Source organism: Panicum virgatum, chromosome 3N (assembly GCF_016808335.1).
Source record: "Panicum virgatum strain AP13 chromosome 3N, P.virgatum_v5, whole genome shotgun sequence".
Taxonomy (NCBI): Eukaryota; Viridiplantae; Streptophyta; class Magnoliopsida; order Poales; family Poaceae; genus Panicum; species Panicum virgatum.
The window spans coordinates 27,537,042-27,608,840 of record NC_053147.1 but is presented as its reverse complement, the minus strand read 5'-3'; the positions used below and the strand labels follow the sequence as shown (position 1 = coordinate 27,608,840).

The 71,799-nt window shown below is 47.4% G+C and overlaps 2 protein-coding genes, 1 long non-coding RNA gene and 1 pseudogene across 4 annotated transcripts; 3 read left to right on the top strand and 1 right to left on the bottom strand.

The window, feature by feature from the left end:
- Positions 1-30,648: 30,648 nt before the first annotated feature.
- LOC120667713 lies at positions 30,649-32,622 on the bottom strand (annotated as a pseudogene).
- Positions 32,623-32,629: 7 nt separating this feature from the next.
- LOC120667468 lies at positions 32,630-35,151 on the top strand. 2 transcript variants are annotated; one of them, XR_005672198.1, is made up of 5 exons: positions 32,630-32,849; positions 32,923-33,036; positions 33,102-33,241; positions 33,680-33,724; positions 34,838-35,151. It is a non-coding gene; the product is annotated as an uncharacterized LOC120667468 (long non-coding RNA). The 2 variants fall into 2 exon arrangements; XR_005672197.1 differs by having other exon boundaries at positions 32,923-33,241.
- Positions 35,152-38,453: 3,302 nt separating this feature from the next.
- LOC120665475 lies at positions 38,454-41,730 on the top strand. The gene is made up of 4 exons (XM_039945050.1): positions 38,454-38,868; positions 40,272-40,872; positions 40,953-41,199; positions 41,479-41,730. Exons 1-4 carry the CDS (start codon positions 38,706-38,708, stop codon positions 41,509-41,511), a joined length of 1,044 nt encoding a protein of 347 aa, XP_039800984.1. The 5' UTR covers positions 38,454-38,705; the 3' UTR covers positions 41,512-41,730.
- Positions 41,731-53,790: 12,060 nt separating this feature from the next.
- LOC120665474 (transcription factor MYBC1-like) lies at positions 53,791-56,333 on the top strand. Its single transcript, XM_039945049.1, has one exon. It carries the CDS (start codon positions 54,416-54,418, stop codon positions 55,349-55,351), a length of 936 nt encoding a protein of 311 aa, XP_039800983.1. The 5' UTR covers positions 53,791-54,415; the 3' UTR covers positions 55,352-56,333.
- Positions 56,334-71,799: the final 15,466 nt, after the last annotated feature.

Sequence of the window (71,799 nt, the reverse complement as noted above, 5' to 3'; positions counted from 1 at the left end):
CAAGTGGTCGTCAAGTTGGGAAGAAACCGTACAAGATCATCAAGGTTATCTTCGAGAATTCTTATATGGTGAAGACGATGCAAGGGGAGCGTCTTCCAAAGACTCTTAATGGAAGATACATGAAGAAATACTATCCCAGCGTGTGGCAAGACGCTTGAAGATGAAGACGGCCGGTATAGAGTATCACCCTTAGCATTATTTTTAGCCTTGTATATTCTGTGTAAATCTATGTAACTGAGGCTAGTTTCTGGTACTTGCTTTTTAGTTTGCAAAGCTCACTAAAAAGCAGGGGAGCATATGTTGGCAGCCAAAATTGGCAATGCCGAAGGCAGACCGGTCAGACCGGTCTGGGCCTATGCAGTCCGAGTAGAGTTAGGGTTTGTATTGTGGAATCCGTTTGTAACTCAATTTGTAAGGGGTACTTCTTCCCCAGCCTATAAATATAAAGGCTACGGCCGATTGAGGCCCTTCTACCCAATCGAATCAATCAATTTACATTTTTCCTATTTTTCTCCAAACCCTAGCTTTTCCAATCTCGTGCTGTTCTTTGCTCGTCTCGACGGCGTTCAAGGACGTCTTGAGTGGCCTGCCGACCTCAAGACAACTCTAGATCTGCGAGCTCCGACGGGATCCCTCCCGAGCTCGCGGTTTTAGGTCTTCGCGAAGCTTCTCTGCGTCCGACCGGTCTGACCGGTTGGCGCGACCGGTCTGACCGGTCGCCAGCGAGTTTCGTTTGGTTCTAATCATTGCGATCCTGCGCGTTCTTGCGCTTGTGTGTTGGCCAATTCTGCATCAACAAGTACCACTTGATTAGGTGTAAAAAATATAACGACCAAAATTATATCACCACATGACTTGATGTCAAATACAAACACTAATGACTATGATTTATACTAATACACATGTGGACAATTGATAAGGTGTCAAAATATGAAAGAAATTAACATTGTCACTTTGTTAAGGAATTTTGGCCCAAAAAAATTAGCTTCCAACCAAATAAGTGCCGAAGTTTTTTGGTATTGCCTATATTTTGGCTTGGCACATATTATCAGCCCCTCTATTCCTTTATTAATTTGGTCTTTGCCGAGGTCACGTGACACTTTGTTATTTTGCAGATCCCAAACTTTATGTTGAATTTACGATGTCATCGAGCCTTGCTAACATGTTTGCATCGTATCTTTGAAAATATGCATACTTCTATGAATTTAGATTTGCGGCATTAGAAAAATTCAAGTGTCCAACGATATCACAGAACCAAGCGGGCCGCGACGGCCCGGCCCGGCCCGCGGCGCGTGTGGATTCCGGAACCGTTAGCCCAGGAATAGATTTGTACAACGAGCCCGTGTTGGCTGGCCGAATCATCTCGTGGGCTGACGGCCTGGCCAAACTCTAAAGGACGACGGCACGAAACTTGCCGAATCGTCCTGTCGTGGTTTCTTTTGCCTTGGCTCGCACGTTGCCTGAATGCCTGTGATTTTCTTTTTGCGATGAACTGTGGTTTTCGTTGGACCTGAAATCCTGAATACTTGCGAGCAGCGACATACGCGTACCTCGCCACACTCAAGGTCGTCTTCGGTTGATTCGCAACGTCCAACAGGTTAAAAACCGTTGCCAAGGTAGAGGATCGCCTCTTGTCTCAGACTTGGAGGCCACACTGTGGTCGTGTGAGGAGAAGGGATCGATGATGCTTCCGAAATATTTATTCTTTTTCTTAAAGAAAGTAATATGGAGTACTACAGTCTCTAAAAGAAGCTAGCTGCCAATCAATGCTTCTACAATCGTACTACTTAGGCTCTGTTTAGTTTCCAAAAGTTTTTCTACAGTCCCCATCACATCGAATCTTCGGACACATGTATGAAGTATTAAATGCAGTTGAAAGAAATAACTAATTACACAGTTCAACGGTAAATGAAGAGATGAATCTTTTAAACCTAAATAGCATAGATGCACGTGCATTTAAAAATCTAATTAGATTTTAATTTAAAACTGAGTTGAGTTGGATGAAGTATTAATTAAATTAATATTTATAATAAATTTTAAAGTATTCAATTATTTTATATCTATTTTAAAAATATGAATTATGATAAATTTCACTGCTATCTCGTAACACTTGCCATTATTTATTATATTAATTGGTGTGAAACTACAAGCTCTAACTATAGAATTATTTATTCTCTATATCTTTTCTATGTGTGAAGATCAATGCCCACTGTTGGCAGTTGGCAGCTTGTCATAGCTATGCTTCATCTCAAATGAGGTGTTCCTCGTACTAACGTAAACAATAAACATATGCCCACTGTACCTTCTGCAGTAGAGAGCATTATAAGCAAAATTAACTTCCAAAATTTCTTAGGCCCCACATATTATTGTTTTTTAATCAAAGCTCTCCCTCCTCCCTCCCCGAGATCCTATCCGATTCCGATCCCACCTCTTCCAGTGTACTACCAGACTACCAGTCGGGCATGTCTAGTTTACGGTCGCCCGTTTATTTTTATTGGTACGATCGATTTTCCGACATCCTTCGTCTTTCCCTTTTTGACATATATGTCCAGGTCCCGTACGTTCCATTTAGGCGAGACACCAAAATCAATCCTGGCGCTACAGAAAATGAGATTCCCCCACCGACCCTCACCCTTTTGCATCCCGCACCAGGCATGAATTATTTCTCAGAAGCGATTCTTTTTTTCAGATTATAAGAAAATTGTGTGCAAAATTTGGATGGGGAAAGTGCGTGAAAAATATTTAAAACAAAAACTTTTTCACTAAAAAAAATATTGAATACAAAATTTGTGTTCCAAATTATTTATGCAAATTTGTTCAAACAAAAAAGTTTTGCATGTATATATTTTGTTGAAATACAAAATTTTGTATAAACGTTTGTAAGAAAACTCAGAAAAAAATTGGGATAAAATTTTTTGAAACAAAAAAGAAATCTGAGAGAAAAAAATTAGAACCAGAATTAAAAAAACAAAAATTCAGAACCAAAAAACAACAAACAAAAAATTTGAACAACAAATTCATGAACCAGCAAAAAAGTTTTATGGACAACTTTTTTTAAAAAAAATTATACAACAAAAGAAAAAAGAAAAATTGCGGCAGCCATTGCAGCGCTTTCAACTCACTAGCATAGCTGACGAGCAAAAGCGCCGCCGCAGCTCCTCCGGCCACGCCGGGCTCCGTCGTCACCGACGCCGGCCACGTCTGGGCCATGCATCCCCGCCCGCCGTGTGGAGTTCCAGACACTGGCCTGCCACCCTCCTTGCTCACCGCTATAGCTCCGCAGTCCGCACCTCCTCTCCGCACATGCTGCAGGCTGCCAGCAAGAAGATGGTCGCAGGAAAAGAATCCAGCAAAGAGAAGAGAGAGGAAGCGGAAAGGAGAAAAGAAAAGGAGAAGACTAGACACTGGATGAAGATGCGAGAAGATAGCGACATGGGCGTGGGACCCTCCACGTGAATTGGTTTGCGCTTTGCGAACTGGACGGGTGCAGGTCGGATTGACAGTGAGGTGGCTTCCATCCGAGCGACTATAGAATTAGTACTGGGCTACCAGTCCGTCTCGCCATCCCTTCCCAGCGGTCGGTCGCCGTGCACCGTGCTGCATGCGCCAGCAGCGCCGCCCGCCATGGTTGGTCTCCACCCCCCTTCTTTCATGCGATGCCCGCCGAGATCCGTCCCTATGCGCGATTGTCTGCTGGGTACCCCACGACACAACGACAATTGGGACGGACGATGCCAATGAGCTCGCTCTCCATCTTGGTCTCCAGCGGGCTCTGCCGCGGCCGTCATCAAAGATGGACAGGATGTTGGCTGTTGCGGCTGCCGACGACGAAGGTGATGATATTGTTGGGTCTCAGCCACATGCTGCTCCGCCCCATCTCCTCCCGTGTGCCGGTGGCTATCCTCGACGCCGCGCTCAGCTCCCCCACGGCCTAGGCAAGCGCTAGCTGTGACAGAACTGCCAAATTAAAACTCTAATTAAGTTTAATGTCCGTCATTTGAACACATCGGACGCATTAGCTTAACGGCTTAATTTGGCGATCCTTTCTCAACCCACGGCCCGATCAAAATATCACCGGTAGTCTTACACGAAGGTGAGCGCAGATGGTACGAGCACAACATAATATTTAAAAATACATACACTATATGAGTACAAAACATTAGGTTTTACAACCCGAGTTCAAATATACACATAATTTACAAAAGTTGCATAATTGACAAACTTTACAACCGATGTACTGAAGTTCAAATAGACTAGATCCTACAACTACACTAGCCTGCAAAAGCCCTGATTAATCATGACCGGTCAGACAGGTTCATCCAACCGGTTGGACCGGTCGACACTACCCTGCCGACACCACCGGTCAGACCGGTCCCACGGACCGGTCAGACCAGTCTGCTCAAAACAAAAAGGCTGAACACTCTGTCCTCAAGTGTACAACCCGACAATCCCCTAACCTAAGGGTCTCGCTCCACCACCTCCCACCCCTCTGCATCCCGGCGGATGAACTTAACACAGAAGGGGCAGAAGTCAACATCGGGGTGTCCTGAAATAATTGTGGCAACAAACCCTGAGTATACTAATACTCAGCAAGTCTTACCCGTCTATTGGGTATACTTAGCCCATATACTCTAGACATGCAAGCTTTTTGGCTAGTGGTTGGTTTTACGGAAAAGAAGCAATTACAAGTGAGTCCTTATTTTCCACGTTTTAGCTTCAATATAAAATAATCAATTTACTAATCCTCTATGATTTGCAACTCTACAGCAATCATGGTGAACAAAACAATAATTAGATAATATCAGCCCGCATCTCATCTCTTTTAATTCATTTCCTTGCTACGATGTGACTAAGAGATCAAGGCTCTCATGACCACGAGATACGGCGAATCGATCCGATTTAACCTTGCAAGGTGGACCTAACCAACACGGCACGCAAAGCCCCGTCGGACCCCACGCACCAACCTTTTCCCTCCCCGCCTCGAACTACAGGAACCAACCCAACGACATATGGTCAGCCGAGCTCAACGTGAGACCACCAAAAGTAAACATATGCATCCCAATTCTCCGCGACTACTCGACTCACCCCAGGAGTTGGGTGCGGGTTCCTGTACTTTCGAAGCAAAGCAGTACTCGACTTACCGGTTTCGACTACCTCCTACTCCCGGCATGCGGCTAGTACAATTCAATCCCCGATCAGCACAGCCGACAACGGAACGGTCCTTAATCGACACAGATGGGGCTACACCTTCCCCCATTCGGTTCCCATCCCATACCTTCCATCTTGAATATAATAATTCATATACTGTAATATAAAGACATCCTATATCTCGCGAGTGACAGAATTATCACTCGACTTCTATCGAGCCCTATTAAGCATAGCAGTGCTAACGACCTATTCAGACTAGTATAATGCCCAGGAAAACCTAGGGATCATGCAGCTAAAGTTTCAAACAATTCCTAAACCTAATGCACAATTATTAGAGACATATATAGGTGACATAATTAAAAATAGTAGGATGTGCACCGGGGTTTTCCTTCGGGTTGCTGCTGGGTACTGGGGTGAACTGGGCCTTGGGCCGGGTTCTCACGCCTCTCCTCCTGCTGGGCCTCCTCCAGCGGCTCCGGTGGCTCCGCAACCACCTCATACTCGACCTCCTCAGCTACGGTTTCTACACGTATGCAATTGCCATGAGAAATGCATAAATGGGTTGCAACCTTAAAATAGCCAAAGACTAGATGCAACTACTAGTAATTTACCCAAAATTTGCACTCCCTAGCCCAAAACATTCCCCAAAAATCTCCCCTTGGCCGGAACATCTTTCTTTTAGGGTCAAAATTGTAACCCCTCTTGTTGATCTTGTCGCTCAAGCGTGTGAACTTTCTCATCATGAGGGCAATTTTTCCATCATCATCTTCATCATCGGATGTGCTTTCTTGATGATGATCTTCTTCATCGCTTGGGCTTGATTCTTGCTTGATCATCTTGAGCTTGCGGTGCTTGTTGACCTTAGTCTTGAGAGCGATTGATTTGCTTGAAGTTGGCTCTTCGGACATACCAAGAATACCCATTTCATGAGCGCGAATTTCGCCCACAAGCTCTCCCACTTCCATCGTATCAAGATTCTCCTTTTGAAGCATAGCATTGATGATGTTGTACTTGGGCTTCGGAAGGAGCATGAGTATCTTGCGGTTGATGGAGCCACTGTCAATTTTAGATATTTCAAGCGCATTAATGTCATTGACAATGATATTCAAGCGAGAATACATATCATTGCAAATTTTAGGAGCTAGCATTTTAAAAGAATCATACTTAGCTCTAAACAAGTGATATTTTTGCTCATGAACTTTGGTGGAGCCTTCATGAATTTCAATTAGGGGAATTAGAAACTCCACGCCCGGAGTATCCAGGCCAATGGCCGGAGTTTTCGGGTAGGGTGTTACAATCCTTCCCCCTAAAAGAAATCTCGTCCCGAGATTTAGGGTGAAAGTGCCAATTTGAAAACAATGCGGAAAAATCATGTACCGTGGAGAGTTTGGAGCAATTCCGGACATTTTGACTGAACAAATTCCTCCATTTCCCAGGTAGCTTCTCGTTCGGAGTGATTGCTCCATTGGACTTTGTAGAAATGGCTGATTTGATTCCCAGTAACCCGAGTCTTGTGATCCACAATTTTGATAGGATGCTCTGGATAACAAGATCGGGCTCTAGTTGGATACAACAAGATATAAAGCTAAGCAAGGTATAAAGGATACAACGAGATATAAAGCTAAGTAAGGTAGAGCTAAGTTATGATCTCTAGGGTCAAGTACATGAATAAATTGCATGAAAGTAAGTGCTTGAATGTAAAGAGTTGGCAAGAGACGACCGGATTTTTTCCCGTGGTGTCGATGTGTTGGCACACACCCCTAATCCACGTTGTGACACTCACTAAGAGTCTTGTCACTAACCATGTCACCAAAACGAGGGTGCTCACTAAGAGTCTCCGTTCACCATCCCGGCGTGGTGGAGCTCAAGCCACGTACAATCTTCTTCGGGCTCCCACAATCAACTTGGCAAGCTCCGCAAGAAGCACCTCAATCACCAAGATCGCCTAGGTGATACCAATCACCAAGAGTAACAAGCTAGGGCCTTAACTTGAGCAAGAACCGATCACCAAGAATGGATGCACACAAGCTTCTCTCTACTCAAGTCCTTAGCCTTGCTTCTTGGATGATTGAATGATCAAATGAGTGGAATGTGAAGCTCAAGGTGGCTCTCAACAGGAGAATGAGTGTATGAGTGTTGCTTGGTGTCAAGAGAGTGTAAAATGACCCATTGGAGGGGTATATATAGGCAACTCACGCGGATAGAGCCGTTGGAGAAAAGCTGCCAGAAAAAGTACTCAACGCCGGTTAATCCGACGGCCCTCCGAAAGTCATCGTCGGTTCAACCGATAAATGTAAACTGCCTATTTGAAATACTAGCCGTTACAGCTCGGGCAATTTAACCGATGTATCATCGGTTTAACCGGTGAGTGTAGTTGTCCACTGATCAACTGAAAAACTAACTCTCTGGACAACTGCACCGACGCTAACTCAAATTCTTCGTTGGTTTAACCGGTGAGTGTAAGCCTAAAAACCCCTTGAAAAACCGACTCTCTGGATAACTGAACCGACGTTAATTTTAAACATCGTCGATTAATCCGGTGAACACTGTGTCCAGACTTCAGCAACTGCATTTAACCGACGTATAGAAAATTGATGTCGTCGGTTAAACTGGTGATAAGACTTTTTCTTGATTTTGCTTTTTCTAATCTGAGTCTTGAATGAAATCCAAATATTCTTGAGATATGGGCTGAATAGCACTTGTTTGAGCTTCCAAGAACCTGAGTGACCAATGTGTGTGCATCCATTCTTTGATTGACCATGTTCATGCTCAAGTTACTTGGCCTTAACCCCTCTTAATAGTGCGATCTCTACAAAACTACGAAACCTATACTAACCTAAGTGTCCTTCTCAACCTTGCAACACTTAGGACTAGGAAGATCCTTAGTCTTGTTATATACTTGAGTTGAATACCGAGATCGCCTTTTTGAATAATGAAATTTAGGGCCCTCTTTAACATATGATCCAATGAGCGATAAGATTTCATTAAGCTGCACAAACTCATTAGTCACAATAATGATTGTCATTAATCACCGAAACATACCTTGAGGGCATAGATGCTTTAAATCTCCCCCTTTTTGGTGATTGATGACAACACAAATAATAACTTAAATGAGTAAAGCAAGAAAGATTAACGCATGAAAAGAAAAGCTCAAAGAACACGAAGGCTCGAACAGAATCCATAGACATGTCATAAAGAGCAACACGCACAAGAGTCTAATATACATTTCCATGAACCAAAAGCCAAAATAGATACAACATTCAAGTCCTGGCATCTACGAGCACTCTGCTAGCTCTACCCGCCCCCTGACTCCAACTCCTCTGTGACTCCCCATAACTCTCTCCCCCTTTGGCATCAAAGCAACAAAAAGGCGAGCTACGGGTCCTGCTGTCGCGGCACGGCGAGGAAGCGGTCCAGGTCGTCGTCATCGTCGTCGGACGGAGAACCCTCGGTGACGAACGGGAGCTGCGGATCCGAGCTGACTGGAGGTGTAGCTGTCGTGGAGGCTCTCGTGCTGGCACTACCTAGGAGAGGATCCGTAGAAGTCGTAATCGGGTCAGCAGAATAGGTGTCAGCATCTGAAGACGTGACTGCTGAGGCTGCTGACTGCGTCAACTGTGGAAGTAGGGACTCCTCTCTTCCTCCTCCCCCTGAAGGTAGTGCCTGTGGTACGATGGGGAGGGCGATTGACTGAACCGCTGACGGTGAGTCCTGAAAAAGCGTAGTCGCTGGCAGTGGCGAGAAGATCTGACGACCGGCAGACCCAAGAAGTGCGGACAATGAGAATATGGTCTCTGGTGTCGTCGAAGAAGCTGGAGCTGCAGTAGAGGCTGGAGCTGGAGTGACTGTAAGTGTAGGTGCTCCCATACCTTGAAGACCTGACTGCTGCGGGGCTAGTCCGGAGTGAGAGTATAGCTGTGTGATCATGCCGAACATAGCCATCATGCCCTGCTGCATCTGCTGAAACTGAGCATCTGTCCTCTGAGTAACTCTGTCAAGTAGGTCGACAAACCGCTCCTCAGATGCAGCGCGCTCTAGAGCAGCCTCCCTCTGGATGGTAGTGACCCGATCCTCTCTCTGCTGACTGACTAGCTGCTGGAGTAGAGAGGTGAGCTCGGACGGCTGAGTCACCTGAGACTCGGAGACAGTAGTGACTGCTGGCTCAGTTGGCTCTCTGGATCCTCCTGCCTCGTGATCGTGAGTAGCTGGTGTAGGAGGGAAGTACTCGTCGTCCTCAGAGGAGTCGGTCTCGATGCCTGTCCAGTGGATCTCGTCATCTCCTTCGGGAAGCTGTGCCTCTGCCTCAAGTAGTGCCTCGTCCTCCTCGGCCACTCGGGCCTGAATCTCTGCCGGTAGCTGTGCCATGGCAGCTCTCTCAGCCTGTCTACCTCTGCTCCGGTCCTGCGGAGCAGTGGGACGGTAGACTGGGAACCGGGGAGCCTCATCCTGGCGGTAGACAGCACTGATCGGCGAGTCAGCGGGCACGATCATAGAACAAATATAACTGATCCAGTGTGCATAAGGAAACTGCCGCATGACCCCCATTCCATCAGTGATCACATCCTCGATCTCAGCCAAAATAAAGTCCACAATGTCAAAAGGCTCATGAGTGAGGATGTGGAGTAGTAGTAGCTGCTGCAGTCCTGTGAACCCCTCTGGGTAGCCACTCCTCGGTAACAAGGTCCTCCGGAGGGCCATGTGTACTGTGTAAGTCTCGGCTGTCCGCAGGCTGGGGACCCTAGCATAGGAAGCTGGGAACGGCTGACGGAAACACCGAGAGATCGCCTCGTGAGAAGGTGCTATCCCGCCAATCAACGCCCTGCGAGGTGGATCTGCGTCCCCGTAGACTCTCTCGTGCAGGGAGACATCGACCAAGTCGACTCCAAGGATTCCTGCAATTGTTGCCCTCGTCAAACCAAAAACCTGGCCTCCAAACATGAAATGCACGGCTCTGCGCTCAGGAGTAATCTAGGCTGTGGCATAGAACACTCGGACCCAGTCCTCAATGTACTTGTTCTGCCCCATCTCAAGCAGTCTAGGCAGGCCTCTGAAGTGAGAAAATGTAACTTCCCGCCTCCCCAAGGCCGGCAACCAGTCTAGGCAGCCCTCTGAAGTGAGAAAATGTAACGTCCCGCCTCCTCGAGGCCGGGCCCACTTACATCTGGCTGCTTTCTAATACATAGACTGTCCTCACAGACCAACACCAGTCTTTTCTGCATACTTTGTCCTCACTCGTGCGCACCCGGGAAGAACTTCCCGGTCGGTCACCCATCCCCAAATTTCTCCGGGCCAAGCACGCTTAACCTCAGAGTTTTTTGGAGACCGGCTTCCGGAAAAGAAGTTGTAACTTGTTAGTATGAGTATGCTATTAATCCTATTAAGCCCTGGGCCGGGGTGTCACATGCTCACCCCCTTAAGAGGCCGACGTCCTCATCAGTCAATCCCAAGCCAGGAACATCCTCTCTTTGTCACGTCCCGTACGTCTAGTGCCAGCAGCCCATGTGCCACGTTCGTGCGTCCAGTGCCAACGGTCCTTGTGCCACGTCCGTGCATCCAGTGCCAATAGCGCATCCCAGATGCCCGTGCACTGACCCGCCACGCGCCCGTGCACATGCCGGTGGCATCTGCGCCCCCACGCGCCCGTGCTCATGCCTCAGCACTTACGCCCGTACGTGCCTGTGAAACCACGAGAGTCGGCTCTGATACCATTCTGTAAAGGGAAAATTCGATTCGTGCCACCACAACTCCGTGAAATTGGGTGTCACGTTCAAAATCATGCCACTCAATGGCATGGATTTCAACATGAAATCCAACTTCAAGAAATTGTAGTGGCATGGATCAAAATGACCCTTCTGTAAAGTCCCGCCTCCTCGAGGCCGAGCCCGCTTACATCTAGCTGCTTTCTAGGACATAGAATGTCCTCACAGACCAACACCAGTCTTTTCTGCACACTTTGTCCTCACTCGTGCGCACCCGGGAAGAACTTCCCGGTCGGTCACCCATCCCCAAATTTCTCCGGGCCAAGCACGCTTAACCTCGGAGTTCTTTGGAGACCGGCTTCCGAAAACAAAGTTGCAACTTGTTGGTATGTGTATTCTATTAATCCTATTAAGCCCTGGGCCGGGGTGTCACAGAACAGTGCTCTCTGACATCTGCCCCTCCTGCTGCTGTCCTCAGAGAGACCCAGTCAAGCACTCGGTGAGGGAAGATCCGGTGGCCCCTCCTCTGATAGGTCTCGTAAAAATTGGCCTGCAAAAAGGTCCAGAACCTCATGTCAACACGGCTGTCACGGCCAACTGGGAGCCAATCCTCCTCCTCAACGCTCCACCTGAGCCTCTTGAGCTTAGCCGCATTGGCTCTAGTCAATTTCTGGAGCAGGACCCCTGGCTCCAGACGCACGACCATGTCCATACGGAACACTGCGCGCTCGGCCTCTAGGGCCTCGGCTCTGCGTACTGCTGCTGCTACTGCGGCGGACCTCCGAGGTGGCTGAGGCTGGTGTCCACCTCGTGTCCTAGGTCTGGTGCGACGCTCGGTCACTGGCGACTCTTCTGCCGCTGCTGACATCTGCCGAGTGCGGCCAAAATGTCATGGAGTAGGAGAACTCTACCCCTCTGACTCAGCTGATGGCTCCTCCTCAGACGAATCTCTCTCTGTCTGCTGTGCCGTGGCCCAGGTGGCCCAGCCTACTCTGCCTCTGCCTCTGCCCCTGCTGGGCTGCTCCTTGATCCGGAGCGAATGAGCACGCCCTAAAGCCTTCTCCTCGGCGGCCTTGGCCACCATCTCGGCCCTCTCAGCCTCCCTCTCTGCACGGGTCCGCTTGTGGACCGGCTGCTCAACGACAACTTCCTTCCCCTTTCGCTTCTCACGACCCATCTCGGCGGCGTGAGCACGAGCGACGCACGGCAGGGTTTGAGGAGCATGAGCGGTGAGACGCGGCACAGCGGTGGCGCAGGATGCGTGGAGCGGGCTGCACGATGCATGAATGGCGCGGGTGGCGTAGAGCGGCGGAGTGGAGCGGCGGCGTGGAGGAGGCCCAGGCGTCACGGGCGGCGCAATGCAGTGGCGCGGGCGTCATGGAAGGCGCGGGCGGCACTGCAGAGGTGTGCGCGCTGCGGAGGCAGACGGCGGCGGCGCAGGCGAGCGACGAGTGTAGGCGAGCACGGCGGCCGTGGACTGGCGACGGCCCGAGAGCCTGAGAGCTCTAGAGGCATAAGTAATCACCCAGTGATCTTGCATAAGGACGCAGCCTAACCCCGTGCCTGTTGCATTGCATTAGTGTTAAAGGGCGAGCAATACCGGCTAAACTAAAACAGGGATGAGGGCGCAGCCAAAACTCGTACCTGATGCATCACAATAAACATCGAAAGGCCGAGTAATGTCCGGCTGAACCAAAACAGGGGCCGACGTTAAGAGCTTTCTCAATGTCTGAAAAGACCGCTCACATTTGTCGTCCCAATTAAATCTCACCCCTTTCTTGAGTAATTCAGTCATGGGCCTAGTAATTTTTGAGAAGTCCGGAAAAAACCGCCGGTAATACCCTGCAGAGGCGTCTGCGCTGCAGAGGCAGACGGCGGCGGGGCAGGCGAGCGACGGGTGCAGGCGAGCGCGGCAGCCGTGGACTGGCGACGGCGTAGGCGCGGGCCGGCGGCGCGGCGAGGTGGTGGCGAGCGGGTGCGTGAGCGGCGGCGCGTGGGCGATGGAACAGATGAGATCAAGGAGGGGAGAGAGCGGCGGATAGTGGTTTCAGAGTTATATGACATGTGGGCCCCACCATTTTTCTTAACACCGGTTGATCCGACGCTTAGGTTTTGAATGCCGGTTTATTGCGTCGGTTCAGTTCACCCGAGACTCCAGCAAATCTGCATCTGAACACCGGTTGAACCGATGATGTGAAGTTTGAACTCGCCGGTTGAACACTGAAATCATCGGTTGATTGCTAGGTCAGAACTATGTTATGTTCACCGGTTGATCCAATGCTGTGACATTTGCATACGCCGGTTGAACACCTGGATTTGACTGAGCTGAGACAGAACTTAGTAACGCCGGTTAAACCGATGGTGTAGATCCATTAAACATCGGTTTAACCGGTGAACCCGAAAAACCTTCACTCAGCTCACTCTTCTATGCTAAGTCCAATAAACTTATAAAAAAATCAACTAAACTCAAGTTAATGGACTTGCATAGGTGACTTTACCCCTCAAAATATTTAGGATAGCATACAAGCCTGATAGTTTTTTCTTTTCAAACACAAGGAAAAGCCGCGAAGCGAGACAAAGCGCCAAATAAAATGTATGAGCCATGTCATAGGAATATTGAAGATAGAGAGTTTCAAACTCATCATGACATGACTCACTAGGCAATAACGCACCTAACACTTTGCTCTATTCACTTCTCATGAATTGAGATCTTGCGTATGAAACAAGTCTCATTTTCATCAAGTGATCTCCTTTGTGACCCTTACGCATGCAATGATGGTGCAAGCTATAACCACATGCGAGAGAAGGGTAAACATGAAGTGCACATCTATATGACAATAAATGCATAACAAGAATTTAAGTTCTACTTGTCAAGTTTGAACCCATGGGAAGCTTTTTCATGATGTGCCTTTCTACAAGCCTAGAGGAAAACATGTGAACCACCACCTCTAGCTAAACCCATGCTCATCACTATCTTACCATGGTTAGCCAAGTGTCCTATAAATATGTATGCATTTTATATCTCGTAGCAACTTTACATGACATTTGCCGCAACTAAAACATTTAGCTCATTTCTTAGCCTAACAAAGGTACTCTCGTCTAAAGGTTTTGTGAAAATATCCGCCAATTGCTCCTCGGATCTCACACCTTGAAGAGATATGTCTCCTTTAGCTTCATGATCACGCAAGAAGTGATGGCGAATATCAATGTGCTTTGTGCGAGAGTGTTGAACTAGATTTTTGGCAATTTTTTCGGCACTTTCATTGTCACAAAGAAGTGGAATCCTATCTAGTTTCACACCAAAGTCCAAAAGGGTTTGCTTCATATATAGGATTTGGGCACAACATGCACCGGCCGCTATATATTCTGCTTCCGCGGTGGACAAAGCCACGGAATTTTGTCTCTTACTGGACCAAGAAACTAGAGAACACCCAAGCAAGTGGCAACCCCCGGAGGTACTCTTGCGATCCACACGGCTTCCGGCAAAATCCGAGTCCGAGTATCCCAAGAGATCTAACCTAGCGCCCTTGGGGTACCACAAGCCTATGCTTGGGGTGTGCTTGAGATACCGAAGGATCCTATTCACAACCGAGAGGTGTGATGCCTTTGGGTTTGATTGAAAGCGGGCACACAAGCACATACTAAACATTATATCGGGCCTAGATGCGGTAAGGTAAAGCAAAGACCCTATCATAGAACGATAGAGGGATTGATCAACTGGTTTACCGTCCACATCCAAGTCGAGATGCCCATTGGTTGCCATGGGTGTCTTGATCGGCTTGCATTCATCCATCTTGAACTTCTTCAAGATATCTTTAGTATATTTTTTTTGATAGATGAATGTCCCTTCCTTCAATTGTTTGACTTGAAAACCAAGGAAGAAGGTCAATTCGCCGATCATGGACATCTCGAATTCCCTAGATATCATGGTAGCAAACTCATGGCTTAGTAAATCATTAGTTGAGCCAAAGATAATATCGTCAACATAAATTTGACAAATGAAAAGATCTCCGTTGACGTCTTTTGTGAATAATGTGGTGTCCACCCTCCCGATCTTGAAGCCTTGCATGATTAGGAAGTCACGAAGCCTCTCATACCAACCCTTGGAGCTTGTTTGAGCCCATAGAGTGCCTTGCGCAACCTATAAATATGGTTAGGATTCCTCGGATCTTCAAGCCCGGGAGGTTGCTCAACATAAACAAGTTCATTAATAAAGCCATTTAAGAATGCACTTTTCACATCCATTTGATATAATTTGATATTATGATGAGAAGAGTAAGCAAGAAGGATGCGGATAGCTTCAAGTCTTGCAATCGGAGCAAAGTTTCACCAAAGTCTTGATATAATTTGATATTATGATGAGAAAACCTTTTTGCCACAAGTCTTGCTTTATTGCGTACCACCACCCCATGTTTATCTTACTTGTTTCGGAAGACTCACTTAGTGCCGATGATGTTCTTGTTTTTCGGAGGGGCTTCGAGGATCCAAACTTCATTGCAGGTGAAGTTGTTCAATTCTTCTTGCATGGCTGTCACCCAATCCGAGTCCTCAAGCGCTTCCTCTATGCTAGTGGGTTCAATACAAGAAACAAACGAGTAATGTTCGCAAAATGAAGCATGCTTAGAACGAGTTCTTACTCCCTTGGAAGGACTACCAATGATTTGATCAATTGGATGATCTTTGGAGATACAACCATGCTTCACTAGCGGTACATGCGTGGATGTTTGTTGAGGTGGATCATGGATGACTTGTGCTTGTGGTGGAACATTTTGCTCCTCTTGTTCTTGCACTTGGGGTGTTGGCGTTGAAACACTTTCTTGAGATTGTAGATCATCTTTTTCTTTATCTTCATCCACTTGGGGTGCCATGGAGGTGCTTGGTGTAGACGAGGAAGGTCCTCCCCCTTGATCATTGCCTTCATGCATCTCTTATGGCTTGATATCCCCAATGGACATCTTCTTCAAAGCTTCTTCAATCTCCTCATCACCTATATTGTCATAGCCAATAACCTCCTCTTGGGAGCCATTAGATTCATCAAACTCCACATCACATGTTTCTTCAACTAACCCGGAGGTTGGATTGAATACTCTATATGCTTTGGAGTTTGATGCATAACCAAGAAAGAAACCTTCATCACATCTACTCTCAAACTTACCGAGCCTTTTCTTCTTATAAATGAAGCATTTGCATCCAAAGACTCGAAAGTAGGAGATGTTTGGTTTCTTCCCTGTGATGAGTTCATATGGCATTTTCTTGAGGAGTCAGTGGAGATACACCCGGTTGGATGCATGGCAAGCCGTATTGATTGCTTCCGCCCAAAACCTCTCTGACGTGCCATAATCATCCAACATTGCTCTTGCTAGAGTGATCAGTGTTTTGTTATTTCTTTCCACCACTCCATTTTGTTGAGGCGTGTAGGTGGCGGAAAACTCATGCTTGATACCCTCTTCATCGCACCATTCTTCAATCTTCATATTCTTGAACTCGGTGCCGTTGTCACTCCGGATCTTCACAATTGGGGAATTGTACTCCCTTTGAGCTCTTCTTGCAAATGTCTTGAAGTGTTTCGAAGTTTCACTCTTATCGCCTATAAACATGACCCAAGTGTAACGTGAAAAATCATCAACGATTACTAGGCAATAGAGGTTACCACCAACGCTCTTGTATGTGGTTGGACCAAAGAGATCCATGTGAAGTAACTCGAGCAACTTGGAGGTAGACAACATCGTCTTGATGGGATGATGTGTTGCAACTTACTTTCTGGCTTGATATGCACTACATAGTTTGTTCTTGTCAAATGTGACATCCTTCAAGCCGGTGATCATCCCTCTCTTGTGGGCTTTCTTGAGGTTGCTCATGCCAATATGATCAATTCTTCTATGCCAAAGCCACCCAAGAGACGACTTGGTGAAGAGGCATGTCATGGGGCTTGTTTGCTTTGAAAAGAAATCCACCAAGTAAATGTTGCCATGCCTAAACCCCGTGAATACCAAAGACTTATCTTCTTCAAAGGTTACTACAACACCATTCTTGTCAAAGGTACACTTTAGTCCAAGATCACATAATTGAGCAATTGAAATAAGATTAAAACTAAGTGATTCTACAAATAAGACATTAGAAATGGATAAATCTTTAGAAATTGTTATTCTAGCCAAACCTAAAACTTTCCCCCTTGAGTTATAACCATAGGTGACATGTTCATGATCGCCGGGGTCTTCAAGAGAGGTGAACATGCTATCATTGCCGGTCATGTGTTGACAGCAACCGCTATCAAGTACCCAATGTTTTCCACCGGCTTTGTAGTTCACCTACACAAATGAGAATCATTTTTGAGTTTTTGGAACCCAAACGAGCTTTGGGCCTTGCACATGTGTGACAAGAGCTTTGGGGACCCAAAGTTGCTTGGGGAGATTCTTCTTTGCTTTCTTTGTGATCTTGCCAATGAATTTGGCCTTCACCTTGCCATTTACCTTACTCAAAAGAAAATGGTTATTTTGATGCATAGATGAGTAATTTTTAGGTAAAGTAAGGAGAGGACGTGATGGCAAGGGACACTCCCTAGTGTGTTGCCCGGTGACTTGGCAATGTTGATAATATGATCCAACTTCTTTAATGAAGCTAGTCTTGATCTCCGGAGAAGGAGTGGTGCCTTGGTTTGGCTCCGGAAATGAACCAAGACCTCTCTTGCCATAGTCACGAGCATTGTTGAAGAGAATTTTCTTGTGGATGTATTCTCCTCGTGAGAGCTTCTCCACACTACTCTTGAGGCTTGCCACTTGATCCATCAATTCCTTGTCCCTCGAGGGAGCAAGCTTAGGCAAAACATTAGTAGCATTTGCATCAATGAGTAGGTCATCACATGAAGTAGAAGCATTGACCTTTTCAACATTTTCATTGATAGAGTTCTCAAGACTCGGGTCAATTGCTTCATAGGCAAACTCAAGCTCTTGATATTTGTGAGCCAACTCCCTATGCTCTTGCTTGAGTTTCTTGTGGCTCTCTTCAACTTGCTTAGCAAGTGCAAGTGACTTATTGTGCTCTTTAAGCAAGTCATTGTACTTGCCCAAGCAAATCGGAGTGAGCTAACTCTAGCTTGGCATGAGTGCTCTCAAGGTGCTTGACCTTGCCCTTTTCCCTCTTGATGACGGATGTATACTCATTGATGAGGTTAGCAAATTCATTTGGATCAACCTCATCATCACTATCACTATCACTATCCTCCTCACATACATTTATGTTACCTTTTGCCATGAGACACATAGGAGGTGGAGGTAGCAATGGTTCTTCATTTGTGAGAGCAATGGTGACGATGTCTTCTTCATCACTTGATTCTTCATTTGATGAGACATCGGTCAGCCATTCTTGTTTTTCCACCAAGAAGCTTCTCTTGGTGTTGCCTTTCTTCTTTGTGAAGAGCTTGGTCTTCTTTTCATGGCTCTTCTTCTTCCCATATTTCTTGTTCTTGATCTTCATCTCATCTTCTTCATCATCGCTCGAATCATGGCGATGCTTGTTCTTGCTTTCTTTCTTTCTTTTGTCCGGCTTGGGGCAATTTGGAGAGATGTGACCATTTTCTCCACAATTGTAGCAAGTTTTGCTCTTCGAATCTCCCCTTGGCTGGAACATCTTTCTTTTAGGGTCAAAATTGTAACCCCTCTTGTTGATCTTGTCGCTCAAGCGTGTGAACTTTCTCATCATGAGGGCAATTTCTCCATCATCATCTTCATCATCGGATGTGCTTTCTTGATGATGATCTTCTTCATCGCTTGGGCTTGATTCTTGCTTGATCATCTTGAGCTTGCGGTGCTTGTTGACCTTGGTCTTGAGAGCGATTTGCTTGAAGTTGGCTCTTCGGACATACCAAGAATACCCATTTCATGAGCGCGAATTTCGCCCACAAGCTCTCCCACTTCCATCTATCAAGATTCTCCTTTTGAAGCATAGCATTGATGATGTTGTACTTGGGCTTCGGAAGGAGCATGAGTATCTTGCGATTGATGGAGCCACTGTCAATTTTAGATATTTCAAGCGCATTAATGTCCTGGACAATGACATTCAAGCGAGAATACATATCATTGCAATTTTCATGAGCTAGCATTTTAAAAGAATCATACTTAGCTCTCAACAAGTGATATTTTTGCTCACGAACTTTGGTGGAGCCTTCATGAATTTCAATTAGGGGAATTAGAAACTCCACACCCGGAGTATCCAGGCTAATGGCCGGAGTATTCGGGTAGGGTGTTACAATCCTTCCCCCTAAAAGAAATCTCGTCCGGAGATTTAGGGTGAAAGTGCCAATTTGAAAACAATGCGGAAAAATCATGTACCGTGGTGAGTTTGGAGCAATTCTGGACATTTTGACTGAACAAATTCCTCCGTTTCCCAGGTAGCTTCTCGTTCGGAGTGATTGCTCCATTGGACTTTGTAGAAATGGCTGATTTGATTCCCAGTAACCCGAGTCTTGTGATCCACAATTTTGATAGGATGCTCTGGATAATAAGATCGGGCTCTAGTTGGATACAACAAGATATAAAGCTAAGCAGGGTATAAAGGATACAACGAGATATAAAGCTAAGCAAGGTAGAGCTAAGTTATGATCTCTAGGGTCAAGCACATGAATAAATTGCATGAAAGTAAGTGCTTGAATGTAAAGAGTTGGCAAGAGACGACCGGATTTTTTCCCGTGGTGTCGATGTGTTGGCACACACCCCTAATCCACGTTGTGACACTCACTAAGAGTCTTGTCAATTCCCATGTCACCAAAACGAGGGTGCTCACTAAGAGTCTCCGTTCACTATCCCGGCGTGGTAGAGCTCAAGCCACGTACAATCTTCTTCGAGCTCCCACAATCAACTTGGCAAGCTCCGCAAGAAGCACCTCAATCACCAAGATCGCCTAGGTGATGCCAATCACCAAGAGTAACAAGCTAGGGCCTTCACTTGAGCAAGAACCGATCACCAAGAATGGATGCACACAAGCTTCTCTCTACTCAAGTTCTTAGCCTTGCTTCTTGGATGATTGAATGATCAAATGAGTGGAATGTGAAGCTCAAGGTGGCTCTCAACAGGAGAATGAGTGTATGAGTGTTGCCTGGTGTCAAGAGAGTGTAAAATGACCCATTGGAGGGGTATATATAGGCAGCTCACGCGGATAGAGCTGTTGGAGAAAAGCTGCCAGAAAAAGTACTCAACGTCGGTTAATCCGACGGCCCTCCGAAAGTCATCGTCGGTTCAACCGATGAATGTAAACTGCCCATTTGAAATACTGGCCGTTACAGCTCGAGTAATTTAACCGATGTATCATCGGTTTAACCGGTGAGTGTAATTGTCCACTAATCAACTGAAAAACCAACTCTCTGGATAACTGCACCGAAGCTAACTCAAATTCTTCGTCGGTTTAACCGGTGAGTGTAAGCCTAAAAACCCCTGAAAAACCGACTCTCTGGACAACTGAACCGACATTAATTTTAAACATCGTTGGTTAATCCGGTGAACACTGTGTCCAGACTTTAGCAACTGCGTTTAACCGACGTATAGAAAATTGATGTCGTCGGTTAAACCGGTGATAAGAATTTTTCTTGATTTTGCTTTTTCTAATCTGAGTCTTGAATGATATCCAAATATTCTTGAGATATGGGCTGAATAACACTTGTTTGAGCTTCCAAGAACCTGAGTGACCAATGTGTGTGCATCCATTCTTTGATTGACCATGTTCATGCTCATGTTACTTGGCCTTAACCCCTCTTAATAGTGCAATCTCTACAAAACTATAAAACCTATACTAACCTAAGTGTTCTTCTCAACCTTGCAACACTTAGGACTAGAAAGATCCTTAGTCTTGTTATATACTTGAGTTGAATTCCGAGATCGCCTTTTTGAATAATGAAATTTAGGGGCCTCTTTAACATATGATCCAATGAGCGATAAGATTTCATTAAGCTACACAAACTCATTAGTCACAATAATGGTTGTCATTAATCACCAAAACATACCTTGAGGGCCTAGATGCTTTCAATCTCCTCTTTTTTTGTGATTGATGACAACACAAATAATAACTTAAACGAGTAAAGCAAGAAAGATTAACGCGCGAAAAGAAAAGCACAAAGAACACGAAGGCTCGAACAGAATCCATAGACATGTCAAAGAGAGCAACACGCACAAGAGTCTAATATACATGTCCATCAACCAAAAGCCAAAAAAGATACAACAATCAAGTCCTGGCATCTACGAGCACTCTGCTAGCTCTACCCGCCCCCTGACTCCAACTCCTCTGTGACTCCCCCTAACTCTCTCCCCCTTTGGCATCAAAGCAACAAAAAGGCGAGCTACGGGTCCTGCTGTCGCGGCCAGGGTTAAAAAACCGGCCGGAACCGGTCCGGTTACCGCGGTTACCGGTCTAACCGGTCCGGACCGGTTCCGGCATCTGGCGGTTAGAAACCGGCCCAAATTCAAAATTTAAATTTAAATTCAAAAAATGAAAAAATTCCCAAAAAAATTCCTAAAAATACTTCAAGGTGCGACGAATCTAATGGTGTCAAATTTTCTCAAAAATTCGTTCATTTAGTATAGTTTGCGGGGATTTGAAGTTAAACAAAAAAATGTGCATACAATAGTATACAAATACAATGTAAAAGTAGTACAAAAGAGGGTTGGAGGGTTCATTTAGACTAAAATATGTTATACAAACATTTATTTAGTATACTTTGCGGGCATTTGAATTTAAACCAAAAAAGGAAAAATTTGAATTTGACCGGTTACCAGTCAAACCGACCGGTAACCGGTCAAACCGATCCGGTTTGACCGTCAAACCGGCCGGCTAACCGGTGCTGACCGTTTCAACGGGAACATTTGAATTTAATTTTGAGTTTGGGCGGTATAAACCAGTTACTGGTCCAACCGGTCCGGTAAACCGGAACCGGTGGCCGGCGGTTTGGTCAAACAGTCGGAAAAAAAAACCTTGGTCGCGGCACGGTGAGGAAGCGGTCCAGGTCGTCGTCATCGTCGGACGGAGAACCCTCGGTGAAGGACGGGAGCTGTGGATCTGAGCTGACTGAAGGTGTAGCTGTCGTGGAGGCTCTCGTGCTGGCACTGCCTGGGAGAGGATCCGTAGAAGTCGTAATCGGGTCAGCAGAAGAGGTGTCAGCATCTGAAGACGTGACTGCTGAGGCTGCTGGCTGTGTCAACTGTGGAAGTAGGGACTCCTCTCCTCCTCCTCCCCCTGAAGGTAGTGCCTGTGGTATGATGGGGAGGGCGACTGACTGAACCGCTGATGGTGAGTCCTGAAAAAGCGTAGTCGCTGGCAGTGGCGAGAAGATCTGACGACCGGCAGACCCAAGAAGTGCGGACAACGAGAATGTGGTCTCCGGTGTCATCGAAGAAGCTGGAGCTGCAGTAGAGGTTGGAGCTGGACTGACTGTAAGTGTAGGTGCTCCTATACCTTGAAGACATGGCTGCTGCAGGGCTAGTCCGGAGTGAGAGTATAGCTGTGTGATCATGCCGAACATAGCCATCATGCCCTACTGCATCTGCTGAAACTGAGCATCTGTCCTCTGAGTAACTCTGTCAAGTAGGCCGACAAACCACTTCTCAGATGCAGCGCGCTCTAGAGCAGCCTCCCTATGGATGGCAGTGAGTCGGGCCTCTATCGCGAGCCGATCCTCTCTCTACTGACTGACTAGCTGCTGGAGTAGAGAGGTGAGCTCAGACGGCTGAGTCACCTGAGACTCGGAGACAGTGTTGACTGCTGGCTCAGCTGGCTCTCTGGATCCTCCTGCCTCGTGATCGTGAGTAGCTGGTGCAGGAGGGAAGTAGTCATCATCCTCAGAGGAGTCGGTCTCGATGTCTGACCAGTGGATCTCTTCATCACCTCCGGGAAGCTGTGCCTCTGCCTCAAGTACTGCCTCGTCCTCCTCGGCCACTCGGGTCTGAATCTCTGCCGGTAGATGTGCCATGGTAGCTCTTTCAGCCTGTCTGCCCCTCCTCCAGTCCTGTGGAGCAGTGGGACGGTAGACTGGGAACCGGGGAGCCTCATCCTGGCGGTAGACAGCACTAATCGGCGAGTCAGCGGGCACGATCATAGAACAAGCACACGATGAGGGAAGATCCGGTGGCCCCTCCTCTGATAGGTCTCGTAAAAACTGGCCTGCAACAAGGTCCAGAACCTCCTGTCAACACGGCTGTCACAGCCAACTGGGAATCAATCCTCCTCCTCAACGCTCCACCTGAGCCTATTGAGCTTAGCCGCATTGGCTCTGGTCAAGTTCTGGAGCAGGACCCTTGGCTCCAGATGCACGACCATGTCCATACGGAACACTGTGCGCTCGGCCTCTAGGGCCTCAGCTCTGCGTGCTGCTGCTGCTACTGCTGTGGCGGACCTCCGAGGTGGCTGAGGCTGGTGTCCACCTCGTGTCCTAGGTCTGGTGCGACGCTCGGTCGCTGGCGACTCTTCTGCCGCTACTGACGTCTGCCGAGTGCGGCTAGAAAATCGTGGAGTAGGAGAACTCTACCCCTCTGACTCAGCTGACGGCTCCCCCTTAGACGAATCTCTCTCTGTCTGCTGTGCCGTGGCCCTCTGCCTCTTCGTCTGCCCCTGCTGGGCTGCTCCCTGATCCGGAGCGAATGAGCATGCCCTGAAGCCTGCTCCTTGGCAGCCTTGACACCATCTCGGCCCTCTCGGCCTCCCTCTCTGCACGGGTCGGCTTGTGGACCGGCTACTCAATGACAACTTCCTTCCCCTTTCTCTTTTCACGACCCATCTCAGCGGCGTGAGCACGAGCGATGCACGGCAGGGTTTGAGGAGCGTGAGCGGTGAGACACGGCACGGCGGTGGCACAGGATGCGTGGAGTGGGCTGCGTGATGCGTGAATGGCGCAGGTGGCGTAGAGCGGCGGAGTGGAGTGGCGGCGTGGAGGAGGCACAGGCGGCACGGGCAGCGCAATGCAATGGTGCGGGCGTCGTGGAAGGCGCGGGCGGCACTGCAGAGGTGTGTGCGCTGCAGAGGCAGACGGCGGTGGAGTAGGCGAGCGACGGGTGTAGGCGAGCGCGGCGGCCGTGGACTGGCGACGGCCTGAGAGCCTGAGAGCTCTAGAGGCATAAGTAATCACCCGGTGATCTTGCATAAGGACGCAGCCTAACCCCGTGCCTGTTGCATTGCATTAGTGTTAAAGGGCAAGCAATACTGGCTAAACTAAAACAGGGATGAGGGCGCAGCCAAAACTCGTACCTGATGCATCACAATAAACATCGAAAGGCCGAGTAATGTCCGGCTGAACCAAAACAGAGGCCGACGTTAAGAGCTTTCTCAATGTCTGAAAAGACCACTCACATTTATCGTCCCAATTAAATCTCACCCCTTTCTTGAGTAATTCAGTCATGGGCCTAGCAATTTTTGAGAAGTCCGGAACAACCCGCTGGTAATACCCTGCTAGCCCAAGGAAACTCCGGATCTTTGGAACAGAGGTAGGAGCCTTGCAATTCAGGACATCCTGAATCTTACTAGGATCAACAGAAATCCCCTTTTCCGAGACGATGTGGCCCAAGAACTGAACTTCCTTGAGCCAGAAATCACATTTACTGAATTTAGCATACAGTTTGTGCTCCCACAGACGTTGAAGCACAATGCAAAGATGCTCTGCATGATCCTCTTCATTCTTGGAATATACAAGGATGTCGTCAATAAAAACCACGACAAACTTATCCAGTTCAGGCATGAATACCGAATTCAGGAGGTACATGAAATGAGCAGGGGCATTAGTTAGTCCGAAAGACATGACCAGATATTCATAAAGCCCGTATCTGGTAGAAAAGGCCATCTTAGGAATATCTTCAACTCGGATTTTGATCTGATGATAACCCGAGCGGAGATCAATCTTAGAAAATACCTTGGCCCCGAATAGCTGATCAAACAGAATATCAATCTGGGGAAGTGGATACTTATTCTTAATTGTGACGGCATTTAGAAGTCAATAGTCCACACACAACCTGAGGCTTTGATCCTTCTTTTTAATAAAGAGTGCAGGACAGCCTCAAGGTGACGTGCTAGGACGGATATAGCCTTTATCAAGCAGTTCTTGCAATTGCTTATTTAGCTCTGCTAGCTCATTAGGTGGCATCCGGTAAGGTCTCCTAGAGATGGGCGCCGTGCCCGGTTGCAGCGCAATAGCAAACTCCACATTGCGGTCAGGTGGCATGCCTGGCAAATCCTCCGGAAATACATCCGGATACTCACATCCACTGGTATGTCCGCCAAATTCTTGCCCTCAACCTGATTCACCGTAGGAGTCACTGACATGTGATCCCTCAAGTTCAAGGTCATACTACCATTAATAGAAGATTTGATGTGCACAGATTGTGAGGTCGTGTCCAGAATAACTCCCTAACCCTCCATCCAGTTCATGCCCAATATAATATCTATCCTTTGTGTTGGTAACATTATCAGGGCTGTAGGAAAAAAAATTTCCATGCAAATGCAGGGGTACTTGCTTGACAAACTGATTAGTGATCAACTTTCCCCCAGGTGGGTGAATATGGTACGGCTTGGGCATGCTCTCTATCTTCAGCCCCAATCTAACCGCACATTCTTTGCTAATAAAAGTATGAGATGCCCCTGAATCAAATAATACTGTAACGGGTTGATCATTTACTGATAACGTACCCGCCGTCACTAGAGCTCCCTCAGGAATACCCTCGAGGGTGGTGTAGTGCACTTGCCCCGGCTTGAAATGAGCCATTTGCTACTTCTGACTCTGCTGACCGGACGGTTGGCCCTGTTTTGGTGGCATCGGGCAGTTCCGTGCAAAGTGTCCAGGCTGCCCATAGTTGTAGCACGGAAACCTTCTGCTCACTCTGCTGAGGAACAGGAGGTATAACTGTGCCCTATGACCGTGTGTACTGAGGGGGCCGATAGCTACACTGCTGTTGCGGCTGATGCTGAAAGGGGGCTCGCTGCGGGCCCGACTGCACCAAGCGGAACCTCTGAGGAGTACTGCTAGAAGATCCCACGGCCGGTGCCTTTCTCTTTTTCTCCGCCTTGTGAGCTAGATGAGCGTCCTCCTGAATGATAGCCCCGTTGACTAGCTCACTGAAGGTGTCAAACTTGACCATCGCCAGGCGATCCTGGAGTTTACAGCTAAGCCCCTGCAGGAAACACGCCTGCTTCTTCTCATCAGTGTCTACATGGTACCCGGCATATTGTGACAAAGCATTGAAGACCTGGGAGTACTGTAGCACACTGTTATTGCCCTACTTCAGGGCCAAGAACTCCGTGAGTTTTCTTCTGATCACCCCTGCTGGGATGTGATGTGCCCTAAATGCTTCTTTAAACTGGGCCCAGGTGAACCGAGTGTCCGCCGGGAACATGGCCACGTGATTCTCCCACCATGTGCGCGCGGGGCCCCTCAACTGTTGGGCTGCCAATCCTGCTTTATCCCCATCATTGTATGGGTGCAGGGTAAACTTGGACTCAATAGTCCGAAGCCAGCTGTCCGCCTCCAATGGTTCATCCGCCTCATGGAAGAGCGGTGGCTGAGTAGCCAAAAACTCCGGATATCTAGGAGATGGAGGCTGGTGGTGATATTCGTGCCGCTGTGTCCTGCCCTGCTCCACAATCTCCCGGAGGAGTGCCGTTTGCTCATCACGTCTGGTGAGCATGGCCGCAATGGCCTGGGCCAAATCAGGAGGGTTCGGTGGTCCAGCCATTCTGCATTCAACCATGATTAGATTAGTCCCATGATTTTGATTACAAAACAATCAATCATGGAAGAATGCAGGAAGCATAAATTAATTCAAAAAGCCGGAAATTTTTGCAACCAAATCCGGACTGTCCGGATTCTCATCCGGAATATCCGGACACCCCACCCGGACTATCCGGACCTATGTCCGGAGTATCCGGTTACACTCGTAGTGTTTCACGCCGTTTCCACCCCTAATGCATGAATTTAAATCAATGAATGACATTATGCATGATGCATGCTCGTCCTACGGTAATCTCTCAGCCCAAAACCAACCATCTACCAACGACTCTAATACTAACTATATAGGGCTATTACAAATAAACCCGCCCACACTACCAAATAACTTTTTATCTTAAGTTGAAATTTGTTTTTAATTTCATTAAAACCTCAAAATTAGTCATGCCCGTACCTCCCCCAGTGCGTTTCGGCTCTGATACCAGCTGTGACAGAACCGCCAAATTAAAACTCTAATTAAGTGTAATGGCCATTATTTGAACACGTCGGGCGCATTAGCTTAACGGCTTAATTTGGCGATCCTTTCTCAACCCACGGCCCGATCGAAATATCACCGGTAGTCTCACACGAAGGTGAGCGCAGATGGTATGAGCACAACATAATACTTAAAAATACATACACTATATGAGTACAAAACATTAGGTTTTACAACCCGAGTTCAAATATACACATAATTTACAAGAGTTGCATAATTTACAAACTTTACAACCGATATACTGAAGTTCGAATAGACTAGATCCTACAACTACACTAGCCTGCAAAAGCCCTGATTAACCATGACCGGTCAGACAGGTTCGTCCAACCTAATTAACCCTGCCGACACCACCGGTCAGACCAGTCCCACGAACCGGTCAGACCGGTCTGTGCAAAACAGAAAGGCTGAACACTCTGCCCTCAAGTGTACAACCCGACAATCCCCTAACCTAAGGGTCTCACTCCACCACCTCCCACACCTCTGCATCCCAGCAGATGAACTTAACACAGCAGGGGCAGAAGTCAACGTCGGGGTGTCCTGAAATAATTGTGGCAACAAACCCTGAGTATACTAATACTCAGCAAGTCTTACCCGTCTATTGGGTATACTTAGCCCATATACTCTAGACATGCAAGCTTTTTGGCTAGTGGTTGGTTTTGCGGAAAAGAAGCAATTACAAGTGTCCTTATTTTCCGCGTTTTAGCTTCAATATAAAATAATCAATTTACTAATCCTCTATGATTTGCAACTCTACAGCAATCATGGTGAACAAAACAATAATTAGATAATATCAGCCCGCATCTCATCTCTTTTAATTCATTTCATTGCTACGATGTGACCAAGAGATCAAGGCTCTCATGACCGCGAGACACGGCAAATCGATCCGATTTAACCTTGCAAGGTGGACCTAACCAACACGGCACGCAAAAGCCCCGTCGGACCCCACGCACCAACCTTTCCCCTCTCTGCCTCGAACTACAGGAACCAGCCCAACGACATATGGTCAGTCGAGCTCAACGTGAGACCACCAAAAGTAAACATATGCATCCCAATTCTCCGCGACTACTCAACTCACCCCAGGAATTGGGTGCGGGTTCCTGTACTTTCGAAGCAAAGCAGTACTCGGCTTACCGGTTTCGACTACCTCCTACTCCCGGCATGCGGCTAGTACAATTCAATCCCCGATCAGCACAGCCGACAACGGAACGGTCCTTAATCGACACAGATGGGGCTACACCTTCTCCCATCCGGTCTCCCATCCCATACCTTCCATCTTGAATATAATAATTCATATACTGTAATATAAAGACATCATATATCTCGCGAGTGACAGAATTATCACTCGACTTCTATCGAGCCCTATTAAGCATAGCAGTGCTAACGACCTATTCATACTAGTATAAGGCCCAGGAAAACCTAGGGATCATGCAGCTAAAGTTTCAAACAATTCCTAAACCTAATGCACAATTATTAGAGACATACATAGGTGACATAATTTAAAATAGTAGGATGTGCACCGGGGCTTGCCTTCGGGTTGCTACTAGGTACTGGGGTGAACTGGGCCTTGGGCCGGGTTCTCACGCCTCTCCTCCTGCTGGGCCTGCTCCAGCGGCTTCGGTGGCTCCGCAACCACCTCGTACACGACCTCCTCAACTGTGGTTTCTACACGTATGCAATTGCCATGAAAATGCATGAATGGGTTGCAACCTTAAAATAGCTAAAGACTAGATGCAACTACTAGTAATTTACACAAAAATTGCACTCCCTAGCCCAAAACATTCCCCAAAAATCCGGAGTATCCGGATGAATACCCGGAGTATCCGGACTCCCAAGTCCGGAGTTTCCGGGCCTATACCCGGAGTTTTCCCCGGAGTGTTCCAAGTTCGGAGTATCTGGGCTTATACCCGGAGTTTCCCCCGGAGTGTTCCAAATCCGGAGTATCCGAGCTTATACTCGGAGTCTCCGGGCTTCACACCATTTTCGCCCAAAAACTGAAATCTTGATCTTGGCAAAACCAACCCACAAAATTTGAAACCCTTTCAGGCCCTAATAGAATGGTTCATAGGGAGATGATTGACCCAAAAGAAATCACTTAGAACCTCCTAGAAACATAGATCGGGGCAGCACAAGTTGAATATTTAGGATGAGTTTTTCTTGTTCGAAGAACTTGAAATCCAAGGTTCTCTTGGAAGGAGCTCGTGGGGAGTAAGGTTATCCACGCCGATTGAAGCTTCCTCAGCCTTGAAATCAAGTTTAGATGGGGAATTTGCACCCTAGGGCCTCATGGAGGGGGAGAGCTTGTGAGGGAGAGGGAGAGTTCATGAGGGAGTGAAAGGGAGAGAGTGAACGTGAGGGAGAGTGAGCTATGAGGGAGAGAGAGTGTGTGTGTTTATTATATTTGTGGGACCCAGATGACCAAATTAGGGTAATTAGAAACTCCACGCCCGGAGTATCCGAGCCAATGGCCGGAGTATCCGGGTAGGGTGTTACACTAGCCTTCCAGGTCTGCCTCACCACCAAGTGTTGTCCCGGCCTCCTCCTCCATGCCGCTCGGCGACGGCGATACAGGAGCTCCGTCTACGCCTGGTGGGCCTGCGTGGCGGCGGAGCCATCCGCCCCGCCCCGGCTTCCAGTTCGTGCTCCTCCGGCGAGCTTCGCTGGCGGAATGGTGAGCAGGCGGGTGAGGAGAGCATCACCGCACCGCAGGGCTGTATCCTCTGCCTCTGGTCGAGTTGGATTGGATGGATAGCGGTGCCGTCATGAAAGAGGATGCGACTCATGCTGGGCGCTGGCAGGGGCGGGAGAGAGACGAGCGGGTACGAGAGGGCGGGTAAGGAACTATCGGGTGACAAAAAAAATTAATTTTTTAGCAGAAACATCTCCTAACACGTGATTTTTTTTAGGTCCACCCCCTCCCACCCTCCTCGGCCGGCACTCACATATTTTAAAACGTATTTTAAAAACCTTCAAGATTTATGGATCCATCGTATTTGTCATTCTTGCATTAAATAACACACTATTTGTCATTCTTTCATTAAATAACACATTATACTATAATTATTTTCATCCAGTATTCAAGAAACCGAGTAAATAAGTCTTATATGATATTTATATTATACTGGTTGGAGAAGGTCTGCTCCAGCATCCACACGAAGTGCAGGTAGAGGGTATTGCCGTCATCCACATCCTCTAGTTGTTCAGGATCATTTAACATTACAGGTTAATGTTTGTGCAGATCAGGCTGCATTTTTTATCATCAACGAACATACTGCAAAACTAAGGAATTATCTGTAAAGCAGGTTAGACCTTGATGTTTACTCCTTAACTTCAACTTGCAATGCAGGTGAAGAATTGATGCGGCTCCTTTCTTGTTCAGGAAGCAAATGAGAGCGCATTTGAAACTGATAAAACAGTACAAAACCATAGCCTATTTTTGCATGGTTCAACATCATATGCCTTGAAATTTGATTGCATCAGCTGAAACCTGTTGACTTTAATATGGTAAACATGCAAATGTATGTTTGCGAATTCTGAATCAGCAATGCATTAATTAGGGAAAAGATCATTGGACAGATTCAACCTGAGGCCTTTCTTACTCTAAGGCAAATGACAAGCAGAAATAAATTACTCACATCGCCATCTAAGAATAGCAAGTTCATCTGAGCTTTTGGCTACAACAAAACATTCTGTCACCTATTTTCTTGATTTCAGCTATATAAGTAGAATGATTTATTCTAGAGACAATATAAGTAGTATGACGAATTGATTGTGTCTCTCTGCATCTTGCTCGTAAGTGTGGGAGACCGGCGGCCCTGCTATAGAGTATGGCGTTCCTCAGGATGCTGTACTCGTTGGAGAAGCTCTGCTCTGGCGTCCAGACCCTGAGGTAGAGCTGCTGGCCGCGAAGTACTGCCGGTCCCAGATCGCCGACCCTCCGTTTGGGTTCAGCTGGTGTGAACAAACAATTGCCAATGTTCAGTTCAGTTTCCTCAATGCAATGTTCAGGATTTAAGTGTTCAGCAGTTTCCTTGCTACAATGTTCAAGATTCAGAGCCATGTTCTTGAGCAATCTACTTCCAAGTTACAATACCTGAAACGTATGTCTTGCTTGCGCGTCAGCCATGTATAGGTTTGCCGCTGCATCTCAGTCCACTGGCCATTGCAGATGTTCTTCAGAAGTGAAGAGCAGATGTTCCTTGTTTGCAGAAGTGAAGAGCAGGGCAAGTTTTTCAGGTACTGAAAATGGGTAAATGCTCACATGACAACCCAAAAGTCATATCCGTCGAGATGCCACGATTGCAGCTCGTTCTCAGTGTTTTGGAACACGACCTCGACGAACTCGTGCAGGTTGAGCCTGAAGACGGGCGTCCCGGCACCCGGCGGCGACCCGTCGGCAGGCCGCGGACCTCGCCGGGAGGCTGTTCCACAAGATGACACTGGTGATGTTGTAGTTGTCCGCGAGCTTGAGCGGCGTGTCAGGACGACGAAGGAGACGCCGTTTACCGCACACCGCCTCCGTCCGCCAAGGGCCGGCGACGAGCTCGTAAGCACCACTCACCAGTGTCCTCGACATCGGGATGGCGCCGTAGTGGTAGAGCCCTGCGGGTTGGGCCTCGCCACGCTAGGATGAGGCCTTGAGCCCCACGTTGGACACGCGGAACAGGTACATCCCACCGATGGCGCCGACGAACACCTGCGGCGACTGGACACCGTTGTTGTTTGTCGAGGAGACCATCGGGCGACGGCAGGGCGGCGCTGGCGTCAAGGCTCTTCCTAAGCTGCCGGTGGCCGGCCTTGTACCTGTCCCCGACGAGGAGCGTGAAGTCCCCGGCGAGGGACGGGTAGGGGACGGGGATGGAGGGGCGCTGGTAGACATTGAGCACGCCGAACCCCCCAACGGCGCGGCGGAGCGCGAGGGGGGGAAGTGGGTGAAGGTGCTGATTTGGTCCTTGGCCACGGGCCTGCTCGTCCTGAGGCTTCGGCTCAGGATGTGGGCGCGTGCGGCGAGTTGGCGACGGCAGCCGGCGACCGGCGGTTGGGCTCGGCCCACACGAGGAGGGCGGAGCGCAACGCGTGCGTGCGGCTTGGGCTCGGCGATGCTCGACCATGCCCCCAGGGGAGAGAGGTGGAGGGGAGTGCAGGCAGTAGCGGGCGGGGAACAGAAGGAGCGCGGGCGGAGCGGGAGGGCGAGCTCCGAGTCTCCGACGCCATGAAAATCTGCGGGATTTTGGGCGCGGTGGGCTGGATGTCCGGGTAAGTTCGGGGGGGCACTGCAGGGCGCGCGAGCGCCGCTACACGTAGCAGCGAACAGCTCCACCCTTTTTACTGTTCTTCTTCCTCCTCTATCCTCTTCTTTTTTTTTTCTTCCTTCAGGGCTCGTTTGGCAGCTTGTTTCCCCGCCGGGTTCCCGGCCATTTCCTCGTGGAGGCAGGCCGCATGGAAAGTTTTCACGGGCCACTCAACCGGCGCGTTTGGAAGCCTGCCTAACGAGGATCTCCAGCCCGATCAGCCGGTTTTCCACGTGGAAATAAGCCCGACCTCCGGACACCGGACATCGTTCCCCGCATCGACTCGACTCCTCCGCTCCCCATCACCACCGCTGCACTCACCTCCTCCTCCGCCGTCGCACGCCGCCTTGGTCGCGCTCTCCTCCTCCTTCCCCGTCGCCACTGCGTGTACGTGCTCTCCTCCGCCCCCCTCCCACCCACCGCGTTGGCGCTCTCCTTCTCCGCCGCCACCGCTGGTCGCCTCGCTGTACTCGTCTCCATCGCCACCACATCAAGTGAGTCGATCCGATCTACGCGCCGCATCTGCTCTGTGCCCCCGCTATTATCTCCACGTACCTTTTCTTGTAGATCGCGGGGAAGAAGAGCTGCAGCCACAAATAGACGACAATCTGAGGCAGTTGGTCATGGGAGTGTGAGGATCTTATCTTATCACTTCAGCGGCATGTCGTCAAGATTTACTAGGTGGGCTTGTTGTTCCTGCAGTTCTCTTTGTTTGTTTCTCAAGCTGTCGTATCATGTGTATGCAGGCTGGTGATGCTGTATCATGTGTATGCAGTAGGCTGGTGAGGTGGCCGGCCGGCAGTGTGCGTTTTGTTTCATCCTGATCCATCGAACCAGCTCCTACTACTAACTACTGGTGGCTTGGCTTGAAATATTAGTGCATTTGGTACCTGCATTCTCAATCTTGCCTTTTTTTCATCTCATTTCACAAAAGAACATGACAATGCTAATAGTGGTAGTTAGCTAGGCAGTGCAATTTTTAATGAAATACTAATCTACATTGATATTTATTGGAAATAAAATAGCTAGTTTCAGAGCAAGTGTAGCACGCTTCTGCATATTTGATCTGATGCATGCTAGGATGTGATGTGATCCATGTGTAGCAAGTTGGACTAATCTTGTTCAAGACTGAATATGCACTTTTTCTGTAACCATGAAACTGAGCCATGTAAACTTGTCTGATCATGTCTGACTGAAAAAGCAAGTAGAGTTAGTATAGATATCATCGAATGGATGAAGTTTTGTTTTGGTCTTGCACCTGAATTTCTAATACTTTTGTAATCATATAAACTAAGCGAAATGTCAATTTTTGTGTTACTTGCAGAGTGCTCAGTGGAAGCAATGAATGGTATAAAACTGAAGCAATCAGGTCTGCATTTCTTATTCTGTGAAGCCTAGAGAGAGTAGTTGAGGAAGACATTATACTTGTTTGGTCTAAGAAAAAAATGTGTTTGATGCTAGATTAATCACAAGGGTTGGGGGGGATTGTGGTGAAAACTAATCAGAAAAACATAAAACCACTGGTTGCCAATTGCCATAAATACTCAAGTCAAAAATATTGTAGTGTTGAAATTTTGTTCCCCACAAATAACTATACCCAATAGTGGTGAATTAATGTAGCACTATTAGCCTATCCATTTGTGGCACCTTTTGTTGTCACAAAAACATTTGATTTTGTTAGAAATTATTGTGTCAATTCTTCTTCTCACTATTTTATTATAACAGTGGTAAGTAAATCATCACAATTGATATGTGAAAAGTGACACCTTTATCATCACAATTTATTAAACTAATGATCGAAGCAGATCTCTTTGATGCCAATTTTCTTGCATTGATATTGGAGTGCTACTTGGTGGTGTCCACTGTCCACATAGATCTGAATTGTAATTCCACATATTATGTGTTTGATGGAGGCTGCAAAGCACCAGAATGTATGCGTGCAATAAGGTCACCCATTTGTTGATCAAGTTCTCTCCACTCTGTGTTTGACGCAAGGAAATAAGCTCATCACTCAAGAAACTAAGCTCATCGCGTTGGGCTTGCTGCTCTTGTTGCAATTGTGCATTTGTTTCGACCACTGTGGAGACTTGGCCTTCCAAAACTTGTGCACGTTGCTCAGCAGCCCCGGCACATTGCTCAGCAGCATCTGCACGTGCTCGAGCTGCAGCTTCGCGTTATTCTGAAGCCTCAATTAACACTAGCTGCTAGTATTATTTTTTTCTAGTAGCATAAAACATGTGGTTGTCATGAAAAAGGTATTGAACATATGAGGTCTAAATTATATGTTGAATCTAAGCTGTACTGTAGGAGACTAGGAGTATTTTTCGAAATTCTTAAAGTGAATTGTAACAACTGATGACCTTTTAAGTTTGATTTTAAGTAGAATCATATTGTGTGTGTGGTATGAAAAATGCAGATATCTTTCAACATCTAACTTTTTGAATCCGAGTTAACATGTCGCTATTTTTTGTGTTACTTGCAGTGTGCTTGGTGGGAACCAATGCATGATCTCAGAGAAGTGAAGTTTTACATATTTGAGATGAATCAACATGGCAGTTGACTGTTAATGGCGCTACAAGTCCTTTTGATTCTTTGCAGTTGTGTTATTTATATGCATGCAAGTACCTGATATGGTTGGATGATACAAATCTGTTAGATGCATTATGCCTTGATAGCCGTTTATCTTTGTTTTTTAATTTATGGGTGTACGGCAAACCACATGTTCTACATTCTGTAACCGTGGTAGACGTTGCCAGAGAAGATACGCAAGTTACCTAATCTTTTCATTTTTTCCAATTTTTTTGATCATTTTCTTTGTATCTAGGGATTTCTACCATTTGTCTTCCAAATGGTTACGGGGAATGAATCCCAAGCAGGGATTTCTCCCCATGGAAATGAGGGGGTTCTTATCCCTGGGTTTTATGCCTCTTGCTGCCAAATTAGGCCTCAGATTTCTCTTTCTTCTTCCTCCTACTACACCGGCCCGCCAGCCTTCTCCACCACCCGCGGCCGCCGGCGACCGAGCAGCCCACCAACCGCCCGCGCCGCCCACTCCGGTGTCCTCCACCCCCGCCGTCGGCACAGGCCCACCGGTTGTCCTGCCTCGGCCCGGCCGGCGGCGCTCCTGCGCCGCCTCGCCCTCCGCCGGCCAATCCGCCTCCACCGTCGGGCCGCCGCCGCCCCCGACCTTCCCTCTATGGCCGGTGACCATGGAGCCGCCCCCACCCCGACAACCCGGAAACCTAAAGGCCGCCGGCCGCCACCCCGGCAGCCGGCGACCTCGCTTGCGGCCGCTCCACCCACCTCCCACCCTCCCTGGCCGCCCCCTCCCCCAACCCCCAGCTCGCCCGGCCGGTAGCGGCGGAGATGAGACGTGCGCTGCTACAGGTTGAAGATGACGAATGCGTGGACGAGCACGCGCCACGTCATCCGTTCGCCGGGACCGGTCGCGGCGCGCGCGCGCCGTATAAGAAATTCGGTAAGTTCGCGGAAGGGGACGCCGGGCCCTCCCGAGGCCAACATCACCAACGGTGACGAGCGCGGGGTGGTGGAGGGGCGACGAACAGCTAGGGTTTTAAATCCCGACCGGAACCGGTCCGAAAACCGCGGTTACCGGTCAAACCGGTCCGGACCGGTTCCGGTTCCGGCCGGTTTCAAACCGGCCCAAATTTAAAATTCAAATTTGAATTTAAAAAAATGAAAAATTCTCAAAAAATTCCTAAAAATACTTCAAGTTGCGACGAATCTAATGGTGTCAAATTTTTTCAAATATTCGTTCATTTAGTATACTTTGCGAGCATTTGAAGTTAAACAAAAAAGTGTGCATACAAAAATATACAAATACAATATAAAATATGTTATACATTGTATTAATGTAAAAGTGGTACAAAAGAGGGCTGGAGGGTTCATTTAGGCTGAAACATATTATACAAACATTCATTTAGTATACTTTGCGGGCATTTGAATTTAAACCAAAAAAGAAAAAAAAATTAAATTTTGCCGGTTACCACTCAAACCGGACCGGTAAAAACCGGTCTAACAGGTCGGCTAACCGGTGGAAACCGGTTGAACTGCCGTTTTTGGTTTGAAATTTGAATTTGGCCATTTTTTCCGGTAACCGGTCAAACCGGTCCGGTTTACCGAAACCGGTGGGCGGCGGTTTCGGTCCGAACGGTCGGTAAAAAACCCTGCGAACAGCAAGCTGATGACGGCCAGGTACGCGCGGCGGGTAAGAACACAATTTGGTGAGAAAATAAAATCCTTTTTGGCAGAAACATCTCCTAACACGTGATTTTTATGGGTCTCCACCCCCTCCCACCTCCCACCATCCTGACACGCGGGTCCAGCGTTAGGGGTACGGCGGACCCAGTTTTGGTGAGAAACGTTTTCAATTATTTTCGATCTTTATAGTATAGATTAGTCCATAATTAGACATTAATTGCCAAATAACAGCAAAAGTGCTACAATACCCAAACCAAAAAAAATTTAGAAACTAAACACAACCTTAGATCGGCAGTAGAGAATCCCTTGCACTGCGCAGAATTTTTTCCCGCCATGATTGCAATGGCACTTTTTTTCTTGAGAATGTGCCTTAACACGTAATTCATTAAGAAGAAAACAGTTTACTGATAAATCATGATGCAGCTAAACAAAACTTGACCAACACTAGAACACAAATGACTAAAAATAGAAAAACACTAAAGTACAGCCAACACACGGCCAATAGAGCTGAAGGGATAGAAGCCGCAACCATAACAACATCTAGAAGAAACAACATCAACAACAACACCTAGTGGACTCCGCAGGAAGTTAGAAGAAGGTAAGGAGTATAGACGACTAGGGTAGAGATGACCTGAACTTCAAAGGGGAAATAAAATGTTTTAGAAAATTTAACAATTCCAGCTTTACCCGATCTGATTGGGTAGAACAGCTTGTGGCCTACTCCCTCCATCCTAATATATAAGGCATAATCATTTTTACTCAAGTCTCGTAATATAAGGCGCTCTCTCTACACACACGTACATCGATGCAGTAATACTAGTGTTGATAGAGAATTAAAAACGTTTTTTGAATCTTTGAATTAGAGATGGTTACGCCTTACATACTGGGTAGAGGGTGTAGTATATTAGTAGTACTTACAAGGAGGAAAGTAAGCTTTGTTTCGTAACAGGGAAGGTAATCTTCAATGCTTCAGCACACCAGGGTCACATGATACCCAACGTACACTTTGTTATTTATTTGGAATCTGGATGATGAGGTTGCGTTGTATGGGCATGAGACAATGGGATTTAGATTGTTTTGCCAATTTGTTCTTTCAACATTTCAGCTTAACCAATGCATTCCTGCCATTCAAATTATAAATTGATTTAGTATTGTCTTAAGTTAAACTTGTCTAGTTTTGACCAAAACTATATAGAAAAATAGATCAACATATGCAATATCAAATAAAGTCACTAATGTATATTACATTGTATATCTATAAAAGTAGTTTCATACTGTAGATATTTGTGCATTTCACGACTACAAAAATGATTTTTAGAAATTGACGGCTCAGTCTTCAAAAATGCCCATACATGTATGGTTTACGTACGTGCGTTCACAGAATTGAGTGTACGTAGTAAGTTGTGGGTATCTATGTTGTATTGTGTAATCGTAAAAAAAATAGATGTTATACCTAGATATTTGTCTCCTTTCATTGTTAGACATACCGGTGGAGATGATACTGCCACGTTGCGTTTCCCACACCGCTGATCGGCGGGCACTCGTGTTAAAAAATTCATCAGAAACAGAAAAAAAAAGGAGACCTACTAGTAACGTGGAAGCATAAGTCCATAACGTGTTCAGACTCGTGTGTGAATCGGAAAATCCAACGGCCCGCGCCGCGTACAAAACCCGCCGCATTTCTTCGAAAGCCATTCCGGGCCGCCTGATCGCACGAACGCCTAGGATCGCGACCCCCTCCCTCCCGCTGTCCCGCAGCCGATTCCGATTCCAATCCAATCCCAACTCCAGCCGCGAGCCGAGCCCGAAGCCCGATCCGTCGCCTCATCCGACCCGCGCCGCAGATCCTTTGGTTTGGTTTGGTTTGGTTGCACGCGGGCGGCGTTAAAAAATCCGGAGCCGTGCTGGCGCTGGGAACCCCCGTCCCCTCCTCTTCTCGGGCAGACGGGCACCGCTCGGCCTCCCCTCAGCGCAGGCGCAGCCGCAGCAGCAGCCAGCCGCTTCGGGATCGGGACGCGGGCAGGGGAAAGGCGAGTCGTCGGCCGTCCACGGCAGCCTCCCTCCCTCTCCTCTCCGCCCCGCCCCCGCGTACCCTAGGCCGCCGGGCCCGCGCCCCCTACCGCCGCGCGATGAGCTCCTCCCCAGCCGCACCAGCGTCGCCGCCGCCGCCCGCAGCCGCAGCCGACGAGGGCGCGCGGGCGGCGGAGGCGGTGGCCGTCGACGAGAGGGTCGCCTCCCACGTGGACCCGTTCCTCGTCGAGGCGCTCGACAACCCTCGCCACCGCCTCATGGGTACGTGCCGACCCCCGCCTCACGTATCCACTCGCCGTCTCGCTCGCGATTTCGGTGTCGTAGGGTCACGCGTACGCGGATGTGACTGTCGCGGAGGGTCCGCGTGGGCGGGCTGCTGGATTTCGGCCCGGATTCGTGCGTCCTGTCCCTAGGCCAGGGTTTGGCCCTGCTGCGTTCCAAGTGCGGAATTGGGGATTAGAGTCTCCTTCGGTTTGATTTGCCTCGGTAGGAGCGATGTAGCACGGCTAGCGCGGGAATTGCTACGAATTACGATGTCTGATTTACCTGTCCTTCAAGCTTGTTGTATTATGGTGTCTTTCATAGTTGTTGCTACTTGCTTTGATGCTGATTTTGCTTTGCTTTTGCTACGCAATCCTGTGGTAATTTTTGCTCTAGTTTAACTGTTCTATCGGTTCCGTATATCTGAAAATTGCTGGTAGTCATGAGTGGAAGCATGATCATTGTTGTGGTAGGGCTTTTAACTGCGCTAGATGAAGCTCATTTTAGGACGCTAGTAGTATATTAATGTAGGAGGAGGGATCTTTCTATGAATGGAAATGGTTACGGACAACAATTTGCTTCCCAACCACATAGAACTAAGCACATTACCTTGGATTTCCTACTTGGCTTGGGCTATGTGATGTGCTGATGAACTATGTGGTCGGTTGCTCAGTGCAGTTGCACGCAGGTTGTACTGATCCGTGATCCGTCATATGCATAGCATTGCCCATCTACGAGCTAATTTATCGTGTTCACCTGTATCCCTATCTAACTTCCCCTGTCCCCTGCATTATATCCCACCATACCATAGCAATATGTGTAATTAAGCTTTTGACCTTTTTTCCTGTTTCTTTCATGCCTTGAAACTGTTATGCCGTGAAGGTTTGTCCTTTTATGTACCTCATCTAAACTCCTAAGCATGTGCCCTGTTTCTGACTGCACCTTTTATATACAGATCAAACCATAGTAAAGCATCTTATGCAACAAACACTAGATATACCTCAATCTGCACTGTGGAAATTGGGTTTTATTTCCTTTTTGTTTGTCATATTGTTAAATTGTTATTCACTTCATGTGCTTATCATTTCTTCAACCTTCATCTGTAAGGCAGAAATGGAATAACATTGTGCACGTCTGGAAATATACTATCAAGGTAAACTAAATGAGGAACATATTAAGATAAATAGCTGAATTTGGGCAGTGAGATTGCTGTTATGGCATGGAACTTCTAATTTTCATTTAGTTATTGAACGTTTGAAAAGTAGTTCTGGTTTGAAGATAATTGCTGGTTGATAGAAGATTAATCCTTTTAGCTGGTTCCTTGTACAAATTTTGTCACTAGATAACTATCCATATTTAGTCTTCTATTTCTGCATAATCATTCCGGTTCTCTCTTATTACAGTTTTACGGATGGAACTGGATATACAGAAATTTATGCAGAACTCTCAGCTGCAAGAATTTGAATTCCAGAACTTCCCAACTTCATATCTTCGCTGTGCTGCTCATCGTGTCGCGCAACATTATGGCCTAGAGACTACAGTAGCAGATAGTTTAGTAGATGGTTCAGTTAGCAAGATAGTTGCAAGAAAAACACCAGAAAGCAGATATCCTCCTATTGCTTTATCAGAAGTTCCTAGCAAACAAGCAAGAAATGACCATGAAGCAGCAGAGAAGCTCAAGTTTGTCATCTATCAAAGGCCCAAAGCATTCCAAAATGGCACAGCTGATGCTGGAAACAAGAATGGTGCACCTAAAACTGTTGAAGAGAGGATAGAGGAATATAATAAAGCGCGAGCACGCATCTTCAATGGTTCCATTTCTGCAGATACTGATGCTGCAACTGTTTTGGGAACTCTTTCCACTGGCAGAGATGAGCTTGTGAACGTTGAGCCTTCTGCTGATGAGATCAAAGTCAACACATTAAACAACCGTTCCAGGGTTGCAGTTTTCAAGGATACTGAAAAAGATCGTAGTGACCCTGACTATGATCGAAATTACAAAAGGTTAGCATACCCATTAGTTAATTCTTGTTCCCACTAATTTATGTTGATGATGGGCTGTAGTAACATATATCCTCTTGCAGGTATGTTAGGAGCCCAGTGCCTGACTTCAGCCCAGGTGCCTTCAACTTTGTTGTGCCTCAGTTTATGCAGTATGGTGTTGGTTATGTGCAATCTCCTGGCATGTCCACGAACCAGCCTACTGTGTACTTTGGCCAACCTGATCTATCGATGGGGTCATCTTCTGGAGCCGCTGTTTACCCACACTGGCCAACCCCAGCAATGATGTATCCCCATTGCTATGACAACGCTGGGCCCATGATTTCTCAGGTGTGCATATCACTCAGTTTTCAGACTGTACATCATATGCAAGGTTCGGTGAATTATCAATGCACTGTGCACTTTAAGAGTCCCTGTGATTGTAAACTCTTGGTAGCCAAACTCAAGGTTGCCCATTTATGCTTGGATAGCCAGCAAGAATATTTTGTGTTCACGTGCATTTCCTTACCATATGCATTCTTTTATTTCAAACAAGTGAAAAACTGCCAGTTAAGTTCATTTGGGATCATCTTCTGAAGAAATGACCAGAATATTTTGTTGTTCTTGCAGGTTCCACTCTACCAATCCTTCAACCATGGTTAAAAGATTCTTCTTTCTGGGAAGTGGGAACTACTCTCTGTTGAACTTGCACTATGTTGTGTTGTTAAGTGGAGTCTACTTCAGTTTCGAGCTATTTCTATTACAAAACTTCAGTGTAGCGTCGAACGTAGTTTGTATAAGGAGTCTTAATTCGTTCAACTATTATTGTGAACTACTCTGGAACTGATGGTGCTTGTCTAATGTCCAGTGCTCGTCTCTCAACTCCAGTTTAGGGCCCCAAGAACAGTGCTGGGTGGATAACCGCGAACTGCGGTGGTGGCTGGTGGTACTGGTCCGAGGCTGGTCGTTGCCAGCGCCCACCGATCATTGGTTTCCTAATCTGCTATTCTCTGTTCGGCAGTACTTGGTTGACAATTAACAGTAGTTCTTAGAGTATACGGTACACCGGTCTGATTGGATAGGCTAAAATTGAGTACTAAATTTTAGCACTTATTAGCACTCGCAACTATGCTAAAATTCTTAATTGGCTAAAGTTTAGCTACCATTTCAGCACTCCTGCTTGGGGTGGGACTGTGCTAAAGTTTAGCATTTTTATCCATTAGCCTTTATATCCAAACGGGATCTAATAAAATTTGAGTTTGGAATCTGTCTTTACTCGAAGGCAAACACTAAATAAGTGGCAGGGTAAGGGATGCGAGTAAAAGCTAAATAATTGGCAGCGTCACAGGGATGCAAGTAGGCATCCAAGGGTATTTTTTAGCAATTAGTATGTAGTATCCAATGGTGTTTTTAGCAACCAGAACATGTTGGGTACTATCTTTGCCATAGTTCGACAATCCTCCATAAACTGGTCGGTCTATAGTTAAAAGGAAAAACCATCACATCGGTAGATCGATTTACCATGAACACATGTCGAGGATGAAATATGACAGGAGACAGGAGAGTGCAGAACCGAAACTGAATAAAATGCTTGGGAACCTGCTGTTTTAAAAAGGAAAAAATTCTTTTTGTCTCCCTCAATTTTGGGCAGAATCTGTCTTTCCTTCGTGGACAATGAAACCGCCCATCCAGTCTCCTCAAACTTATAAAATGGTTCACATAAGCTCCCTGAGCGGTTTGAGGCTGAGGTGGTAGCTGTTTTTCTCTTTTTTTATTTTTATTTTGACTAGATATTTGAAAAATCACAATAAATCATAAAAAAATCATAAAATGGAGAAATCAATTTTGTTGAATTCAACATAAGTAGATCTACGCAGTGAACATATTATATGGTATACTTTAGTACAAATGTTTTTTAACTTTAGATATTTTTTTAATTAATTTATAGCTACAGTCTCCGTTATCCAATTATGTCAAAATTTTCATGGTGGTCTAATCATTACATGATTGATATGTAGTAAAAATTTATGATTATTAGATCATGTATGACTGAGTTATTGATTTATCTAGGTTTATTTATAGATTTATCCATGTTATATAGATAAATCTATAGCTCATTTAAACATGGTCCAATAATTATAAAAAAAAAATTTATAACTCAATCAAATAATATAATCCATAAAAATTTCACCAAAATTGGATGGCAAAAACTGTAGCTATAAATTAATTACAGAAAAGCATATATCTAAAACTACAGCAAAAAAATTGTACTAAAGTATACCATGTAATATATGCATTGCATAGATCTACTCATTTGGAGTCCAACAAAATTAAATTTTCTATTTTATAATTTTTTTGTGATTTACTATGATTTTTCAAAAATTTAGTCAAAATAAACATAAAAGAAAAGGAGAAAAACGACTGTCACCTCAGCCTCAATCCGCTTAAGGAGGTTATGTAAACGGTTTTACGAGTCTAAGGAGGCTGGACGGACGGTTTCATTGTCTAGTGAGGAAAAAGCATATTCGATCCAAAGTTGAGGGAAACAAAAAAAACTTTTTTCTTTTAAAAACCAACTAGATTGGCAATTTGGCCGGGTACAAATTTGGGCCGCGTACCCGCCCCATATATGTTGTTCAGACTTCAGAGGCCACTGGCCGATTTTAGTGCTCGCCTGCTGGGCCGGTCGGCCACAGGCCCATGTGGGTTGACTGGCCCAAAATGCTCGCTACTGCTTGGCCTGCTCCACAGTGCTGCATCAAGGGTCGTGACGCGATTGCAGAGTGACGAGTTGATGGGTCGTATCTTATCGGACGCTCGCCTCGTGGGCCGGCCTTCAACAGAAAAAATCGACTCACAGGAGAAAAATTAGATTTCACTCGAGTGATGATTAAGAATTCTGATATTTTTAAGATTTCCAGTTATCGTTTCTACATTCACCACAGATATTTAAGTACACCTATTTAAGGTCGTGTCACATTTTATCGTTCACAACTTATTTGATTTATGCCATTGATGAAGAATAAACGCAATTTAATTAAGATACCATTTGGCATTGCCAAAAGACGGGTGTTTCTCTAGATGAATAGTTTTCTTATTCCAGACTCTACATGAGGTTTATGCTCGACCAGGCAATTACCCCCCCCCCCCCCCCCCCCCAATTATTTGTACTAGCTTGTTGAGCTTGCGTAAAATGACAACTTTTAATGACATGCGGTAAGTTTCAGACAATGAAAGCAAGTACTCCCTCCGTCCCAAAATAAATACAATTCTATAACCAAATACGCAAACTAATGCTAGGTGTAAAATTACCAAAATACCATTTGTCTTTTGTGGTGAGTGAATGAGGTGTTAATTGTCTTTTGTGAGAATCTTCTGGAAACTAGCTTGTCTTTTATGGTAGGTCGGTCAATGTTAATATTTTTTGTGGGACAAATTTTGAACTCTAAAATTGTATTTATTTTAAGATGGAGGGAGTACCAATGGTCTTGCCCAAAATCAAACTTCCAATGGTCTTCATTTACTTCCAAAAAGAAAGTTGCCGTGAAAAGACATGTTTGCCCCTCGTCTCTGTCTAATCACTTGCAGCCTCATGGTTCTTCCAAGATCCAAATCGAACCCAGCTTAAACTACTGACAGATTCCGGCTGCCCCCAAATCCGCTGCACCTGCTATCAAACATGCCGCAGACAATGTGCCCGCCACATTCTTTATCCCCTTCCCGCGATGGAGATATGTTTAAGCCCATAGCCCCGGACCAGTAGACTTAAGATTAGAGTACCCGCTTCTCCCACCACCAAGTGGCGCGCATTATTATTTTTTAAAAAAGCGCGATCAGATTCTCCCGGCCGCGCCAATGGCGAGGCAGGCCGCCATGATTGACAATACACTATCATATCTTATCTCGTCGTCTCGTGGATAGGTGCGTGCTTACGGGCGCGTAAACTAATGGCGGCGGGGTGCGCGAGCGAGCGAGCGAGATTGATCGATCTCGATGGAGCCGAGCTGATGCTGATCCCTCGCTGATGAACAACAGTTTAATACCCAGCATCTTCTGGCAGCTCATTATCTAGGACTAGGAGGAGATATTCTGGTAGCTGCACTCCCTAGCAAGAAGCATCTGTTGTCCCTGCTTGCAGATATACTCCGGTGTCTGTATGGTGGTGGCGGTTCCGGTTGGTGTGGTGGCGATGGTGATGCCCGTCAGATCCTGTGAAGCTTCCTGCTGATGCAGGTCCCAAGAACACCCATGTTGTTGCTGTTTTTTTTTCCTTTTCTTTTTCTTTACATTTGGTTTGTCAACTGAGTCAGAGATTTTTTTTTTTGAGGAACTGAGTTAGAGACTGCAGCATGGCTGCTGTTTAACCCTTGTGATCTGTAGGTGGCTTACCTGCACCTGCCAATGGAGGGGCACAGCTGCACAAGGGACGCATGGCATGGTCCTCGAGTATTTTAGCTTTGGCACCATATGGTACTGGTGTCTCGACGACATCTAGAGCAATATTTATAAGCCTGAACCGACAGCGAAAGCATGACCTTACAACGAACAGTACAGCAGTAGGCCACTAAGCAGCACTGTGTGGCAACCGGATCAGATGTGCGTCTGACGCTACGCACTTAGAAACTAGAAAGCTTCTTCACTGACACCAACCCCTGATGTTATAAACCACTGGATGTGGATGGAGCTGTAAATTATAGTTCGCATCATAACTAGGAATCAGACCATCTGGTTCCTACCTGGAAGCTGCAGCTGGAATGGACTAGGGAAATTCACTGGCATCTTGTATGGGTATGGGCATGGGCATGGGCATGGGCTTGTGCTGCAGCGACATCTAGCATCTGCCTGTTCTAAAATACTGTTCTATTACCCTTTTGTCAATCCTCTTCCTCTGTTGAACTAGCATAAGGATTTGCAGGGCTTTCATGAATCAAAGGCCCTGGACTAATTCCATGGAAAAAATAATTTTCCTTATATGTAGAAAAAGATGGAGTAAGGACATGGTTCAACAGCAAACGTACAAAGGTGATGCTTTCGTGGGATAAGACTGAACTGGAGATTTTTCTCCCTCATTTTCCTTTTATTCGAGAAGACGACAATTTTCGGAAAACAACCCCAATCTTGTCAGTTATGAACTCCATCTATGCGCTACAATACAGATTTGGCCATCTCCGTACAGAAAGTTCATCAATCACCGTGTTCGGCTAGAGGCTGGTGCCTCCAGCGCTACAGTGAATCCCTCTCATATCCCTCCAGTTCCAGCCTCCAGCCACAAGCCATGTAATAGTATTTTTCTCTCACACCACTCCAGCTCCAGCCTCCAGCCCCAGCCTGCCGAACACGGTGAATCTCTGAAGATGTACAGAACCTAGTACAACCTAGCTAGCCTACGAACATCTAGCTTTGTGGTTCAGATATCCTGAATCTTTTTCTTCCGAAAATGCAGATATCCTGAATTCATACCAGTACATTACATTTAGTATCCTGGGTCCTACCCTTACGCAGCATGGGTTCAGTCTCAGGGAAACAAAAATTCAAATCGAAGAAACCCAGATTTAAAATCAGATAACGACTGTCAACTCGGGACTTAAATTCTGCCAGCAGTCACTGTTCCCTATTACTCGATCCTAACCACCACTGTTTGGAAGTGTGGGAAAACTGAGCATCAGCAAAGCATCCATGAAAGCGCTTTCAGCCTCTTGCGACGATGGTGACCAGCAGTAATAAAACAAATGCCAACCGAACACGCAGGCTGGGCGCGGGTGGCTTAACCTGATGGCTAGGCAATGCTTAGCTTCCAGCCAACTTTTTATCCTGTTCTCATCTAGAGGGATGAGAGCTGATGATGCGTCAGCCTTTGGATTAAACTACAAGGGATTACCAAGGCAATGTCACTTTTTCACGTCGCAAAGCAAGCATGTCTGCACTTGTTTATTCGCTGCGAGAACACAAGTGAAAGCTGCAGTTTACTTTGACCGGACCCAGGCTCGATTGTGCGTGAAAGTGAAACTTTGGGCCTAACTCCAGGGAATTTTGCAAAGCTTTCTGCGAGTTGGATTCTCTAGACGAATCTCCAGATGCTGTGCCCACCAATTACTTACTACTTATCATAGAGCATGCAGACAGATTTTTTTAAAAAAAAATTATACAGGCATCTACTGCCTATCTAGTGCTACTGTCTCTGATCTAGGCCCACCATCAAATTGCAAGAATCCAAGGGTAGCCACTGCTAAAGGCTGGACCAAGAAATTATAAACTACCATGCTTACTTTTAATTTTGATAATCCAATTCGAAGAAAGCAGGAATTAGCCTGAACTAGCATGTCCTGTCTGAAAAGTTCTTTAACTGGAACCATGTTCAGACAGCAGAACTGATCAAAGGTCGGTACGTATGGCGAGGGTTAGAGGATTCAGTTGTGCCACATCAATACCTTGTACGAGCAGCCAAACGAACAAGTCTGTGGTGTCAAACCGTCCTGTCCTTCTCAGCGAATAAAATGGAAAGAATCTGAAGGTCGCTATCCCCCGGACAAAAATCGCTGTCACTATGCAATCTCCAGCCCAGCTGATACCTCCAAATCTTCCAAGTCCCAGTTTGTTTATTGCTAGTGCCAAAGCAAAGCTGTGTCATGCCATATCATTGTTCATCAGTCTACCACGGCGTTTCGAACATGAGCACCGCCGTACCTGCAGGGTTAGAAAATAGCAAATTTTGGTTGATGATGTGTGCCCAAAATTATACTAGTTAATTAGGTGGTGGTGGTGATAAGGAGGAACAAAGGATCAATGACTTCGGTGATAGAAAACGAACAAAAGGAACCATGACTCCATGACTCGTGGTTTTAAAATTTGTTTGGGATAAAGAGGAAGAACTCGTTGATGGCAGATTGTTTAATCAAGACGATAGATATTCACAGCCGACCGAAATTGTTTTCCGGGCATGATGTGCTACAGCCTACATATGTGGGCAAAAAGATACTTATTTCCCCAATCATTGGCCATTGCTGAAATTTTAGTCTCTTAACTAATTTTCTAAGATTGACACAATAGCTCCCAATCAGAACCTATTGGATCGCTTTGACTCCACTATTTTTTCTTCTTCGCTGAAAATTGGTTGTTCTTTTCCTAAAAGGAATTCATTATTGTCCTCTACGCGATTGAGGGGTCGGATCTCCCTAGCAAATCTAGCTCAATATATCTTTATCGAAGTTGTGATCTTAGCAGCCGTTGATCCAGAGCCGAGACTGGCAGGTGGGTCCCACGCAGAACATGCTGAGGCGTCGTCATCCTCCTGTCTGCTGCAGTGCAAGTGCTAGCCAAGTTAAAAGGCTCTGTATCATCCACCAAAACTCTTATCCGAGCCCCTGCGGCGCGTGTGGGTCGTCCATTGTGTCCCTCGCCTCGACGTCCCCGTCGTCGTCGTCGTCGTCGACCCGTCAGGCATTCAAGTGGCTCCCGACTTGCTGAGAAAGCCCAAACGCGACGCCATGCCACTTGCGGAAGCAACAACATTCCAATGGCGGTCCTGTCCGTCCGTCCGCTCACATATTCCGTGTGATTGACAGGAGATGCCTATGAGGACACACCTCCGATGGTGGGTGAGGATGAGAATGAGGTAGCACGGCTTCGGAAACCGGAACCTATAATTGGTGCCAATATTGTCCTCTAGATGGAATGGATGTATAGACCGGTAGAGCAGTAGCAGCCAGATAAGCAATGGTACATGTACAATCAAGAAAAACACTGCAAGGAAGAAAAAAAAAGAGAGCTCACAAGAAAACAAACTGTTTTAGACCCTTCGTGGCCCACATGTCCGTGACTAATACGCATGGCCTACAAGCTGCATGCAGTTTTTTTTCCCCCTTGTGACAGGAAAGCGCCAATTTGAGGCCGCTGAGTGCTGTGTTAGTGTCGAGGACCAGCAGCAGCAGCATGCTTGTACTTTGGGGCCAGGTCCTAACGCGTGCTCTGCCTTTTGTGATGGATCGGCGACTAGCGCAACAAGCGCGCAAGAGTGGATCGTGAACTGGGCTGCACAGCAGGCAAGGCAAGCGCGCGCACGTCCGTGTCCGTCGATCCGATCACGCGCCGCCGCCGCCCGTTGCCCCGCGGCGATCTCGGCCTGCCGCCCCGAGGATCAAGGGGATTTAACCTTCGAATCCACACCATGTTTTGGGTTCCCCCAGCAGGCGATGCTGCGCCCTCCTTTTTCCGCGAGAGCATGCCTGCCGGAGGCGGGAGGCCCTTCTCTTTTTCGGCAGGGGCCAAACGTTCTTGTGAAAAGGAGTGGCGTAGGCATGAGGAAAAAAGAGGGAGCCTTTGCCTACGGGACTAGGAAAAGGTGCCTGGATATTCTGTGGGTTACCGTGCCGTGGTACTCTCTTCAAGGCCCAACGAGCTGAGATTTGGGGGGGCAGCGCATGCGGCGAGGCGCACATCACGTACTCGGAGGATGATCTCTGCGGGTGACGTCTCAACTGTGTGCTCGCCTACTGCTTGGGAGTACAGATCGTGCGCGGTGCCATGCATGATCTCACTATTCCCGTGTTCCCGTGTTTGAACTCGCAATGCATGTGCGTCTTACAGAAGTAGGTGGATAATGTCTTTAGAAAGGTGATGCTAATTGCATTGTATTATAGCTTCGAGGTACTATATCTTTACAAATTCCATGCTACGATTTCAGCACTTGAGCTTTCAACCACTAATCTCTAATCCAAGTCTCCTATTTCCTTCTCCTCTAGCCTTCTTCCCCCAACCCATGAGACCCGACCCCGATGCTTCCCGGCGGATCTATGATGAAGCTGGATGTTGGCTAACCACTCTCGTTTTGATGATCTTTCTCAACCTCGCGCACCGACCATAATCTGCTCGTCACTGTTACTCTGTGAGTGGGTCCCATCTAATAAACGCCTACCCCGTACAAAGAAGATGACACACATCTCTAACAACGGACAACAGAGGAGACATAGAAAAATCTTAACGAATTTTTAGAATAGCAGAGGGGCCGTTTAGTTCCCAAAATAAATTTTTTTGGATGTCAAATCGACTATTTGACCATATGTCTGGAGGGTTTTTAGGACACTAATTAAAAAACAAATTTCAGAACTCACCTGAAAACCGCAAGACAAATCTTTTAAGGTCTTTGACCGCATCATTAGCACATGCGGGTTACTGTAGCACTTATGTTCTAATCATGCGCTAATTAGGTTCAAAAGATTCGTCTCGTCGTGTACATCCAAACTGTGCAATTAGTTTTGTTGTTTACTTACATTTAATACTTCATGCATGTGTCCAAAAAATTTGAGAAAATTTTTTGACCAAAATATTTTGGGAACTAAACGGCCCCGAGGAACTACAATATGGAAGAGAGAGGAAATACATGAGTATATTACAACTTCTTTTTTTATATAAAATTAACATCCTACGCCGTATCTACCCATATACAATGCAATGTCGAGTCCACTGCTTTAGAATCAACGTCCCCATCTTCGATCTATACAAACTTGGTGACTCTAGCCACCTTAGCATCTTGTTGGTCCTCTTACTTCCAACACGTTTGGATTAATCACACTAACATGTCTTGCTCATAGTTTCCATGGCATCATTATTATTTTGATGCCATCCTTAATGTCTATCTCGACTCCCCATAAATCGATGTAAACCGTTTTTAATATACACTACTTAGTGCCCCCCCCCCCCCCGCGTCGCCCTCCCTGGCTGCTCGGGGGGGGGGGGGGGGCGACTCCTGCGCCCCCAACCCTCCCTCCCTCCGCCTGCCTCCGGTGGCCGCCGCGGCGGTGGCAGCCGAGAGCTGTGCCGAAGTCGGCCCGGCTTCTTCCCTCCCTCCCTCTCCTCCCCTTGTTCCCCATCCTCGCGAACCTAGGTTGTGCACTGCCGCCTGCCGCCGGCCGCCGGGGGGCGGATCCGGCGCCCCCTTCGCCGGATCTGGGCTGCCCTGGGCCGGATCCGGGCGCCCTCGTCATGGTTTGCTGGGGATCGCCCCTCCTCGCCTAGGGTCTCCCTCTGGTGGCCGGCCAGCCTCCCGTCGCTGGGCGCTGCTGCTGGCAGCCGCCGCCCCCCTCGCCAGGGTTCGCGGCGCTGGTAGCCGCTGCTAAGGCCTCCAGCCGGTCCTCTCTCGGTCCGGCCCTTCGGGAGGTGCTGCGTCGGGGTCACCTTGCTGGGCTGGGGCGGTCTGGTGCGGTGCGCCTCTGCCTCCCTGGCTCTTGGCACTCCGGTTGCTTCTCCAACTCTGGGAAGAAGTGGGTCGAAGGTTCTGGCACTCCGACGGTTTCTCTGGCTCAGGGAAGAAAGTTGGGTGAAGGCGAAAGCTTGGGTCTGCTCGCGGACCGATGACGGCGACGCCCTCGGGCGCCGTTACCTTCTTGAAGGCGTCATTTTATCCCACTCCCCTCCTCTCGTGTGTGCTTTCCGGGCGAAAGCCTTGACCATGTCGGTCGGACAACGGCGGCGTCTGTTGCGTCTCTCCCTTCTTGGAGGCGTCGTTTTGGAAACTCTGCTAGAAGTCGATGGAATCGTTGCCGAACTTTGCTCCAATTCATCTGGTCCTGGCGGTGGTCGTCAGCTCTCCTCGGAGAGCTCCTGCTTCTGTGCCTGCCTTCGCCTTTTTCATCCACCTCGTCCAGGTTGCACAGGATGTCGTCTAGCGGATGCTTTGCCGCCCCTCTTCGTTGGCGGATGCTTTACCGCCGTTGTCGTGCTGGTTGTTGATTGCTTCGGGCGGATGTTTTGCCGCCTTGGTTCGTCGGTCGGGTGGATGCTTTGCCACATTTGAGTTTGGAGACCCTTAGCTTCCTTGGCGATGGTGTTTATTTAGCAGGTTTAGTTGCTAGGTTGTATCTTGGTTCGTGGGTTCGTGTGTTTCCTCTCTGTTTTTCTTGTTGTTCTCGTTAGGGTCACCTACCACTTGCTTGGTGGTGGTTTGTATTCGCCTTAATAGCCCCTGTCTATTAAGGTTTGTATCGGTCGTATTGCTTCCTTTTTAATGAAATACGTGCTCAGTCACGTTCGCGAAAAAATATACACTACTTAGTCTAGTCTCAGTGCATATTTACAAATACACATATTTACAAAGACTGAGAATTAAGTAACTGTGCAGGCTAAGTTTTATGGAGAGAAAACTTCTCTCTCATCCCATGAAACTCGCTCCTTCTCTCTTCTCATCATATCAGCAAAATGATGATGTGGTATAGAATTAATGCTATAAAACTCTCAATGAAAATTTCATTGAGACCGGTCAAGTCCAAGTTTGGTACAACTTTTACGGAAACGGTTCCGGATTCTATGGAGTCTTGTGTACTATAATATTAACTACTCATTAAAACCATTCTCAAAATGAACTGAGCGGGTTCACCGGCTCTGGAGAGTCAGAAAAAGTTGGAGACCTTACAAACTGAACCCTCAAGGGCACGTACAACGCGCCATCTCGGTCTTTGCATTTTTGCAAAAATCACCTCACTTTAGCTTGGAGACGGTCACTTCGTCGCCTCGCAAGACGATGGCGAGGGCCCATGCTCCGAGGCCCAAGCGTCGCGAGGAGCTGCGTTGTACGACTCGTCATCTCTTCTCGACAGCGTGTGCGAATCTTGGTTACATATGGAGCATTAAAGTGTTTGCAGTCGACCCCTCGTGTCTGGGTTGTACGACCTGTCTTTTTAATTGTCTATATGTCATATTCTAGTCTTTTGAAGAGTCTGTGGGTTGTACATGCCCTAATACTTGTAGCATGTTGGATATATGTTCTTACCAACACATACACTCCAGCCTTCTCACTTCAAGCACCACCATTGCCACCATGCCACATCACCACGGGGATTTTAAGCCAATGTCATGCTCATGTGGACGTAGATAAGATGCATGTTTTGACGAATAGCAAGGGTGCTTATATACGCAACATGTACGAGTATTACTTGTGTTCTTCGTGATTCCTTAAGAAACATTTTTTTCGTGCCTCGTCAAGATGTAACGGTAGAGCGCGTGAACCAAGGCTCAAGGGCTTATGTATATCCCCTAAACCATTTCCAAATCAATCCCTCTGATCTAAATCTGAAAAATAAACAATTCCCCTCTTTTATAACCTTAATGGAGCACTAATAACACCCCAATCAATCCATGCGCCATCACCGATCTGGCCCTCCAACGGATAATTCTTCCTGTTGGTGGTGACAGTCAACCAGTGACCACACGGCCATTATGGATCGATCGCAAGCAAGAAGAACAGGAGTCCTACGAGATCAGGGAACCGTTTCCCAAAAGTATAAATGCCATGCAAACAAAAAAAGGCAACGCTTCCTCAATTATTCACCCCCTCCTGGTTTCCTCCTTTTGCATATCTATCCGCATGTGCATCCTTTTCCGCCATCTTTCTAAAACAAGGCTTTGCAAGTTGTGTGAATTCCTGCCGGATCCCTGACCTGACTCCTCTCTGTTTAAAACATCTTTCGAAATTTTTTCGTATTCGCAAAATTTCTACGAGATCTCTCATCAGTTCCAAACAAGCACAGGACTGCTACCACTCATCAAGCTAGTAATAGGGTGGTTATTAGACAGATCAAACCTCCCCGTTCCCCTCTCACTCCTCTTTGTTCTTTGGAATTTAGCAGCAGCGGCAGCGCCACGTCATCAGACTGAGCTTCACCAAATCCCCCCGCGTCCGTACGCACGCACTTGCCAGATCCACGATCCCAACCAGCCCAAACAAACTAGTCTAGATTTCCAGCAGCGAGCGAGGTGTGATCCGCGGCGACATGCCCACATCAGGACAAACCAAACTCCAGCTAAGATATCATCATCATCGCCATCGCCCCCCGTCTGATTCTCATCGCACCCCCACCGGATCCCACCCCGCTGCTCCAGGGGCCCCATCTCCCTCGCTCGGTCGTACTGAGAGATCAACCAATCTAGGAGTAATCACTGCAAGATCTCATCCCCCCCCCCCCGGCTCCTGGGTCACTTTAACCGAGTGGGTTAGCCGAATTCATGCGTTCCAAACTTCCATCCAGTACGTGCTTGCTCCGGAGTTTTAGGGGGAAAAATGATCCTTGGATTCTTTTTTTTTCACTTCTCTGTCATGGGATGGAGATGGGGAGATGAATTCGGAATTGGCAAGGCAAGGAGCGAACAAGCAAACAAAGGAACCAAAGATGGCACAAAAATAGCTTGGCGGGGCGGGCAGCGCACTAATTAAACTAGTCCACTCGCCAGATTCTCCCTCATCATCGGCACCCGAGCTGCGGCACCACCAGCACAGCTAGAGAGAGGGGGGGGCGCGGAGAGGATATCATGGCACAGCAGCAGTAGCAGCAGCAGGGGGAAAAGGCCCAAACACACACACACACAAGAGAGAGAGAGAAGGGTGGGAAAGCTTGGAAGAAGAGAGATCCACCTCGAAGTAACCCCTCCTCGCTTGCTTGCTTCTGCTGGAGACCTGGAGTGGAGTCGGGTCGTCTACTGGTGGTGCTGCCGCCGCCGCCCCGGCGAGTGAGTCGAGCGAGCTGCAAGAATTGCTCTGCTCCGGCGCCGAGGTGAGGGGAGCAGGGGAGGAGCCGCGGCCATGAGGGAGGAGGAGGAGCCCAGCTGGTTCGCGCGCTGCGAGGAGCAGCTGCCGCGGCCGGACGAGCTGATGCCGCTCTCGCAGACGCTCATCACGCCCGATCTCGCCGTCGCCTTCGACATCCAGGCGCACAGCGGCGGCGGCGGGACGGGGGGTGGCGCGGGGGGAGGCGGGGCCGGCGGCGCGGGCGGCCCGGACATGAACGGCGGCGGAGGCGGCGCGTCGTCGGCCGCGGGCTCCAGCGGCGGTGGCGGGGGCGGCGCCAGCGACGAGCCGGCCCGGACGCTCAAGCGCCCGCGCCTCGTGTGGACGCCGCAGCTGCACAAGCGCTTCGTCGACGCCGTCGCGCACCTCGGCATCAAGAACGCCGTGCCCAAGACCATAATGCAGCTCATGAGCGTCGACGGCCTCACGCGCGAGAACGTCGCCTCCCACCTCCAGAAGTACCGCCTCTACCTTAAGCGCATGCAGGGGCTCGGCGGGGGCGGCGGCGGGGGCGGGGGCGCGGGCGGCAGCCACTCCTCCGGCTCCGGCACCGACGCCGCCACCGAGCACCTCTTCGCCACGGGGCCCGTCCCCTTCCTCCCGCCCGGCCACCGCGCGCCCGCCGCCGCCGCCGACCCGTACCCGCCCTTCGCGCCCATGGGCGCCGCGCACCACCACCACCACCACCACGCGCCGCAGATCGGCCACTTCCACCACCCCGCCGCCCGGCCGCTCGGCCACTACGGCCCCACGGGCGCCGGCTTCGACCACGGCTTCCTCAGCCGCGCGGTCGGCGCCGGCGCGCCGCCCGTCGGCCCGCCCGGGATGCACCACCACCGCATGATGGCGCCCGCCTCCTTCGCCGACGACATGGACCTCGGATCCCGAGGCGGCCCCGGCACCGGCGGCCGCCGCGAGCTGACGCTGTTCCCGACGTCCGGGGACCACTGAGGCCGCCGGGGTCCGACGGCGACGGGCATCGGGCAGCGGGCGGCCGCCTCCGCCCTCGGGTACATAAAATTCGTTCGCTTTCCTGCTCCCCCTCTGCTGCGCAACCGCCGCTGCTTCCCACAGATCGGCATAGAAATCGAGCAAGGCTCAAACCACATCTCATAATTGAGTCCTAGAATTCTTGGGAAATAGCAATCCATCCACCCATCCATGATCCATGTGTTCTTCCTCCCTGTAGCATCTCCCCCACCCCCACCGCCATTGTTGCTGTTGATGTTCGTGTATTGCTGCTATTTGCCTATTTGTCATGTTCTCCCCCCTTCCATTGTTCTTGTTGCTGATGACATAAAGTTATCCTTAGAGATGATATTCAGGTACAACAAAATTGTGTCCGCCTACAATCTAGAATTTTTCTTGCCTTCGCCATCGAAGAACAGCTCAATCCTCGCGATTGCGCCGAGGATCCGGGGTCGAACTGCTCTGTTCTTCAATTGATGCAACAACCATTGCTTCAGAGCATGATGCAACCATTCTGCATCACTACGAAGAGTTCCATATGGATACAGGCAGGCAGGGTTGAATAAGCAATCCCAAGGAGGCACACCCTGAAGATCAATAAGCTTGAGGATTGGATAGGGGTATGATAAAATTCGATCTTGTTGTGGGAGTCAAATCGTCTGCGAGGGCCGCCAAACAGAGAGATTCAGAGCACAATAATCTGCTGCTCTGCCAGTTTTCTTCCTTGCGCCTCCTCTGACGGAGACAAGAGTATAGTATGATATGTGTAGCATGGGTTGCGATAGTGTTGTCACATTCTCTGCTTTCCGTGTCCCGAGAACATTGGAGCCGCTCAAATTGGAGTTTGTTGTTGTTGTTGTAGCAAATTGTAGCGACCAGTCAGTCATCTGTATATCTGCGCAGCTTAAAGCTAAGAGCTTCTTTGCAGCCCTGAGAAAAAAAAAAGAGAGACCACCTTGATGAATCATGCTAGCACAGCGGATGCTCAGGTTCTCTGGCTCCCTGCTCGAGTCAAAATCTTCAGACTCTCATCTGCATCATGCGCCTGTTCTTTTTTTCCTCCCCTAACAGATGTCGCTGTTACGAAAGAGAGTTCATCACCCTCCTTCGATCCTCTTTGACGGGATGCTGAGCAGAGCCTGATGTGCGATGTGCCCATCCAAATCTGTGGATTAGTTTATCGCCAGTGGTGGTTGGCCTGGCTCTGCGATTTTGTAGTTTCCAACACTTGCCCAAGCCCAACAAGAAGACTCGCTTTTGCAAAACTTCATCCATGATTATTTTATAATTAGTAGATAGTTATTGTAGTATTACTGTTGTAAATTATAATTAAGTAGGATGAAGATTCATTTCGCACTTTACAATTCATTCGTGAAAAAAAATTATAAATAAATTTTATTTAATACTTATGTCCAAATATTTTTGGTGTTTTCCATTGTAAATTTTGGGATCTAAACACTGCTGCCGATCTGATCTGATACGAGGGCTGCTCGCACTAGTCAGGTAGGCATGCATAGGCTCTCCGGCGATGGCCACCTCGTCCGGTTATCACTGGCCGCACCTGCATGCCGCGTTGACGAGTCCAAGGATATCAGAATCAGGGTCTCCTCCAGTCCTCCCCCTCCTTCCTAGGAGGGAGAGGCTAGGCTAGGCTTGGTTGGGACTTGGAAGAGGGGATCGGAGCGAAGGTCATTGGGATGGGGCTGCTTAGCATTTACTACTTCCTTGGACAGGGGCATGTTGGCGTGAAGAGGCATTTACGCGATGTGACCACGAGAGCGACCGAGGGGTGGGAGGGCCGGGGCGACAGCGAGGTGTGTGGGTTTTGTTTCAGGTGAGGCCGTGTTTAGTTCGAGCTAAAATTTTTTGCGTTGAAATTTTGCTAATTTGAAGTCCTAAATGAAATCTATTTATAAAATTTTTTCACAGATGGGTTGTAAATCCCGAGACAAATCTAATGATGCTAATTAATCCATGATCAATCAATAATTAGTGGATGTTACTGTAGCATCACTGTTGCAATTTATGGATTAATTACATTAGATTCGTCTCGCGATTTACAGCTCATCCATGCAAAAATTTTTGTAAATATTCGATGTGATGTTTTTTTTGTGTGTTTACGGAGTTTATCGGGTAGGAAGGCCTGAGCCGCCCCTGTCCTGTCCCCTCAACCCTCCTCTCCTCTCCGGTCTCCCCGGCCTCGGGACGCGCCGGCAGCGGCATGGCCGCATGCACGCCTGGAGCAGAGCAGCAGCATGGCTCGCCTTCAGGCGTTTCGCTTCGCGCCCCATGGAGACCTGGTCTGATCTTGCACGAGCTCGTGCAGGCCATGCCCATCTCCCTCCCTCCCTCAGTCCCTCTCTGTTTCTGTCTGTCTCTCTGAAACCTGTGGTCTGATGAGTCCGAACTTCGAACCAGCCGAGCTACTGTTCCATGCAAGCAGCAGCATGATGTTTGGTGGCGGCGCTGCTGTAGGCACGGAACCTGGCACTAACTGGGGTGCCCAAAATTAGTTAGGCCCTGATTAATTCTCACCTCATAAACTCCTAAACTCCGTAAACGAAAAAAACCGTCACATCAAATGTTTCGACACATACATGGAGTACTAAATGAAGTCTATTTATAAAACTTTTTGTATAAATGGGTTGTAAATCGCGAGACGAATCTAATGAGCCTACTTAATCCATGATTTGCAACATTGATGCTACAATAACCATCCGCTAGTTACTGATTAATCATGGATTAATTAACATCATTAGATTCGTCTCGCGATTTACAACCCATCTGTACAAAAAAAGTTTTGTAAATAGACTTCATTTAGTACTTCAAATTAGTAAGATTTCAACAAAAAATTTTTTTTGCGCTCGAACTGGAACAGGGCCTTAGGGAGACACGCGATCGAGCACATTCCGTCGTTGGTCTGTCTGTCTTGCTGCCTGGCTGGCTGGCGCCTTGTGGTCTTGGTTCGGCATGATGAAAACTGACCGCTCGGCGCGACTAGCACAACAGGCCGCCGCTCCAAAGAAAACGGCCGAAGCCGATCGCGGTGAGCAAACACCACCAGGAACGTTCCAAAACGGATGTGAGATACTCGCCATCCACATGTCCATGACCACCGCAAGAAAAAGAAAATCTCTCGCTCTTTTTTCTTTAAAAAAAGGAACTGAAACGTGTCTCGTCACTAGGTACCCAAGCAAGCAAGTACTGCGACGTTAGCAAAGTTCCCAGGACCATGAATGAAAGGGGGGGAAAAGAGAAAGGAAATGAAAATAGGCGGCGCATGTGTGTGCTGTGTGCAATCTGTATTGTGCCCCGGCACTGGCAGCTGCACGAGGAACCGGGACGGAGCGAAACAAAACAAGCGCTGGGCAGCAAAAAATGAAGGCCGCTTGGTATTTGGCTTGTTTCTCTCCCACCCACCCCGACTTTCCCTGCTTGCTTTTCCCCGCACGCGCTGCCGCCTCCGCCGCGCTCATGTGCTCCCCTCCCCTGCAGGGACGACCAGGATCAGAGATTCAGAGCAGACGTGACCCCGGCCAGGCCAGTTTGCTCCTCACAGGTGCCGGGCACAGGGCGGCATCTCTCGCCACCTCGCAGGTGCCCGGCTCGCTGATCCATCCGGCGCCAGGGGAATGTGCCGCCAAAAGCTACCGACCGCGGTTGTGGTTCCGGCGGCCGGCGCCTTTTCGCTCGTCGCGTCAGAGCGGGGGCGGGGGATTTCCATCCCACGGCTGGCTGGCGACGAGAGCTACTGGCATCCCGGCGGCCGGCCCCCCCACCCCGGCATCTGAATCTGATGCGCCCGACGCTGACGTGCTCCAGATCCGCCACATCATCTACGAGTACTACTAGAGTTTGGTTGGGTTCGCAGGCAATCATTTCCCGTCCGTCCACGGATCATCACGAGATCTGCCAACAAACAAGCAATTAGCTAGCCGGTTACAACTTACACGAGTTTCTGACGAATTTATTTTCCTTTACCAAAGATGGAAGGGGGAGCCGTTCGGGAATATCGTGCGTATTACTAGCGGGAAGGCGCCCCTTAATTAGAGAGAGAGAGAGAGAGAGAGAGAGAGAGAGAGAGAGAGAGAGAGAGAGAGACATGCGCGGCCACAAGAGGCAAGATCTCTCCGTCGAGGGGCCATCGCTGGAGGGCCTAGCAAAATGACACTGAAATACTGGATATCATCCACCCAGTTGCGCCGGAGGACGGGCCTGGTTTGGTAACGACACCAACGAGATGTGCATTGTGCTCGCAAGTGGCAGTACGCAGGTCCACAAGAACGAACTAGTTGGCGATGTACGGCCAGTCACTTCCTGCTGCGTAACCCACCTGCATGCAACTAGTTTTGATCTTGTTGACACTATTTCATTAACTGAATTTCATGTTTTTCTTTGTAAACTTAATCCTGCAGTGACAGGCACTTTTATTTGTATACAAATACTAGCAGAGACCTTTCGAAAGCGAGCGCATGGCATGTGAATACGACCAACCGGAAAAGGTCCACAAGAGCTGCTGCTGCTGCAGTTGAATGGATTCGTCTCCATCAACGCCATTAGCTTTACGTTAACCTCGCATAGATTAAGGAGCGCGTGCTGCTTTCTCTGAAGATACTTCGCTATCGGCCCAACTTCGGCTTGACATTCCAACTCTTGTTGGTATCCCTCGCAGCAATCCTAGAACGAAGCCATGCGACCGCACGAGCACGGAGCACCGGCCATTTTCGAGCCCAGGCAGGCAGTAAGTAGGCTCTGTAAATGGGTAGTAAAAAAGATCGGTGTAAAAGTTTCTGCATTCGTGTCATTGTGTGAAAAGAAAAGAAAACAGTGAACAAAAAAAAACTGGAGGAGATGCAGCTCGTGACCCGACCAATGTACCGCCCCATGCTCTGATAGTCTGATGGCCCGAATCCCAGACGACGCAAAAGGTACACTCCTGTGCCGGGCTGCCTGCCTGCCCACCCACCTGCCTGAGCCTGAGCCTGAACCACAGCCAGCAGCAGCAACCGAGTCCAGTCCAGCACTCAAGCCTGCCGGGAGGTAAACGCATCGCGGCGGATGACTCTGCGCCGGGCAGAATGGCACTGTGCGTCCGCATCTCCTCCTCAATCAACAACACTGCGCGCGCGCAGAGGGGGTGAGGGAGAGATTGCGTTCGCGCGGGCCCGGCCCGGGGGTGGTGGGCGATCGGGTCGGGTGGGCCAGGACCGGCTCGGTGGTGGCTGAGGCGGATGCGGATGAGATCAGAATCTGAGTTTGTCCTTTTCCCGCTTGTCCGCCAGGGAACGGGCCGGGGTGGGGGCCCACTGACTGAGGCCATGTTCAGTTACAAAATTTCAAATTCCAAAATTTTTTTCCGGCACTTGCATGGAGACTTAAATCTAGACGAAATAAAAAACGCATTGCGACTGCTGTCTGTAAATAGCGAGACGAATCTAATGAATCTAATTATGCTGTAATTAGATGCTAAATTGATACAGTAATGCTACAGTAAATAACCTCTAATGACAGATTAATTAGGCTCATTAAATTCGTCTCGCGATTTACAGACGAGTTCTATAATTATTTTTGTGATTAATTTATGTTTAGTACTTCAAATATAAAAAAATGTCTTTTCAAAAATTTTACATGCTGCAACCAAACACGGCCTCAACCGCAGCCGGGTGAGAGAGCGCCACATCACGGTACGGTGGTGGCGGACCCCGCAAGAGTTAATGCGCAGCAGTGAATGTAGGAGCGTTTTCGCCGGCTACGAGCGAGCGTCCTGCGATGCGCGGCTACGCTCTCTCCTCCTTTTTTCTCACCCCACGTAGGATGTCGCCTGCTCTTCGCCTCCCAATAATACTTCTATAATACTTGCTCTGATCCGCTCCCGGTTGGCGCGGCGCGGGGAGTCGTTAGCTGTCGAGGGGAGATGCTGCTGCCGCCTGCCCTCCATGCGGAAAAGTGCCGCTGGGGTGCGATCAGATCAGATGGCTCTGGCCCGTGGGCGGATCCTATCGCGGCCGCTCGTTCGCTGCGGCAGGCCGGCAGCTCACCATGCCACCACGCGCCACCGGCCGCGGCGTTCGTCCCGCCGGCCGCCGACCCCGCCGTGCCGCTTGAGCTCCAGTAACGTACCGAAACAAAGAAGCAGGCCGCGCGTCGCCGTCGCTCTCCGGCAGCCCTACCCGCGGCGGCGCCTCCCGTCGACCGACGCGCGCCGGCGACACCTGGTTCGACGGACGGACGGACGGACGCGTCGCACCGATCCGCCTGGTCCACCGCCAATCCTGCGTTCCAGTTGGTGCGAAACAAGCGAGGAACGCGTGCCGCTACCGGCCGGGACAGCTGGCGCGCCGAGGGCGACCGCGCGCTCGGCGCCCGCCGTCGGAGCCGCGTGGCGCTGACCGCCGGCCGCCGGCCGCCGACGCCGACGCGCGTGCTGCACGTGTGCCGCCTCCAGGCCTCCGTAGCTCGCCGCGGCTCCGCCTGGTTCAGTCGGAGCTGCGGGTGGTCCGATCACGCGATCCGTCGTCGTGCGCTCGGTGATGGTGGATTGGAGGTACTGGTACGTGCGAAGGTTGGAGCGAAGCAGGCGAGGGCGACTGTTTTGTGCGCGTGTGGCGCACTTGGGGAGAGGTGCAGGGCCCGACACGTCGAGGTGCCGCATCGGGCCTCGGTTCCGTTGCACGAAAAGTCGCTGCTGTTTCCGGTTCAACCTTCTCCCTTGCCTTGCCATCGTGTTCCTGCAAAGAATTCCTACAGACAAATTTGCAGGCCTGTTGGGCTTTCTGGGCTGCAAGGAGTCTGATTATCATGAGGAGCCCGTGGTGCGAGAGCGTGTGTGTGTGTGCCGGAGCTCGGAAACACAAATGGGCTTGCTGCGTGCGGGCCCGTGCGTGAAAAGTTGAGGGCTTTTCCTGGACGCGAGGGGAATTGGGCCCTTTAGCATAGCTTTTTGGAAGGTTTCTTGGGCAGCTTCACATGAAGCAATACCAAACAGGTTTTCTTTTTACTAGATTCAGCCCTTGTTTAGATGCGTAAAGTGTAAAATACTATAGTACTTTCGTTTGTATTTGATAATTATTGTCCTCCCATAGGTTAACTAGGCTCAAAAGATTCGTCTCACAAATTATAGACAAACTATGTAATTAATTATTTTGTTTAGCTACATTTAATACTTCATGCATGCGTTCAAAAATTCGATGTGACGGGGAATCTTGTAAAGTTTTGGAATTTTAAACGGTAATTTTGCTCCTGGACACTCTACAATGTTGATTTTTGCCACAAGACATTACTAAATCTTGTCTTTGCTGCAGGACACTCTTTAAGTGTGAATCTTTGCTATCGGACACCACAGTCATTATAATATTCATTTTGAGAAGGAAGGGGAGAGAAAATTTTCAAAATGACCAAACTAACCCTGCTCATAACCCTAACTTAACTCGTTGAACCCGAGCGACCCACCCGTTCGGTCCCCCCCCCCCCAACCCCACCCGCCGCCGCCACCCATCCGCTCGGTATCCGCCACCAAGCGGCGCCGCCTCACCCACCTCCCAGAAACCTCCGCCTGCTCCCAGATGCCGCCTCCGTTGTGACGCGCCTGTAACACCCCAGTGTTAATCGCGATGCTAATCATGTGCTTAACCCACTAGTTATGGACTTAAGCTCATCGTTAGCGTTAATCGAGTTCATGTGATAAAACATTGTTTAGCTGTGTTCGATCCTATTTTTCTCCTTGATTCGAGCTTCGAATCAACTTTTGCCCAAAACAAAAGTTGTAGATCTTATCATTCTCTACAACTTCTATTTCGGCCAAATTTCATGTTCCAATGTAAAATTTGGAGCTTGGGACGGTCAAAGTCGGCTAAAAATCCCTCAATTTGGTCACTGTGCTCCCCTGTTGAGCCACGTCGGCGGCGTACCGCGCCGGCGATGCCACGTGTCACTGCGCCGTTCAGCTCCACCGCCGCTTAAGCGCTCTCCACCGTTGTTCACCTCGCCAAGGTCGCTTTCGCTTTCCCGTTCGTCTCTTCCTCGCGCAACGCGGAGCAGAGCAGCCGAGCCGCGTCGCCGTCCGCCGCTCCGGCCGCACCCCGCTGCTCCATAGCCATCCCCGCGCCCCGACCTCCCTCGCCTAGCCCTTTGCCTCCACCACTTCTCCCAGAGCCCGTTCGAGTTTTCCTCTGGCCAAATCGGCCTCGCACCGACCGGCCGCCATTGCCGCTCACCGAGCTCCGCCCCCCTCCGTCGATCTCCCTTCTTCGGTCCACCTTCGCCCGAATCAAGAGCTCCGTAAGCTTTTCCACACCCTACTCCTCCTCCCCATCCCTTTCCCGTGCAAGAATCGCCGTCGTCGCCGCCGGGAACGTACCGCGCCGCCGCGGCCGCTACGCCCGCCGCGGGCTGCCTCCGAGCGGGCCCCCGCCACGCGGCCGCGCCCCCCCGCTCTGCAGGGCCACCATGCTCGCTGTCGTGCCTGGTCCGCCGCCGGCCGGCCTCGCCGCCGGCCGGGAACGCCGCCTCCGTGCGCCCGTGGCCATGGCCACGGCCATGGCATGCGCGCGAGGCAGGGGAGGGAGCTGGGCTGGGCCGGCGCCCACTGCCATGTGGGGCCCGGCTGTCAGCCCCCCCTTAATGTTTTTTCTTTTGTTTTTTATATATTCCAGTGAAAGCTAGGAAAAATTTGAGAAAAATATAGAAAAATCCTAAAAATACAAACTAAATTTTGTTAGGTTTCCAAAATCAAGATCTTCAATAGAAAAATACTCTTGCATGGGAAATGTCAATTTTGCCCCTGCTAAAAATTCGGGTTGTGTTTAAGCTAGTATATTTAATACCAGTTGTTCCTTTACTCTAAAAATTATGAAATTTATTCAGTAGATTACTCTTTGTATGTGTAGTTCACTGAAAAATGTTTAGGTGCATAGCCTGTGTGCTTGTTCGTGGATCTGTTGTTGTTCAATTTATAATGCTAGGGCCAAAATAATTTACTTTCTGTAATGTATCTTTTAATTTTGGCTTGGTTTCAGTTTAACCTTTGTTCTTGCAGTAGGATCAAAATAGGTTACCCTTGAGAAATATTTGGTTCTGATTGCTTGTTCATATTTGAATCTTTAATAAATCGTTGTTAAGTCGTTTCTTTCTTTTAATTGGCGTATTGCATCATGAGTGCCTTGCATCATTTCATTGCATCGTTTCATGAGTCTCATGCATGTCATATTTTAATCGTATAGACGCGGAAACCGAAATCGCCTACGAGCTGATTGCCGAGCAGGTCGAGAAGCCTTCCGCGGGAGAACCGCAACCAGGAGAAGTCGTTGATCAAGCTTCCGAAGAAGCCACTAACCCTGCTGACTTGCAAGGCAAGCCCCGGAGCATATCCCTTATTTTAATTACTCCATGTTATATTTAAAGTATTGTGCATTTACATTCAAGGAATTGATTGGAACCATAGATGCATAATCTTGAATACCCAGTGTCTTTACTAGTGCAGTTATCGCTAGCACCGCTATGCTTAAGTAAACTCGGTAGAAGACGGGTGATTTCCTGTCACCCGCGAGATATAGGGTTGCTACTTCAGGCAGTGTTATGAGAAATAATGCAATGAGAAGGGAATTGGAGACCGGGCGGAGGGAAAGTTGGACATGGTTGTTGATTAAAGGAAAGTTGAGTCTCCGCCTGTGTCGATGGAGGACCGTTCCGTTGTTGGCCCTTTGACTGAGGATTGAACAGTACTAACCGCATGCCGGGAGTAGGAGGTAGTCGAAACCGGTAAGCTAATTACCTAAATTGCGTTGGAATCTGAGTCTCGACCTGCGGTGCTGGGTAGGGATGACGGATGGTGAAGTGCCCCATGGGTTCACCGGGTGTTCGCACGTGCGGGGCTCATCATCCGGGTGCTGGCGGGCTTGATTCAGGCTTCAGGGTAATCGTGGGAACAGTTGCTCGGTGTGACCCGCCGGGGTCGCACTTGGCGTGTGAGTTAGGTCCACCTTGCAAGGTTAAATCGGATCGATTCGCCGTGACTCGCGGATATGAGAGCCTTGGTCAATGTGTCACCTCGTAGTAAGGATTGAAAGGACAGAAAGAGAAAAGATGGATTTATGTTGATGTTCTTGAAAAGATAATATGATTAACCATGTATGCTCTAGAGAACTAGGCAAACCTAGTTTCTAGCTATCAACACAATTGGAGCTAAAATATTGAAAGTAAGGATCCAGTACTAGCGGCTTTTCAGCAAAAGAACTCCAGAGCCAAAAGCCTTGCATATTTAGGAGTCGGCTAAGTATATACCAATAGTCGGGTAAGCCTTGCTGAGTATTAGAGTACTCAGGGTTTGGTTGTAACCCTTCTGAGCAGGCTGTATTCCGGAATACTTCGAGGAAATCGGTGCGTCCTGGAGTGGTCAGCCTCTTCCTCCAGGTTGGACGGTCGAGTGGGTTTCGCCTTCTCCGTGAAGTGCAGGCAGGTGAGCCTCACATCAGTGGGCAAGATGTGAAGCTCTTCTTTGTCATTGACATTATCTACCGTACTGTATTTTGAAGTTTGTTTCAAACTGATCGTATTTTTCCGCTGTGTTTGAACTCTGTATACGTAATGTAACCCTGGGTTGTTAAGCTTTATTGTAAATTAATTTGGAGACTTTTGTTTAACTCTGGTTGTAAGTTAAGTTTGAAAACTTTTGTTGCTTGTAATCACCTGTGCTCTTCTTTTGGCGAGAGTTCCCATGTAATCGATCCTGGTTATAGCAGGCAGTCTGGGTGTACTGGTGAAGTGCAGTATCGGAGGATTAAGTTAAATGGTTAATTAGTGCACTTGATCGGTATTATTTGGACTGTTTTGTGACACCGCCTAGGCCCCGACCCGTCCCGCCGCCTCCGTTCTGCCGCGTGAGGCAGGGGCTGACGCCGCCTGGTCCCCCGACCCGTTGCGCCGCCTCGTCCGAGGCACAGGGGCCAACGCCGCCTAGCCCCCTGACCGCCGCTACCTCATGGAAGAAGTCTGCCCCTGCAGTCCGCCCGTCCACCCGGCCCCGATCTGCACCAACAGGAATGAACTGAGCAACTCACCATGGATTTACCTAAAAAATCCAACCTTTCATGGGTTCCTGCAGGGTATGTGTTCAATCAAACTGGCATTTGCATTCTATGATTTTGGTAATTTAGGTTTAGGGATGAATGATTGTTTATGGGTTACAATTTAACTGTTTGTTTACTTTACATTCACATATGTGTAGGATGGATCGTAGCTCGGCTTGTCGAGTTGTGATTCAGGTTCCTGCATATGTAGAGCAGCCTGGTGAAGAGTATCATGTCACTAGCAATAACAGAAATATTATAGACAAGGACATGACAAATTGAGTTGATTTTTTAGCTGAGCTAGATGCAATGGTCAAGCATGGTGAGCAGCTGGAGTTGCATGTATCATTCTTGGACAAAGCTTGCAATAAATATGTGCGGATTACTTCTGATGCTGCACTGCTTGAGGCATTTTCTCAGTACTATGAGATAAGGAGACTACCATTACAAGTGATTGTTCATGACCTTGAACCTCTTGAAGAGATTCTTCCTTCTACTAACCTAGAGACTGCTCTAGTTGTTGCTTGTGTCGAGCCACCTTCCGCTCCTAGTGATATAGAAATAGGCCTAAACAATCCACCATCTTGGGGAGAGGAAGATGAAATTGAGTATGTTGGGGTGGATGATGAGAAGGAGAAGTATAAGGATTTAAAATTAGACGATGAAGTTATGATAGATCCAAATTATATTCCTAATTCTGATGGGGAGGATAGTGAGGATGAGTTCATTGTGGATGATGACAGGGGATGTGAAATGCATGTGCATGTTACTGATGTTGAAAATCCTAAGATAGAAGTTGGGGTTACATTTGAAGATGGGTTATGTTTTAAGAATTGCATTAGACAGTATGCAATCCTTAATGAAGTTGAACTTGCAGTGCCATATAGTGAGGCTGATAGGTATAGAGCCTATTGCAAATCAAAGAAATGCAAGTGTTGAATTTATGCTTCTATATTGCATGATGGGAAGACATGGATGGTATGTCATTTGAAGTCATTTTTCTTGCTGCATATTTTATGTTTATATTCATTATTCTTGTTGTACCATTTTTAGTACTGTACTAACTTTCTTTTTTTCATTCTTGTTGTACAGATTAAGAAGATGCCCCACAAGCACACTTGTCCAAGCACTAGCAAATTGGAGCAAAATTGCATGGCAACCAGTGCATGGGTAAGGGACAGGGTGACTGAAAAATTGAAGAAAGACCCTACGATTGGGGCTGTTGCGTTGAAAAAGTCGTTGGAAGAGAAGTACTGCATTAAGTTGTCTTATTACGTTGTGTGGGATGGTAAGGAAAAGGCTTTGGATGACATACTGGGCAGCTGGGAGGATAGTTTTGACCATGTCTTTTCCTTTAAGGCAGAATTAGAGAGCAAGTGTCCTGGTAGTATTGTAGAGGTGGAGTATGAGGTAATTAATGGTAATTATAGATTTACCAGGATGTTTGTTGCTTTGAAGCCTTGCATAGATGGCTTTCTAAATGGTTGCAGAACATACTTAGGTGTTGACTCTACAGCTCTTACAGGTAAATGGAAGGGTCAATTAGTAGCTGCAATTGGGATAGATGGACACAATTGGATGTTCCCTGTAGCTTATGGTGTATTTGGAAGTGAGACACTTGAAAATTGGGAGTGGTTCGTGAAAATGCTGCACAAAGCCATTGGGTCACCCATAGGACTTGTCTACAGATGCTGGGAAGGGGATAGACAAAGCAGTCATAAATATGTTTGAAAATGGTGTTGAACATAGCGAGTGCATGAGGCATTTAGTTAAGAATTTTCAAAAGAGATATTCTGGAGAAGTGTTTCAAAGGCATTTGTGGCCTGCATCAAGGGTGTACAGAGCTGAGCTTTTTGAAGCACACTACAACGCAATGAAGGAAGCATGTCCAGAGTCAATGAAATGGATTGAGGAAAACCACAAGCACTTTTGGGCATGGAGTATGTTCTCTACCTATAGCAATGTCGATTATGTTACAAACAACATTGTAGAGGCATTCAACAATTGAATTAGAGATGAGAAGCCACTTCCTGTCATTGATCTTATGGATAGGATTAGGCAAATGATAATGGATAGATATTTTACAAGGGCAAGAATTGCTGAAAAGTTAATAGAGAAAATCCTTAAAAGTGTTGTCAAAGAAATGAATGACAAGAGTAGGAATTTGAATTACAAGCTGCACAAAAGTCATCCATTTATTGGTGAAGTGAGTGGAGTTGGCAAAGATCTAAGAGTTTGGAGGCACATTGTTGATCTGAAAGCTCATGAATGCTCCTGTAGAAAATGGCAGATGAGAGGCATACCTTGCTCACATGCTATCAGCTACATTGGTTCTCGGAGAGAGTTAGACCTAGAGGATTTTGTAAGCCCATATTATTCAGTTCAGATGTTTAAGGCAGCTTATGCCACTTGGGTGCCAGGATTGCCTGACAAGAGCCTTTGGAAGAAGGTGAATATGGGATTCAAGTTGCTGCCTCTCATACTAATGAGAGCTGCTGGTAGGCCAAGGACTAGGAGGTATAAAGGTGTCGAAGAAGGTGGTTCAACCGAAAGGAGGGCTAGATGCAAAAGATGTGGAGGCTTTGGACACTTGCAAAAAACTTGCACTGAGCCTGTACCTGACCCAGATGCTCCTCCTCATGCACCCCCAAAGCCAAAGCGTGCAAGAAAGAAGCCAAAGAAGATTCATGTCACTACAGCCCCTGAAGCATCTAAAGATGTCCCTGCTGCACCTACCAAGTCAAGGAAGAAAACTAAAAAAGTGCAACATGTCCCTGCTGCATCTAATGCTCCTGAAGCATCTATGTAAGTGTTGTTTTTAATGGATTATTGTTCTTTTGTTTCATAAAATTATTGGTGCTGTTTTATTAAATTATAACATGTGGAGTTTTTTTCAGAACACCCCAACGCCAAATAGCTTCACTGGACCTCAATAGTAGCATCCTGAACAATAACCCTGGAAGTCCTCTTACAAGGGCGAGGAAGGTACTTCTACTAGCCACAAACCATCAAGAAATGAGCTTGACAACTAGCCCTGGATCTCCTCTAACTAGGGCGAAGAAGGCACTGCAGTTGGGCATAAAAAATTGAAGTGCATGTGCTGTTTAATTTTGCTTTTGATTATGGCTGAACTTGTATGACTTATCATGTATGGCTTTTGAACCTTATTATGGCTGCTAGCATGTATGGCTGAAGCTGAACTTGTATGGCTTATCATGTATGGCTTTTGAACCTTATTATGGCTGTTAGCATGTATGGCTGAAGCTGAACTTGTATGGCTTCTCATATATGGCTTTCGAATCTTGCAATGCCTCCTAAATATTAACCCCTGTAATGGCGATATTGACCCATGTAATGGCTCTGAACATCTAAGGGTGGATTGTTTTGTGAAATATGAACATGAACATTTTAGGCACATTTAATCATTATTTAATTATATTTTGTAGCAAAGATGCATTCGGAGTGTTCTGCAGCAAATAAAATATTGAGTACTGTCATGTGGCAAAAGCCAAAATTGTGGAGTGTCCAGGAGCAAAATTATCACTTGCTTGTGAGCAGCCTACCATTGTAAGGGTATTTTGGTCAGATTACTCACTTTCTCTATCCTCCCAACTAGAAAATGAATATTATAATGACTGAGATGTCCAGTAGCAAAGATGCACACTTAAAGAGTGTCCAGCAGCAAAAGCAACATTGAGTAGTGTCCTGTGACAAAAGCCAACATTGTAGAGTGTCCAGGAGCAAAATTACCCAATTTTGAAGGCATCTAAACAAGGGCAATCTAAGCTATACCAAACAGTTTTCTTTACTAGATTCAAACTTGAAGATATCCATATGCTTCCACTAATGCGATGAAGCTACAAAAACATCGCTTCACCCAGCTTAACCAGAAAGAATTATTTTTCACAAAATGTTTTTTCAAAACAGTTTTAGCTTTATTAGAGAAGCTACTTCACCAAAAAAAACTGCTTCACCAGTTATTACAAGTGAAACTGAAGCTATGATAAATGGGACCTATATATCACATATGCTACAACGGATGAGTCCGTTATCTAAAGCCACAAATATGAGCTGCTACAAACAATCAGCCTAATATTCCTTGATGGGAGCAACACAATAGCTACCTTGGACCAACAACAGCTCATTAATCCAGGCAGGCAATGCCACGCTAGCATTTTTTTTATTATTCTAGCAGCTAACTGCTACCATGCATAAGAAAGCAAACGGTAGCATTGTTTTTTTCTTTTTTATCTTTTCTTCTCAGCTTATTTATTTTATTTTTTCTTATCTATTACTTTTGTCTTAGCCGAGGCTCCAAACGACTTTGGTCATTATTATATTCTTTTATCTTTCAACTTCATTTTCCTCTCTAATTCATTCTATGCATATTTATTTATTCCTTTCTTTGTTATGTTTATTTATTATTGTCTATTTATTTTTCTTATATTTTCATTTTCTCTTTCTTTCTAATTCCTTTTTGTATTTATTACTTGTGCATTCTTTCTTGTTATTTATCTTTCTTGCCTCAACTAGATTAGTTGTTTTTTATTGTTGATTATCTTCTTTTTTATCTTTTTTTATTTACATTTCCACTTTTCTAATCTTATCTTTTTCTATTTTTATTTTTTATTTCTTGTAACCCATTATGTATATTATCTATTTTTATTTTTATTTCTTTTCTTATTTATTTTTCATCATATGGATATTTATTATTCAAATCAAAAGTTGTTTTATCATATTCTATACTAATTTGGTCATATTATGATTGATTATTTAGTGTGAGAAATAATTTATTTAATTTATATGCTAAATTATTCAGCACCTACCCATATTCTACTTGCCAAAAAAAATTATTTTGCAATGTGAATATGCTTGATCTTCATATAAAATTATTTTCCATGTGTAACTAATTAGTTTGCGATATCAATTTATTTGTTCCTTTTGTGAATTAAATTGTTTTGTGATATTGACTCATTTGTTCGCTATATTCATTTTCCATTGCTTATCATATACATTTAAATGTTTGTGATGTTTAATATTTGTTGATTGTACATTATTTTTGTTCATTATGTTTAATTTTTTTATTAAAATAATTATTTATTCATGTTGTTCAATTATTTGATCTCGAGATCTGAAACTAATTATTTGATATTAACTTTTTTTAGAAAATATCGTGCAAGTGTATGCAAGTGTTGTATTGTTTTGAAGATCTTTTCATAAGAAAAATAATGGTGCAATGCAAATTTAATCTTAATGCTTCGTTAATAGTTATAGATTTTTTTAGTTTTGTATTTTCATGCATGTTGGTGACATTAGTATTGTTGTCTACTTCGTTCCCTCCATGTGATGGTACCATCACCTTAAGTG

What these genes read in the sequence shown, in the direction of transcription:
- LOC120665474 (XM_039945049.1), top strand. Translation starts at nt 54,416, where the DNA reads ATGAGGGAGGAGGAGGAGCCCAGCTGGTTCGCGCGCTGCGAGGAGCAG.
- LOC120665475 (XM_039945050.1), top strand. Translation starts at nt 38,706, where the DNA reads ATGAGCTCCTCCCCAGCCGCACCAGCGTCGCCGCCGCCGCCCGCAGCC. An exon ending in CCCTCGCCACCGCCTCATGG is followed by an intron (nt 38,869 to 40,271) that starts GTACGTGCCGAC and finishes CTCTTATTACAG; the next exon opens with TTTTACGGATGGAACTGGAT. An exon ending in TATGATCGAAATTACAAAAG is followed by an intron (nt 40,873 to 40,952) that starts GTTAGCATACCC and finishes ATCCTCTTGCAG; the next exon opens with GTATGTTAGGAGCCCAGTGC.